General features: G+C 39.0%; 2 protein-coding genes across 4 annotated transcripts; both read left to right on the top strand.

Annotated features, from left to right (window-relative positions):
- Nucleotides 1-13,664: 13,664 nt before the first annotated feature.
- BDKRB2 (bradykinin receptor B2) lies at nucleotides 13,665-38,749 on the top strand. Of its 2 annotated transcripts, XM_084520677.1 has the most exons (4): nucleotides 13,665-13,854; nucleotides 28,807-28,873; nucleotides 32,544-32,630; nucleotides 35,946-38,749. In XM_084520677.1, exon 4 carries the CDS (start codon nucleotides 35,948-35,950, stop codon nucleotides 37,088-37,090), a length of 1,143 nt encoding a protein of 380 aa, XP_084376803.1. In that variant the 5' UTR covers nucleotides 13,665-13,854; nucleotides 28,807-28,873; nucleotides 32,544-32,630; nucleotides 35,946-35,947; the 3' UTR covers nucleotides 37,091-38,749. The 2 variants fall into 2 exon arrangements, with proteins under 2 accessions (XP_084376803.1, XP_084376802.1); XM_084520676.1 differs by lacking the exon at nucleotides 32,544-32,630 and having other exon boundaries at nucleotides 13,666-13,854.
- Nucleotides 38,750-43,238: 4,489 nt separating this feature from the next.
- On the top strand, nucleotides 43,239-47,861 carry BDKRB1 (bradykinin receptor B1). 2 transcript variants are annotated; one of them, XM_084520713.1, is made up of 3 exons: nucleotides 43,297-43,411; nucleotides 45,383-45,474; nucleotides 46,148-47,861. In XM_084520713.1, the coding sequence occupies exon 3, from the start codon at nucleotides 46,159-46,161 to the stop codon at nucleotides 47,227-47,229; it is 1,071 nt and encodes a 356-aa protein (XP_084376839.1). In that variant the 5' UTR covers nucleotides 43,297-43,411; nucleotides 45,383-45,474; nucleotides 46,148-46,158; the 3' UTR covers nucleotides 47,230-47,861. The 2 variants fall into 2 exon arrangements, with proteins under 2 accessions (XP_084376838.1, XP_084376839.1); XM_084520712.1 differs by lacking the exon at nucleotides 45,383-45,474 and having other exon boundaries at nucleotides 43,239-43,411.
- Nucleotides 47,862-65,066: the final 17,205 nt, after the last annotated feature.

Below are 65,066 nucleotides of genomic sequence, written 5' to 3' on the forward strand. Positions count from 1 at the left end.
TGTTGCAAAGACCTAGAAGAACAGAGATGATTTAGTGCAAGCTAACTGGAGGAGAGAGTAAGCTAAGACCAATCTCTTCCTAAGAAAGGCAACACAATCAAACATACAAACCCCACACACAGAGCACCACTGAAGTGAACCACTCAGGAAGACTGATGTACCACTAGCAGAAACTATTAAAGTTGATCTAGTAAATATGCTTCATTGGCAGAACAGCAGCTCAAGAAGCCTGTTCAGTGGTCTCTTTTGCTGAATATTTCAGCTCGCTGAGTTCAAATGAAGTTCAACTAAGCTGCTCTGTTTCTCCAGACTTGCTTCCTTTCAAATATCTATTCAAAGCACACAATCAAACAATAACAAATATATGTGCCTCTACCACTGTACTGTTGTGTGCTGAACTGCCATGTCCATACTAAAGCAGCTTTTTCTCCAAGATTCAATGAAGATCTGTGCAACAGTGAGAAAAGCATACTTTTCACTCTCCTGGAAGTGGGCAGGCAGAGCACTGTGTGCTGAGTGGAGACTTATGAGTCTGCATGGCCAAGTCTGTGTCCAGTTACAAATTTCTTACAGCACCTTTCTTTCATGCATTAGATTACTGGGAGGTGGGAAGCAATCTTCTGAACCACAGGTATACTGACCTGCATTTTATTTGTCATTAAACAGATGCTATTTTTCAGGCACTATTTGTCTCCTACCAATTAGCATACAAAAGGGAGAGAGAAGTGGACTGTGACAGAACTGAAGTTAATAGTAACCTAAACACTTCGTTTGAAATGCAGACACCTTTTGAATACCTCAGTCATAGCAAGTGTCTATTGGAAATGTGTTTTTCACACCTGTTAGTCAACACTGTTGTTGACTAGCCTATAGCCAATGCATACTTGTAAGCTATTTTTCTGTCCCTTATTATTCAATCCCCTGAGATAACCAGGCAGGCTACCAACTGTTACTGTATATTCAATAGACTTTTTCTTTGTCTTTACCAGAACTGTTGTTTTTTCAGGAAGGCCAAGCCTGCATGTTCCATCAGTTCCATCACAATTCTTAACATGTTTGGGAGATATCTCTAAATAAGAATTTCAGAAATTTTTACTAGTATGAAATCCTTTTTATTAAAAAAAAATAATTAAAAAAAAAATAAAAAAAGCGGGGGGGGGAGAAGGGGAGAGGGGGAGAAAAGAAAGAAAGAAAAGAAATGTACATTTTTACAAAGCTTGTCATGGCTGCCAAAGCGCCCTAGGTATCCTAGAGTTCAGGTGAATGCAGGAAGCATCATAATGGTGTTTAGACAGACATCATCTAGGAAGCAAACTGTGCAGCCTATTTTCAAAGTAGTCTGTGTTGCTGTTCATTCTCACCTGTTGTGCATGGCAGAAACTGTCAACAACATACTATGAAATCCCATATTAAAAGATAAACATATTACAATAGTCAATCTGGGGGTAAAACAGGTCACAGATATCACAGGTGTAACAGTAATCTGGTAGTCCTGCAATCCCCAATGAGAAAACTAATTTTTCTCTAACAGAACAAGATCAAGCCTGCAACATTGCTTGTCTAGTAGCAAGACCACCTCCACAAGATGGCTTTTACTTAATTTGGTAGTTCATTCTTCCATGGCAATTCTCGTATCCTTACAGAATACGGATGATTGCTGGGAATTTATTTATTGATAGAAGAAATCAGGATTAAAATAAATAAATCAATAAGTGAATAGAATACATCTGAGAAAGTGATATCACTGTTTCAGGAAAGAGCAGTGATACTTTAAAATGTTGTCACTTCTAAGGGCCTCCTTTACCCTTACTGAAACAGAGGCAACGTGTTGAGGTCCCTTTCACAGGTTTTAAAAAAAAAAAAAAAAAAAAAAAAAAAAAAAAAAAAAAAAAATGCCCCCCCATATACATTTTGTATCTAAATGCTTGTGTTTCCCTCAACAGCTGGTACAGCAAGCTGTATTTTATTTTTGCCTTACAGAGAAGTCATCATGCAAGATTACAAGATTTGTGTAGTTAGAAGCGATGCTCATATTCAAACAGTACTGAAGGATACTTGAAAAAATGTATTGCAGTCCTAGTTATTGTCAGACCAGATATCTCAGTCATAGATCAAACTCTGCTAGAACAGACAGCAGTTAAAGTGGGAAATGCAGCATTTCAGCATGAACTTATTTTCTAGTTGAAAGAGGATGCTGAGGAATTCACTTACAGTGCCTTTTAGTCTCTATGTTATAATACAAGTACTGATACATACAGAGAGAGAGATACATACATATATATATATAAAAGCATACATAGATATATATATATATAATCTATGTATGCTTTTTTTTTTTTCTTTAAGCAAAGATTGAAATGCAGCTAGTGAGTTTCCAAGTGTCCTCCCTGGCATCTCCAACAATAAAACACATGCTTTATTATTACTACTCTTAATTCCAGCATTTTTAAGCTAATGGAGGTGTCATCCCTGAGCACTCTAGGATCAGCTCAAAATGTTTAGATGATGATTCTGATTTTAGGTCAAGTAGCTTACATCCTTTGCAGTCCTACTGAACTCATAATGAACCAAATGTCCTTGAAGACTGGACAGGACTTCCATAGATCACATAGATAATCCTCTTTCCTCACAACCAATAAGATATACCCACTTCTAAAGCAATGAAGGCTTCCTGCAAGTGCTTCACTTTCTTTTGGATTAGAAAGATTTTTCTGATGTTCAGCCTAGATCACCTTCACTGCAATTTACATCCATGATTTATTGATAGCCTAAAATAGGAATGACCTCCCATGCCTCTTTAAAGCATCCTTTACTTACTTGAGGGCTCAGGCTTCTCCTAAAACTGAAGAACCCCAATTTCTTCATTCTTCCTGTCTAGGGCATTTCTTCATCTCAAATTCAAAGATCTGACAACTCTCATTGCTTTCCTCTTGCTGGTTATTCAGCTGATCTATATTCTTCTTGAAATGGAGCACCCAGAACTAGACTGTACTCCACTTCAAGCTTTACCACTGCATGAATAATGAAATATTTTTTCTGTGCAGGTCTTGCAAGATGTTTTCCTTAGCATAGCCCAGGATACTCACATATTTTCCACACAATGTTGCTGTTCCATGTTTCTTTAATATAACACTATTCTTTTTGTCTTCCTTCCCCCACCCACCCCCCACTCCCACCCTGTCATGAACCTACTGGCTAAATGGGAACTTTATTCAGTGAAATTATGTTTTCTTTGTTTTCATGGGCAAACAGGACGCAAAATATAGCCTGAAACTTTATAGTCAAAACATAGGTCTACTCTGCTGAGTTTTCCTGTAAGATGCACTACCTAGTTATAGAGGTAAATAAAATTAATCTAAGACTTTTTATTCTTGATAAATCTTCATGGCCTATTCTCAACAATAGATTATTAAAAAGGTGGTTTTATTAAGCAAACCACATACCAGCTCATAGACAAAGGAGATCTCATTGCCTTCCAGAGAGTCTATTTTCTGAGTGTTTCCTCTTTGTCCCTAATAAAGAATGCCACCTTTCAAACAGGAATAAATCTAACTACCCTACCCCTCAAACAAACAAACAAAAAAACACCAAGTTGAGAAAAACTGCCAACTAGTAAAGTCTAAGTATGGCATTTCACTTTGGAGTGCACTCAGCTGATGCTACTCTTGCAGAATTTACTGGAAATGGAGGATGATGGGTTTACCCTGATTTACACTTATGGGGTTTAAAAAAAAAAAAAAAAAAAAAAAAGCCATAAACAATACTTCCCTGAGCCAATATAAAGGCTTTTAGTTTCTCCTTAATTAAAAATCACACACATTCTACCCACAAGGGGGAGGGGAAAAAAAGGAAAAAAAAAAAACAAAAAACCACTTTCTCAGTACCCCACAGTTATCAACAGACCTGATATTCCCACCAATTTCAGTAAATCTTTTACTAGGTTACCAGTAAAGTTATCATATAAGTTTTCAAGAAATATTGTTTCTATTTTTATTTAATAGAATTATGTGAATGTTAAAATGGGTACAAAATAAACAGATGGGAGGAGGAGATATTCAAGAAATGCTGGAAAGCATGAAAATCACCAGGGATATGTTGAAAAACTAAGTTCTCAGAGATTAACCAGAGAAGCCATCATGCAGAGCTCTAGGAGTCAAACCTCAGAAGGAAACTTAGAACCTTAGAACTTGGAACATGGTAACCATAAAGATAACACCAGAGAAATAAGTAAAGAAGCTGCAACATTTAAAGTTGTGAAAAGTTGAGGTAAATGTTTAAAATATTTTACAATAGTGACATGTGATGGATCAGCTAAAGTTTCTTTAGGCATATAAATTAAGATATTCCTGGTCATGCTCAATATTTGAGGTTTCCGGATGAGGCAATCAATTGACTTAAAAATAAAATTAAAAAGCACAAGCTAAAAGGAATAAACACTGTCACATATAAAAGTATCCTTCCTCTTATTTGTGTATAAGTGTAAACAGGGGAGGTGTACACATATTAGCGTGTCCCGGGACAAAACAGAAAGACCACAGCAAGTACATATTTATTCATTTATTTTAAGGGTATTTCTCACACCACAATTAAAAGGCCTTAACTTCTGAGCTCTATAAAAATCTCTATAAAGAAAGGAGATCTCTTTTTAACACAAATACACGTCTTCCAAATATGGGCTTGTATTCCTTTATCAATTCCATTTCTACTTAAAAATCTAGTTTGGCAAAATGTATCATTTCTATTTATACACCACTTCTGAATACTGCATTTCTTGCAAATACCAGAATTCTCATCACGACCCTCCAAAAATTGCTTCTTGACTGTAAAGGATGCAAAGCTGGGAAAGAGGGGAAAATGTTGTGAGATACAGAAAATGAGGTTGTAACTACTTTTTTTTTTTTCCACTGAACTTTAGAAGAATGACTCATGCCAACACCCTTGAAGAAGAACATACTACTCTATTCCTTAGAAGAAAAATGATAGCTTTTATCCTCAAGAGGATTGTTAGCTTATCAGCATGGCAAACGCTTGGTAAAAAGTAATGGAACAGCTAATTTTTACTAATGATCTTCTTTAGCACAGGTTAAAGGAAAACCAATCTTTCTAAACTAAGAGGCAGAGAAAGGTGTTAGTTTAATTTCTGGAAGAAATTCAGAAGTGGAGTTCTTGGAGGTAATTAATCTGTTCTTATGCAACAGCATTATTAACGGACTCAAATTATACCAAAAAAATACATATGTATATACATGTATATCGGTATGTCACACCTACCATTGCTTAAAGCTAGCTGGCAGATTTCCAGTATTATTGGCAATGAGAACTGTCCACTGGGCATTTATACTTCTGAGGTTTCTTACATAACCTTCAGGTCACTGACCGATAAAAGAAAAAGACTCTTAATAATAGATTTGATTAGAGGGAACAAAAGAGTAATGTAGAAGATGTTTTTCATCTTTTTTGTTACAAGCAGGCCAAAAAAAAAAAAAATAAAAATATGAGCTTACATTGGTCCCAGGTGAAACTATGCCACTCATAACAATATGTCAGTTTGATTTTTTAACTACTGTTGGTACTTTTTGAGGGCAGTGATCCATCCAGTTTTTCATGCAGAATGTAGCTCACTGATCTTGTTTGTATCTCCCCAGTTCAGTTACAACAATCAAGAAATTGTATCAAAGGCACTGCTAAGGTCAAGGTAGACAAGATCCACTGCTTTTCCTTCTCCACCCAGCCAGCTATCATTTCATGAGAATTGGCAATCTAGATGATCAGGCATTAATTGCCCTTGGTGTACTATTGTTGACTGTCCCAAACTACCTTCTTGTGTTTCACATGCTTGGAAATTATTTCTGTAAGGACTTGCTCCATAATATCTGCAGGGCAAAAGTGAAACTAAAGAGCTTGCAATTTCTCAGTTTCTGGCTTTCCTCTTCAGTTCTTCTGCTATAGTAAACACAGTTTGATTCTCCAATAAGCGTTTACCTCAAAGCATTTAAAGAAGGTTGTTGAAACAATAAGTTATACAAATCTATTCTTTTGACCTCACATAAGATCTAGGTGAGGACAAATTTTATACACAACATGACTAGAAACAGGTAAATGAGGGCTATGGAAAAAAAAAAAAAAAGATATAAGCAATACATGATATATTGTTTGACTTTGGGAAAGTTTGATCTCAGCTGCTATGAAATCCAAAAAAAGAAAAATAAAGAAAAAAGAAAAGACTAAATGATCTTGTTTTAGTCACATGTGAAGAATATGGTTTCAAAGTCCTAACTCTGTTGGTTCAGTCTTACTCTTAAAACAGCCTAGCAATGGAAAGATAGATTTGTAACAGAAATTTTAACGAATGACTGCAGTACAAATGCAAAGATGTTTAGGAAATGAGCAGAAGAAACAGAGCAAGGGTTAAAAGAGTGATGTGCAACAAAAGACAGGGCAAAATTAATAGTCATAAAACTGGTAAACACTGAAGAATGTGCTGTTCATGCCAAGGTCATGGCAGAGATGACTCATTAGCTGAAGGCTAGTTTTCTGATAGCAGACTGATGACAAGAAGTTAATAGCCCAATGCTAGTGCCATTTAACTTCCTGTTATTCAAACCAGGATACAGATTGTAGTCAGAAGGTACACAAAATAAGAAAATAAAAGAAAACGGGCAGAGACCTCACCTTGATTTCTGAAGGGTAAAACTGCAGACTGCGATGGCTGTAAAGAGACATATTCAAACTCGGATTATCATCATCAGGAAGGAACCTATTGATGATGAGTAGCTCAGCAGCTGGTGTTCCACATTTTCCTTGTCATATACAAATAATCCTAATCACACCACTTCCATGTTGGACAAAGCCCTGGGCAATCTGATCCAGTGGGTGGCATGTGCATGGCAGGAGAGTTGGAACTAGATGGTCTTTAAGGTCCCTTCCAACTCAAACCATTCTGTGATTCTATGGTTCTTCTTGTGCACACATATCTAGGTGTTTATGAATATGAAAGGTAGAGTCAACTTACCCAGAATTAATCCTCCTTCTCCATAGTTTCACACAGACTTGTTACAACCCAGTTGGCTTACGCCCCTTTCTGCACCCTCACCCAGAATGCAATGCTTAGAATGAGGGAAGCCAATCATGTTATTGCAGGAACTATTACTTCACACTGAGAAACTGCTGGCATTCAGAAAAAGCAGATAAGGGTTCACAAATATTACCAGTTGTAGTACAAATTAGTTACTGCCAGTCATTTGTCACTATAATAAGGTTTAAAAAAAATATACAGATTTTTCATATTCAAATTACCTGGAGCTATTATTCTTGTATTCAGTTACTGTGATCATCAAATCTTTGCTATCCTTATCTTTAAAAACAGATAGTTTGTTTTTTGCTAAACGATGGTGACCATATCTGCTTAATTGTCAATGTGCACTTGAAGCCCAGAAAGCCAACCATATCCTGGGCTGCGTCAAAAGCAACGTGGCCAGCAGAGCAAGAGTGATGATTCTCCCCTTCTGCCCTGCTCTCATGAGACCCTGCCTGGAGTGCTGTGTTCAACTCTGGGGCCCTCAGCACAAGGACATGGATATATTAGAAGGACTCCTGAGGAGGGCCACAAAGATAATCAAAGGGCTGGAGCACCTCTACTACCAAGACAGGCTGAGGGAGGTGGGGTTGTTCAGCTTGAAGAAGAGAAGGCTCCAGGGAGACCTTACAGCAGCCTTCCAGTACCTAAAGGGGGGTACAGAAAAGCTGGGGAGGGACTCGTTTTTGGGGGTGTAGAGATAGGACAAGGGGGCTTTAAACTCAAATAAGGTGGATTTAGATTAGACATGAAGAAATTCTTTACTCAGAGGGTGGTGAGACATAGGAACAGGTTGCCCAGAGAAGCTGTGGATGCCCCATCCATGGGGGTGTTCAAGGCCAGGCTGGATGGGGCTTTGGGCAGCCTGGTCTAGTGGGAGGCATCCCTGTCCATGGCAGGGGGAACCAGATGGTCTTCAAGTCCCCTTCCCACTAAAACTATTCTTTGATTCTATGAATTTACATTGAATTATTTTAGATGCTTTCTGGGTAAAGTTGTTATTCTCATATTCCCCACAGGCAGCACCCAGGTCAGCCTGTGCAGCTGAAGAGTCACTGCCCTTGAAACACTTGTCAATCCTGCTGCCAGAAGCAAGCTTTTCTTTCATTTTTCTGGCTTTAGACAACATCCAGTACTTCCATTCTCCAGACTTGATTTTAGGACAAATTTACAGGACAAATTTACACATACTTATAGGAAAGCACCCTTGAATCCATTTTAAAATTCTTTACTAAACCAGCTGTATTGAAAATGCCATAAAAAGCCACAATTTGTGGTTTGTATACTTGGTAGAAGTGTGGATAAACCCAATACTTACCTCTAGGGGAAATAAACACATACACTGCACATCACCTTTTGTGAAAAAAGAACAGGGGAGAAAGCCAACAGCACATATGGTTCTATAATTTTCTCGATACTTAAAAGAAGAGCCCTTCCTTTTATGCAGGTAGTTCATACAGTCATGAGTTACCCTTTTTCTAAAAAAGTATTGTACCTCTAATTAAAGTAAAACTAAAATAAAAATCTAAGAGAAAAATACATACATAATGATAAAAGTAAACCGCAACCAATATAAAGGCACATGCAGAATGTTTTACAAAAACAACTTGCCAGGTGATGTTCTGTGTGTACTGCAGATGCATCAGCAGCCTTTCCAGTACAAATAAGCTTGTGTTATAAAATTTATACCTAAACCTTCTTTTCCTGCCCATGCAGATCTGAAAGGCTATAAATACTGTCCTGGGAATCTGCATTATCTTACTAGGGCTGTAGTTCACCAAATCTGGAAGTCAGTGGAGCTTTCATGTAAAAGATGAAAGACCCAGACATAAACAGAATATATTAATCCCTGAGGTATATGGCTGCCTTTGATTGAAAATCCATTAGCTTTAATAATATGAACAGAACAATAGCCACAGTATCTCAACTGGAATCACAGCATTCTTTGTTTTGGCAGATTTTCACAGGCAATTTTTTTTTTCAGGACTTATTCCATGCTGCCATTTAAGCTTATGGGACATGAACTCTCCCACCCACCCATCAACACCTACAGTGAAGTCACGCTACAGAGAATCATAGCGGATGTGACTCTGTTCTCATCCTTCCCACCTTCATCAAATTCAGTGATAATTGCTCCTGTGCCTTGTTGCTTCAATCTTACCACTTCTTCCAGCAAAAGCAGGTCACACAGCTACCCTATGTTCTTATTTGGGGCACTAATTATGTTTATCAAAACAATTCTCATCAGCTACCTTAAACATCTATCGTTGCTCTACATATACACGCAGCAAACAGACCAGGGTTCCTGTGTTTGCATTACATCTCTGTTAGCAGAACTTAATTGACCAGTACAAAGGAACTCGGTGTGTGTATATATACATGGATATATACATAGGATGTACATGGAGATCAAAAGCCTACTGATTCTCTACATGAAAGTGAAATTATGTTGAAATTCAACAGTTTATTTGGGGATGCTCAATCTACGATAAAGAATATTAGACAAAGGCTATTTTCTTAGCTTGTACAACATGTAGCTTACAATATACCTTTACAGGATTGGATACAGATAGCAGAGTACCTCCTTTGATAAGTTCTGTCAGTGTTTGACAGAAGTGTTGGAGAGGATACAGAGGAACTCATAAGTCTTAAATTTTCTGATAAGAATAAAAAAAGAATTTATTGAGGAGAAACAGCAAGTTTCCTTCCTGAATGGAGGAGCTAAATTTGAGGCACATCTGTAACACAGTTTACAGGAAAGCTTCAGTAATTGCAAGGATAGGCTCACTACCCAGTACTTCAAGGCTGTGGATTTTTTTTCCTTTAATCTTTTTCCTGGTGCTAAGTGATTACCATCAACCCTGCCTAACATCTGCAAAGGAAAGGGGGAAGAACACTTGACACAAGAGTAGAAAAGTATAACCTAAACCATAACATCCTGCTGCACTGTATCTCCAGCTAATCCCATGCACTAGCATGAAGTGGCACTCTCCTGAGAAGCTTGGTCAGGTAGAGCTGTTTGGGAAGCAGTAGAGACATGCAATCTTAATGCTATTTGTTTCCAAGTGTGATAAAAAGCTATAAAATTACTATTCAGTACAAGAGAGATGCCAGGCATTACTGTAGGGATGGATCTACATAACGAGCACTTACTTGGGAAGTCATGAGGGAAGACAGTAGATGCCAGCTCCCTGTGAAGGCAATAATCTCCTCTTTGTAGATGCAGCCAAATTATGATCAATGCCAAGGAAGAAGCAGGACCTAGAGTTTCAGTTACCATGATGCTCCATCCAGTACTTACAACACATACAGGTTAAAAACAAACAAACTTCTATATCTTACAGATAAAACTCTCATCCCAATAGTACTGCCTGCTACAGCATGCATAGACTTAACAAGAGACCCTGCTTTTCCACATCCCCAACTTCTCTGTTCATTCTAATGCCATTCACTTGCTATCATCCAATGCAGATTGAAGCCCTGGCTATTCAGCTGAGAGTAATTTTACTGCTAGGAGAGCAACACTACTTCCAGGTCTCTGCATTTTCCTGTACGTGCTCACAAAGGGGTAGGTTGAGATTCATGCCACTGCTTCTAAAGATGAATGCTGCCCCTCTCACGGAACTGAAGAGGTCTGGTTCTGACTGCCTACCTGTACAATACCACACAGAGAATCCAGTTTTGAAACAAAACATTTTTTCCCCTCCGGTAAGTAAGTCACAAACGTTTCGATCATCATCCTTGATTCTCTGCTGATAATCTGTAATCCACCTCTGTCTTGTGATAAGACTTCTGAAACTAAGCCCTTTTTTTTACAACCCTCAGCAGTTCACAAAGCTTCTAAATATTGATTGTCAACCCTCTTTATAATACAAAAAAGAAGGAAGTACAATAAATAATTCTTTGATTGTGAAAAGGAAAGATCATTTCTACATGAATTAGAGAAATAAGTTTTTAAACACGTTTTCTTCTGAAAAGCCAAAAATATGCAGAGACAAAAAACTGTTATTATTCCAGAAAGATAAATGACCAAAAGGGGGCGTGGAGTATACCAGAACACATGCCAAGCGGCTGAGATTCAGCGAGATACAAAAACCTCACTGGTGATAGAGAACTATCCAGATACAATTTATCTCTGAGTATCAGACTCAGCTAAGAGCTAGGAAAGGGAAACTGAAGAAGATCCTATGTGGAGAAGGCATCCAAGTCTCTTCAACCACTGATTTTAATCATTAAATCTTGTGCAAGACAGTGAGTTTTTACAGGAAGCAAATACACACAGCTGCAAGAAGAGCTTCTTTGCATGCACGCACAAAGAGTTGTAATAACCACTGAGGCAGATATTGTTCTTTCACACACATGGTCAAGAACACAAGTCCTCTGCTCATCAGGCAACTCCTGCTCAAACTCCAACACTCAAAACCATAACTCCCCATCAAAAAGCAGAGGACTACTGCCCTCTTCCAAACCCAGGAACACAAAGACAGCCATAGTATCAGCAGTAAAGTAGGAAAGAGCAAAACACACTTGGAAAAGGGCAACAAATAATCAGCTAAAATCAAGAGACAAAATGTCCTTCCCCGGAAAACACTAGCAATAATCCTGAACAACTATCAAGGCAAGCAGTACTCCCCTTATATTTATTTACTTACAATTTATTTTCTTGAATTAATAAAGTCCAATATTCAGCTATATTTTCCTTCAACTTCCTAGCAAAATCTTGGCTAAGATTTCCTAACTAAGGAAAAAATGCCCACGTGTAACCAAGTTCAAGCTGATTAAAGTTTTCACAAGTTATGACTCCCAGCTGTGGCATCTTGCAGCCGTTCAGACAGTTGTTCTTTAGAAAACCAGAGAGGGGAGGGTAGGGAAAAGCTCTGTCATCTTTCTGTATTCAAGATATTCTAGTTTTATGCTTACATACTGAAGTTTCTACATGCTATCTCCTGATACTTAAATATGAGGAGAACATTGACTGCAGTGTTCCAATGGCCAAGTAATTTAACTGCAAAGTCAGAGGCATGTGCATTACCTCCCCACTCCCCTGAACCAGTCATGATTCCTCCTTTGCAGAGGTTGGTCTCTCAGAAGCTCTTGAGATGATCAGAGGCATGTTTCCCCTTTCAGAAGCAAGTGTCCATAGCAGGCTAGCTCCTGAAGACTGCAGAACACCCCTCACCTGCTCCTCAAGAGGCTGTCCACATTCCTCAGGCTTAACAGAGCAGATCTCACTACAGCTGGGTTTTATTACACTGCTACAAATGAGCTAGCAGAAGCCCTCCTATGAATACATGTTAAGTTAATGTTTAAACTCTAACCATACCCAACCAAAAAAAGAAACCCCAGTTATAGTTCTAAAATGTTTATATGGATACAGAAGGAACAAAATAAATAAATAAATAAATAGGCTAATTAATTAATTAATTAATTAATTAAAATAAAGTATTGAAAGAAAAATTCAGGATGAAGACCTTGGAGATATGAGTCCTGAAATTACATGATCAAACTAGAACTGTTGCAGAGAAAGTAGGAATGGACCAGGGGAAGGCATTGTTGGTCAAAAAGTTTTACTGGGCTTGCAGCATTAAAGAAAGAAAAATTGTTATTTTCTAGCAGCTATTATAGAAGTTCAGAGAAAGAAAAGGAACATGAGTGGAAAGCAAAACAGTTATTCCTGTTGGGAAAAGTGCAATGAGTGTTGTCTGAGAATTATAAATGGAGAATGAGAGGGGAGTAGGGGCCCAATACTTGTTCTGCTAGATACCTTGATCACAAAAGACCACATACGATACGTATAGCTTTAAGAGTTTTCTTGAATTTATTACTTTCAGAATTAGAAATCTGTGTGAAACAGAATAGACTGATGTATTCTCTGTTCATTTATTCTCAGAATGAAGATGTATCCTCTGTGTGGGATGCTGCAACCACAGCTACCATTTCAGGTTTCAGTTTAATTGCATAAATAGAGGAAAAACAGTTATGCCTGTTATGAATAAGGTAAAATTAGATCTGTTATGATCTCAAATTCAGAATAAAAATCATTGTCATAGGAAAAATGCTCTTCTCTACTCTTTGGGTATAATTCTATTTCTTACAGACGTTTCATCCAAAATTTGAAGAAATTTTGGTCCTATATAAATTTTTAAGTGGTATTTGGAATTTGTCTTCATTCTTAGCACAATGAGTAGCCAGAGATTTCTGCTGAGGAAGGGGAACACACTGTCTTCCAGAGATATAAACACTAAATTTCTTCCCCAGAATGTAAAGGATGTAAGATTGTAAATGAGATATTTGTTCTTTTCTATTTTAAAGATCCAAGTCTTGCAAGAAGCTAATTTGTGTAACCGTTGATTGTGTCTAACACTGGTAAAAGCAATGCACATGACATCACCCACAATAAAGGTCAGGTTTGTGTATGTGTGTGTACATGCTTATGCACACACATTTCTGGAGACTCTTGTTCAAACACATATAGTTGTTTTATACACACTGTGGCAAATCTTTATTTTAACTTGATTTGAATTGTTTACCACCCATAGTCAAATAAAAGTGGTCTCATGCTGGTTAGAGCAGACAAGCTTTGCTTCTGAAACAAAATATAGCAAGGCAGAAAATCCAGGAATATGACGTCATCAACAGGGGGATGAGTCTATTCTGTTCAGGGAGGGGCAGAAAACCAGAAGTTAGACTCATTCATACAACAGAAGGAGCGTGACTGTTCACTGAGAAGTGTTGCACTCTCTCGTTTGTACCTGTTCAGTGCTGAATTCACAGTCAAGGTATGTGTTTCCGCTTCTTTTTCATACAAAAAGTTGTCATTTAAATTCAATACAGACTACTGCTTTTTGAAACCACTTCTTGAATTCTTAATATGTTTCTGTTTCAATTACAACAGTACTAATGTTATTAGCATTCCAGGAACAAGGAGAAGTAAAATATTTATTGCTGATGTGGTTTGGTAACTTTGCAGGTTTCATAGAGGTATAACATTTCCAAAAAAAAAAAAAAAGTTTTATTTCAGTGTACCCAAGATGCCAAAGACACAGGGCTTTTCCCCTGCCACAGGGGCAATCTGGTATGGGCTACCCAAGGGACATGATTTATTCTGTCCAGAAGGCATCTGATTTGCACCATTTGTTACACCTTATAAAAGAACAGAAAGTGCAAACAGTTATTTTTTTTTTTTTTCAGCTGAAAAATTGCGTAAGTAGTAAGGAAAAAGCAGAGACAATTCTGTATTCCCTGAAACTTATTTTTTTTCTTCTCTGTTTATTGTTTTGATTGTCAACTTTGTGACTCAGGAAATGTGGATGTGTGTATAACTTACACTTCTGACCTGTCTCATCTATACTAACTGGAAAAAAATAGATTTTGAAGTTATTTCTTGTGTAATGTAGGAAGAAAAGTTTCAGTTGACATTTGAACATTATTTGTTTCCTTCTAACATTTGTATTCAAATGAAAAAATACAGTAAGAGCGTGATTTATAAGATGCTGTTAAATATAAATATAGGCTTAGAACTGGAGTTGTGATTAGGATCTTATAACAAAAAGACTAAAGGTTGAAGTATATGCTATTCTTTTAGCTGCTAATTTTCTATTACTTGGTATGTTAAGCAGAGATTTGAGCACAATAACAGTAATAATAAAATAGCCATGCAGCCAAGAGAGTTCAGTTTGTCATTAGAAGCCTTGGGTTTGATACATTATGTGTAATCCCACAGATGCTATCTCCTAAGATTAGAAGATATTCTTGTCTTGAACAGTGCACATATTTTCTTAGAGAATCTTGAACAGAGCTAGAAAAAATAAATAAATACATTTTTACCGCAAAATCTGTAAGAATGAAGCATCAGGATATTGTGTAATATCAGTCATATGAGTTCTATCTTGTCTGCTGTTTTCTGGAAACATGCAGCCTTTAAGAAAAGAATGAAGAGAAGCAACTTCACACTTCAGAATCAGTCATAGACTTCTAAATATATCTGTCTTGTTTTCAACATGAATAGTACAAATGCAGAGAGAAGAGATAAATGTCCCTAAGTTAATAAAGACTTCGGAATAGCCAAAGCAGAGTCATCTCCAGAACACTTCTGTCAGTTTTCCACTGAGCCTTGTACATGCTGAAACAGGAGTAAGTGTGTTACTCAGAGTTACCTGAACATTTTGTACTGCCAATCCATAGAAGAAAACTGCCTTTCCTCCTGAGTTAGAGCTTCCTGAATTAAGGATCTCATCACCACACTGGAACGTGGCTTAAAAAAAAAAAAAAATCTGAGCTATATTCACAGAGTAAATATTACAACATTCAAAGTCCTTTTCCAGACAGAAAATGAGGAATTTGGGAGAATTTTAGTACATTGGTTATGAAGAGTCTAAAATTCACTGCTTATGAACATTCAATTTTAGATAGTCTGCTTTTCACGGAAAGAAGGAAATAAAAAGCTCTTAAAATAAATAAATAAATAAATAAATAAATAAATAAATAATCCCCCCATTTTCAAAGTCACAGTAGGAAAAAAGTCTAGGGAAACATGTTAGCAAACAGAGCTTTGCTTTCAAAACAAACACACCTTCCCAGTAGCCAAGTCAGCAACAAATGTAAACCTGAAGTCATTAGCAATGCTAATCAATATGAAGTTTAAAAAAAGAGAGAATAAATATTTTCTCTCAAAATGACATTTAGTTAAAACCTTCTTCTTCTTTTTTTTTTTTTTTTTTTTTTCTTTTTTTAATTTACACATACACCGGGCTTGTTCCCTTGTCACTCATGGTTTTAAAAACTTCCCCTCCACTCTCCATGCTTTTGGGTTTCCCCAGCCTTATCTAAATGTTGGTCTTTCTTCCTCCTTGCGTACTTCAGATTTTACACACGCAAAGATGAAAAGCTGCATTTCTGCCTGGCCAGTGCAGGACTGCGAACACAGTGCCTTGAAGCAGAGGCAGAAGCTTTCCCTTGCAGCTGGCATGGCTCTGGGTGAAGGTGCAGTGCTTGAAGACCAAACGCTGCCTGAAGTCTCCAGCTGCTGACCAACACGCTCAGTTGTCAGTAGGGGAGAGCTCAGCCAGCTTCTCCCCTCGGCTGGATGTCCCTCTCCAAATTTCTGACCCTACTGTGCTCTGTTCAGCCACACCTGATTTTATCTCTTAAGGTGCAAAAGAAGCAACGTGATAACTGCTTCAGCCATTCCTTGCTAGCCCCCAGCATCACTGAGGCTCCATTTCTCAGGGGAACTCAGACTTTAGCAGCAATATGGATGAGCAGAGTTGCCACTCTTCTACTTCCTGCTTCTCCGCCTTGTGCTGCTGCAGTGTTCCTGATCAGAGAAAGTTTAAACGTAAGGTCAAGGGACTTTTGCTTAAAGTGGACCTATTTCCTGAGCTGACATTGCCATATGAGTAGTTTTGAAACTAGCAAAAGTGTCTTATGGCACTTGTGAGACTAGATAGCAGACAAGGGCGACCTCGGCTCCAAGCACAGCTGCAGGAGGGTCCATCCCTTGTGCATGTATCCCTGTCAATAACACTAACCTGACTGAAGAGTAAATATGACACAGGCTCAGGGTACAGTTTCACGCTAAACCCTGTTCAAATACTGCAGCCCCCTTACCCAGCTTTTGATGAGGTCAGGCTCTGATAAGGGAAACAGCGAGATGTCCCAACCAGCGATGGAGAGGGGAAAGGGCATCCCTATAGCATGACTGCCTGGAGATGAGTGGGCACAACCGCAGTGGGGAAACAAGATGAGCAATGCAACAAGAACACTAAACACAGACCGCAGGCTGCTGTCTTCCCATAGACAAAGTTGCACTGGCTGCCAACCACAGTTGATGGTATGATGACATATCATTCACTTAGCAGTAATACTAGCACAATGGGGCTGAGGAACCCTGGTCATGGTCCAGCACACCATTGCAAGCCCCAAATATTGGTGAACAGACACCAATGAGACACAGACCAGAAAATAAACACATGGAGCTTAGTTGCCTGCTGAAAGCATGCTATCTTCAGTCTGATGATAAGCAAGCCCAGAGCACTCTGACATTATGGTAAAGCAACACTGCAAAATATTTCAGAACTATTCAAATTTGCCAGTGGTAGATTTGACTTGCTTTTGCTGCTATGCTATATTTACCTCCCTTGTACGTTAACTCCTCAACTCAGTTCAGCAAGGCTGAGCTTTTGTGATCCCTGAAAAAAAAATAAATAAAATAATAATAATGATCTTATCATTCAGCTTTGTAGACCTGCCAGTGCTAAGCCCTGCACACTCAGGTATGTCAGTGCAGTGACAGCATTGGAACAAAGCCAAACCTCAAGCTCTGGCTAATTTCAGAGGATGGAGCTGCCAAAATGCAGAAATCCATTTCTCCCTCTCACATTATCTGAGATAAACTCAGTAATAAGGAGAGCAAGCTATGTTTTGAGGTTGAGCTGATTTTTATATTAATGGCATTTACATGTGCTTGTCTGGAGGCAGAACTGGCCGTAGCTGGTTTTCCTCCTGCAGTGTTCCTGCAAGTTGTCTGGGAGTTGCACCCCTGTGAGCCTGGAAGCGCTTTTTCCTTTTGTCATGGCTGTGTGATCTACCAACTCACTGACTGTCTGAAGCCCTGCCTCTCTGAAGAGCCATGGGGCATAGAAATGGGCAGTACATTCCCTCCAGAAGGGCAGTGTGAGCCATCTGCCCACACACATGCAGAACACCCTGCAGCAATCCCTTACTGATGTGATTGTAAACTGCTTGCAGACAACAAGCAGGCCAGAAAGCTGGGAGCAGTTCATCAGAGTTCCTGAGCCTTTCTACAAAATGTAGCTGCGAAGCTGACATAATTCAAAGGTGGAACCTGATCCTTAAACAAGTGGGAGGACAGAAACATCGAAAATATTGACACGAGGTTTTAGCTCAGGTCTGCATGCACCTCTTATCTTCTCCAGCAGTCTTTCCCTAAAACAGACTATATTCTTCACTCTATTATCATAAAATCATCATAGAACCACAGAATAGCTTGAGTTGGAAGGGACCTTAAAGGCCATCTAGTTCCAACCCCCCTGCCATGGGCATGGACACCTCCCACCAGACCAGGTTGCCCAAAGCCCCATCCAGCCTGGCCTTGAACACTTCCAAGGATGTGCACCTTCATAGTAAAGAATTTCCTCCTAACATCTAATCTAAATCTCCCCTCTTTTACTTTAAAACCATTCCCCCTTGTCCTATAACTACCTGCCCATGTAAAAGACATTCTATCTTTTTTATAAGCCCCCTTTAAGTAACTGAAAGGCTGCAATGAGGTCTCCCTGGAGGCCTTACTCTCCAAGCTTTATATCCTCATCTCTCCAAGTCCTTCTTCATAGGAAGGGTGTCCTTCTATTACAACCAAGACCGATAAATTGGTTTATTTCTTCTCCTTTTCTTGGACAAGTATCATTTCTCTAGGATCTCCAAGGATCATCGATCTAGTTAATGCCAAAATTTCCAAGTGGTAAGGATATGGGACTATCCCTCATGGGCAGACAAACAAATAAAAGCAATTATCTTCTCACAAACTTTCCTTCTTTGTTGAGATTTACAAGTAACTGAATCAAGTAATGAAGAAAGAAGACTGTCAGTTTACAAGAACAAGGGCACTGGTTTAAAACTTGACAGCTTTCTAGATGACTCTACTCTTCTTTTTCCCTTGGTGAGCTGCAACTTTATTTTTGAAGTTGTACTATGTCAATCAAAACAGTCCTAATGAATCAGAGAAGGTGGCAATTCATGAATGGCTGGGATATTGTTCACAGGAGATTTTGATTTATGACATCCCCATTAAAAACATATATATTTATATATTGCATAATATATGCATTGTGTTCTCTTAGCTTCTACTTACATCATTCCACTGAGAAACCTTTTTTCATTAAAAATGGCACCTTATGGCCAATTCCAGCTAGTTGGCTCAGCAAAAGGAGCATTTCCCAGAACCAGAAGGAAGGGGAAGTAATAAAGCGGAGTCATTTTTTCAGGGGTGTTTCCTGAAAAATTTTGGAAATATCAGTCTTTTTTTGGAAATGCAAGACAGAAATTTGTTTTCTTCCACAACAGAGTTGGTCTACAAATTGGCATTTGAATAATGATTACAGTACAGAGTAAGACATCTGGAATTTCATTCTGCTACACTTTGTGTTGTGGATTACTACAGAAAGCTTTACTGTTGTATTTTGCATTGCACTTTTGTGCTTGTTTAAAAAAAGGGGGGGAGGGGAAGCGAGAGAGATAGAGTGAATACATTAATAAGTTTTGGCTTGGGATAAAAGAATTATCTGGTCAAACAGCTTTAAAAATTTGAAGAAAGATTTGACTCTAAATACCAGAATCAAACAATTTCAAATTTTGGACTATTCTGAAGTGAAGTAAGAGCAGGATCTAAACTGTGTGAAAGATCTAGGTTTTATAACAATTTGAATGAAATTCCCATATGAAATTCTCATTGAACTTAGTGATATGGTTTAGTGGAGGACTTGTTTGTGTTAGGTCAGAGGTTGGACTCGATGATCTTGAGGTCTCTTCCAACCTAGACAATTCTGTGATTCTGTGATTACTTTGGTATATCTGACTCAGACAGGAATCCTTAGTCATATGTCTTGAAACCCCTTTCCCTTTTGGGAGATTAAACCACACTTTTCTTCCCTCCCTTCCTTCCCTCCAGCCTTCCTTCCTCAAAACTATCAGCATTTCTCCTTTGTGTTCTTTAGCAGTGTTATGTTCTCTTCCAGAACTGGCATCCTCTCACTTTCTCTCCACTTGTTCCTGTCCTGACATTCACACACTGTGTGACTGCCCCAACATAGAAGTATCTCTGCATTTGCTAGCTTGGGGTGCAAGAACTCTCCGAAGGAGCTGTGCCATATAATAAGAGAATCTCTCTGACAAAATCCTCACCATATCTTTGTGTTGACACTGGTATTCTGGAAAGAGCAGATAGACAAATCTTCCTGGTAACCACCTGTGCTCAAAACCCATAGATACAGAGTGAAAAACAGATTGTCTGCACCGGGTTCCAGCAAGTCTCTGACATCTCCCATTGCTAGCTAAGTGGAGACAACAAATTAACAGATGGTTTAATTTTGGAACACTGGCAAAGCATGAAAAGGCAAAAGCAAAATCATAATACAAACACTGGATATCGTAAATTGGCGCTGTAAATCACACCACTTCTCAGCTGGAGAAGTATCTTGAGCCTTCCAGACCACTCAGAGTTGAAAGCTGCATGACTGTTTGTACAATTTAGTTTATCACCAAATTCTTATCAACATTTATTTGAATGCTTAATTCTGCCAATAGAAATATGGTACATTTGCACATAAAAATTGTTGTCATGGGTTTTCAGCTGAAAAACTGTTTTGTTTTGTTTTGTTTTGTTTTGTTTTGGGTGTATAAACCCCAATTTTATCAGCTCTGGACGTCAAAGTAATTGTAATGCAGTCTGAGATTCACTATTGTTCTCTCTCTCTCTCTCTTACCATTTTAAATAGGTATGTACATCTAGTTTTGAACTTTCCTCTGTGATATAGACTGTGGTAATTTTTAACCTGGTATCTGAAAACTGACCTCTTAAAAGTGCAAATGTTTCATTTATTGGCTAAGTCAGGAGCAGAAACATAAAAATAATATGAAATGACTGTCCCATCTGCCCAAGTGACAGCACAGCAGGACATGTTTGACCTAGGAAGGACAAGGCAAAATGGCTTTCTGAAGTTCATCACTGAATTGAAGAAATTCCAGACTTCCTTCTCCTTGAGAAGGAAATTTGCCAGTGCTTGCACTGCCATATTCTGGTTTTAGGAGTTCTTCAGAGAGTATAAAATGGACGGGACGGGACGGGAAGGGAAGGGAAGGGAAGGGAAGGGAAGGGAAGGGAAGGGAAGGGAAGGGAAGGGAAGGGAAGGGAAGGGAAGGGAAGGGAAGGGAAGGGAAGGGAAGGGAAGGGAAGGGAAGGGAAGGGAAGGGAAGGGAAGGGAAGGGAAGGGAAGGGAAGGGAAGGGAAGGGAAAGGGGAAAAAACACCAATTATTTTAGTAACGATCACTTGCTATTTAGACAATTAATATCATGTCATGCTTGTATTACCTTCCATGACACCAATCAGTAATGATGGAGATTGTCCACTGGGATAGAGTATTAGAAAAGTCAGGCTTTTCAAGAGATTGAAACTTTAGTTAATAATTTGGTAATGTGGGTTTGGGGATAGATCTGTAGATGTTGTCAGATGTTCTGAATTAAACTGAGACTGTCTTAAGAAGCACGTGTAGAGGTGCTAACTTAAAAAACCTGGATAAATTTCATCTCCACTATATTCTGCCTGCTTAAAATGAATGCTGTAAGTATAATTGACAATTATATATTTAATCATACTTTCTAGCCTATTCTGTTGTCAGAGCCCGATGTGAACCTGTCTACATATTACTTTGATGGGAGGCATTAAGAGAACCCAAGGCATTCTGTTATAAAGAGGACAGGTTCTGACTGAGATGCCCTCAGAGGGCTGCCTGCACTAAGGAATCCTCTCCTTGCACAGAGCCATCAGTATGTGACTGAATTATAGAAAACGTAGTACTGACTACAATATTTACAGCTCCTGGTGGGGATAATTATCTGTAGTTGCAGACAAAATATTAGTTTAAAACATCCTTTAGGTTGCTGCACAATGCAACAGAGCCTGAATCAACTCTACAGTAAAATCAATTGCCTGTATGTTAAGAACTAATTAAAGTAGCGTCTGTCCAAGAAATGGCTATTGCATTGTAGAGACTGCAACCAGTCAACCACACATACTTAGTTATGGGAGACAGGATTTTCTAAAAAGCCGTAGTTGTGAAAGTCAGTGGTGAAAACATGCAGGAAACACTGCATTATTGCAAATGCCATTGACAACTCTGTAAACACGTTAGCAATTGGCAGCACCAGAGATGGCAAATCTGTTTTTTTTTTTCCTAAATGGCTGTTAGAACGTTCTCAAGGTGTTAGAAGGAAAGTGCTTTCAGGGCATAGATCCAGTTCATCTGAAAGGCAAATCTCACCATTAAATAGTGCAAAAAGGGAGCAACAGTGGTAAAAACTATTTGGCCATTAGACCCTCACATTTTGTCATGAGAACTTAGTGCTGCTAAACAGGGAAAAGAGCTGTGTTTCAGTTAATAGGAGTGGGGTAAGCAGAGCTGAAGAGGCCTGGTGAAAGCAATGCAACAAACTGCAGGGCTGATGAGGACATCCATGCATTCCTCAGTGAGGGAGCCTTAAGAGGAGTTTTGTACACTGCCGAGCAAATCCTGGGCCCCCACTAAAGCAAAGCAAACAAAGGAGCATCAGTTGCTCCATCTTCTTGGGGAACATAAATGCTTCAGAACTTACAGGTTTTTTCCTTTTATTATTCCACTTCTGTTGTTTTGTTGGTATTGTCCAGTGCTCTCTGCAGGATATTCCCATTGATTTCTGTAGAGAAGATATCAGGCAATTTATGTCACTGGTATGCTTCATCTGCTCTCTCCTATTTTCCAGCCATATAACTAATTAGTTGAATCCCAAGACCAGTTCTAAGGACCTATCTTAGGAACAGTTCCCCCAGCCCACCCCTCAAAAGCTGTCATTATCCAGTTGAAAATTCATGTATGTCTTCCCCAGCATAACTGTTTTCAGCATGGCACTTGCAATAGTTTTGATCCATCTGGGTTTCAGAAAAGGTTGCTTTCTGAAGCAGGAAATGCTTACTTTAACAAAGAAATATAATCTTGCTGTACAAACTACAAATTCTTGATAAAGTCAGAAGCATTTTTCTTTATCACTGGATATGGATTACCTCAACTATTCACTGGGCTCATGGTATTGTCTGCCACTTGATAGCTGCATTGTACGGTGTGATACCATCAGACCTGCCATTTCACATGACATCAGACTCCTGCAAGGGATATCAAACAGGTCTCACAACATTAGTGCACCAACATCTTTGTATTTTGCAGTGGTGTGGGGTACAGCAAGCCCTTCTCATACAGCAGAGAATTCCCAAAGCTCCTGCAGTGCTTAGGGAAGGAGATTCAACTTCTTTTGAATCCATTCCAACATGGCAGAACTGTATTTCACTTCATAAAATGAGGAAATTTATAGTCTCTCTCTCTTTTTTTTTTTTTTTCCCCAACTTTCAGTCACAGTTCTCATACGGGAAATACGAAAAAGAACAGAACAAGATACTCTGCCAACTTTGCAGAGTGAGTTTGTGGTCAGTTTTCTTCTGTTTGAATATTTTCTCTCACAGTTGTCAAAATATTTTGAGCAAACACATACAGTGCACACAGAAGTGTAAACGCAGCTGTGACTTGAAAGCATCAGGTAATGTGCGTTTCTGTAAAAGAATCAGAGAGCATCTTGGTTCTCAGAGACACAAAGCTACTCCTGACACCAGTCCTAGAGTGGAGCTGCATTACATCCAGTAGTGCAGGGGTCCATGAGGATTAAGCTTCTGGAGAATTAAAGATTAAAGAGACTTGAGAACTCCTAGGATGTAATTCACTGGTCACAAGGAGAGAGGGAAAGAGTTGCAAAATTGTCATTATAAACCTTTCAGTTGTTGATATTTTCTAGAAACAGAAGAATCAGATTTATGTCCCTGCTTCAAAAATTATTTAGGTACTTATATTAATTTGAAATAGCTTTATCAAGAGGAATAGTCTCAATCAACATTATTCAATGACCTTGTGGTGTCTTAGGATACAGGCATGTAGATCACCTGAGTTGAAGACCTTGTTCCAAGTTTGGCAGAGCAGAGACCTGGATATAGGTCTCCCATCTGCCCAATGACTACAAAGAGGGCATCAAATTGGCGTATGCTTGATTAGCACTTAGATGTAAGAGCATCATACGTCATATACTTTGTTCCTACCTAGGCGTATACCATGTTGAGAAGGCTGGGGACAGAAAAAAGAGTAACTTAGTATGTCAGAACAGCTTAAACCTCCTCAGAGATGTTTGAATTTCTCTGCAGCAGACACTGAAATGTGTTCTGGGAGAGGGAGAAAAGAAGCGATCATTTCTGTTCTCAGAGTAGTTTGACAGTTTGTGAATCCATCTTCTTTCTCTGCTCACTAAGTGCTATGGTAAATGTTGCTGAACAAGTACAGAAAGTTCTCCTACTATGTTTGCCAATCAATCATGTACAAAAGAGAAGGAAAAAGCTGCTTGCCGTTAACACAAAGGAAATCTCCAGGAAACAGGAAAACAAAACAGTAAACCATTTATTTGAATCTAAATTTAAACTAGGGAATTGGTTGCTGTGCACACATCTCCATGTACAGGACCTGTATGTACCAAATACTACTTCTTGATGCCCCCACAGTTACAGACCTCACTTAGTTCTTTTGCCAAAGACAATAGTAGTATTTCAAATATTAGCAGAAGTCTTAAGGAGTGGTGGTGCTGAGGGATTTACCATCATATTTTATTCCTTTGTCCAACCTGCACCTTGCCATGACAATTACGCATTTTTGACTATTTATGTGCTTATACCCTTCCCTGTGATTTAGGCTACTTTTTAATTTAACAAAGCTCTGATGCAGCCTTTCTCTGCCAGAGGAAGATTCTGTCATTTTATCATCCATGGCAGTTCTTTTGGGGGATGCTTTCTGAAATCCCATATCCATGAAAGATTTCCATACAAGAGGAATGTACAGCTCCAAAGAACTGCTCCGTAAGCTCATACGTATAGCAAGATCATGACTAAATCTTTACAGCACCTTGTTAGTCACACCTAGCCCTTGTGATCATCACTGACTGGGTATAAGTCATGTAGCCTCACGACAGCTCATCTGAGAACTTTTCACAGAAAAAAAGGATTTCTGAGTAACTGAGTCCACTCACATTTGTAATTTCTCTCAGTGATGTTATTGCTAGTGGACAATACATTAATACATGACATTTATAAATGTTACAAAAGGAGTGATATATCAGAGCTCTGTGGCATTACCTTTCTAACTAAACATGTGTTTTCTCTCCTCCATGCTTCAGGGAAAGAGGACAAAATATTTCTACAAGAGAAATTATAATTTTAAGAGTTATTTCTTGCTGAATATTTCTAGCTTATGTTGTTCTTAATATAGTTATGAAAAGTTAAAATACAGATGGAATTTAACTCAACTCTGAGAAATACAGCATTCTCAGGAATGAGAAAGGTGTTATGAACATGCAGATTTTAAAGAGGTCAGAAAGTCAGCAAAAATAAATGTACTAAGGCAGGTTTGTTTTTTTCTTCTGTTATTTTACTCATAGATAATATCTTTTTTCAGAGGAAAGACATAATATCAGAAACAAAAACCTTTGGCTCTATCTCATTGTCTTCAGCTGTTGCCAAGGTAGCACAACTTTACATAGCATTCCTAATGTCCCAGAAAATAAGGAGCAGCAATATTGCTCAAAACAACATTAAGCCAAGGTCTAATATGCTAAACACCACATCAGACTCTTATTTATTTCAAACACAAATTTTAATATTTTAATATCAATAGTATTTTGAAATATTATTTTAATATTTTTAATATTTAAAAATTTTAAGTATTTTTCCATAACTGAAAAGCGTAAACATATTTCATTTTTTTAAATTATTATTATTTTCTGAAACAAATCATCAGCTTCTCTTTTTCAGCTCTTAAAATCTGGACTGTTTTAACAGACTTATTCCCAGGAGACTTTTCTTTATCTTCTTTTGCTGTAATTCTGCATTTCATTTTACAGCCACAATGCTCTATTTTATAGCCCTTGTAACTCCCTATTAAGCCCAAAGATTTGCTAGTTTCACAGCAGAGTTATGTCCTCCACCCTCCAGGTTTTTTGCTAACATCAAAAGGCAAAGGGATCCCAACAGTGTCTGGGGCTCTTTCAGGAACTCCAATGTGTTTCATGTGGCTCCAGAAAAACACAACTTTCAGAGACCTTGTATCATGTACCATCCTCAGGCAGACATCCCAGACACCCTGCACTTTCCAAAATGCCCATATTAAAGCACCCAAATGACCTCACAAACACCTGGCTGCTGCTGTCTCAAAATCACAGATTTTTGTTTTCTCTTATGCATTTCCCTTTCTTCACTAACTTAATGTTAGTGAAAGTCTCTGAGATCTCCCCATCTCTCTCCACCTCTCCCCGTAGCCATCTACAGAGGTAACTGAAGTAACCCAAAGATTAGAAAGGTAAATGCAGCAGTACATATTTTGGTGCTACACAGATAACACACATTTGAAATATGGCTCCAACAGCCCACACATCACACTATAGCCCAGAGCAAAAGATGTAACTGGGCACATGTCAACCCCCAGCATCACCCATCAGCACCCCAGTGTGCAAGCTTTGCTCCCTAGGCACTCAGGCTCCCCACTGAAACCCCCAGTTAATACAAGTCAGTTTTTCCTCCCTTCTCCAATTTGGACTAGACACTGCTGTGTCCTGATATTAGCAAAAAAAAATAGCAAAAGCCAGCTCACATTGTGCTTTCACCAAAATGTCCACAGCTTCCTAAGGACACTCACTTACTCACTGCCAAAATTCTACTTTTGTTTGTGGGCCTGAATCCAACTGGAAGTTTCAACTATTAGTACAAGAAGAACAAATTAAGAATCTTAGGTTGGAAGGGATCTAGAAAGGTCTCTAGTCCAACCTCTTTCTCAAATCTGGTCCAGTGATGGGATAAAATGATCAGACAAACACACAGAATCACAGAATTGTCTAGGTTGGAGGAGACCTCAAGATCATTGAGTCCAACATCTGACCTAACACTAAACCATATCACTAAGTTAACCATATCACAATGCTACTAAGGGCTTTATCCTGTTGGGTCTTTAAAACTTCTGAAGGTGACAAGCTTGAAATTGAATGATTTAATGGCTGAATAAACTTGATGATCTTGCTATTCTGATCCTACATCAGACACTAATGTTAAAAATCACTATTTCTCATTTCAGATTAAATAAAACTATTGTAACAAAAATTTTCTTTCAGAATGGCAGCAACATCAGACTTGTGTGACATTTGTACCATTTTGGAGTGCATTGTTAGTAGTACAGTTTCTAGAATAGATAGCATCAAATCAAAGGATGAACACCATCACTATATTTGGACTAAATACGCAGTGTTCATAGTGATATTGGCCCTTTTCCATTACTGAACCCTGTGTTCAGTAATTCTCACTGATCCGGTTCATATTTTCCTCCTACCAGCTCTCATAGGAGTGTAGCTGTTCTGTTCTGATCTTCATCTCAGCTATAGTTATTTTACCCATAGATAACATATTCTGTCAGAATTATCACAGTTACTGATGTATATATAAAAGTTTAAATAGAAGCTTTGAAAATAAGCTTTACAGAGAAGGAACAGAATTTATAAGAAGCATATCTTGCCTGTGTTTTTGTTGACAACAAATTCCAAGAACAAGGTCCATCACAGAAGATTACGATGATCTTCTAATATGCCTTTGACCTCTTGCTGAGAAAAGCTTCTGCTTAGGTTATCCCATCACATGTTCTTCAGACCTGCTAGACCCGTAGGTGTGCAGTTAAAGGAATATGCATTGAGATTGTTATTTCATAAAACTCCCTTTCCCCTGCAAACAGACATTGTCCTGGAAGGAAAACCTCCAAATGTGAAAAATGAAACCTACCTCTCCTTGGCTGGCAAATATTTGTGACCTGTCAGATGGTCTCAACTGAGGCAGTTAAAAGAAGTTGTGATACCTCTTATTTGCTTGAGTCCATCAATTTTAACGCTATAGGTAGGCTTTTGAGAAAGCAGAAGCAATACTTCCACAGTCAGCAGGAAATAGGCTTTCTTGTAAGCACCATGCTGCAGAGAACCACCCTTACCTATGATATCTTTTAAATTCTTGTTATTTCTCATTTCAGTAATAGCAGATGTGTTGGACAGATACCTCTATATCTTCTTATGCCTCTGGCAGCTCCTCTGTTGCTTTTACTATAGTATTTATACCAGCGTGAAGAAGTAAGGCTGTGAAACTAATAGCCACCAGCAAGGGATACTTGGCTGCCCAGGCTGGGCTCAGATATGTTCAGGAGTACAAATCCTCACAAAAATATATAGCATCAAAACAGGCTTGGCTCTTTACAGGGATTTAGAGGGGAGACCATGGCAGGCCTTGGGTGTTTTGCTGTTTCTTTTTGTAGCTGCTCTGTCTTCTAAAAAAGCACCATCTCTAAGCCTCATATGTCAGAAGTGAGCCAATGCCCCTCTCAGTATGCAGCCACTCGCTAAAAGATGTGTTTGTCCTCCCAGCTTTTCCACTCCTCTGTGTCACCATCATCTGAAGCTGTACATATCTGGAAAACCATTTGGTCACTGGCAGCACTTAAATCAGATATCATAAATTATTGTTAAGAATGTTACAGACTTCAGTCTGGAACTCAGCTGAGAGTCATATCTAGCCTTTACAAGGCCCTTGTTCTGAATCTGTATCACTCAAATGGAGTTGTGTGCTGGATACCCATCTCCCAGGCACTACCACCAAATAGGTCTTATGCAATTGTTTCCAGCAGATCTGAGAGCAAGGGACAGTCATTTCGGGGAATAGGTGAGGCATAAACTGACACAATGCAGTCTCACAAGAATTTTAGTTTACATTCAGAGATCATAAAATCTTACCTGAAGTGGCCTACAAGAGTTCCAAGGCTGAATAATCATCAGTATTGTATTATTTTATTTCAGGGAACAGAAACAATCCGGATGCAGAATAATCCTCCGCAATAGCATTTGTCCACAAGCTTATGTCCAGGTAATGTTTGTTTATTTTAATTAAATACCTTTCCTCTGAGTTCATTACATGTATCCAATTAATTTAATACAGGAAGAAAAACGGATATCAGCTGTATCCTGTAAAAACACTGAAATGATTGTAACTGTTATGGTTTCAAAGTAATGATTCCAGAGGCTGGAAGATGCTGACAACAAAATCCTATCCTGGAACATTTGCATTTTAAACAGTCAGAAGAAATAAATCAATGAGCCAGTCTCAACTTCTTACCACTGATGAAGTTATCATGTAGACATACCTCTTTCTTTATGTGATTCAAAGCTAAGAAACAGTAATTTGTGTATAAGATTACTTAATGATGTTTCTTTAAGCAAACAAAGCTACAATAGTAATAATAGTATACATATTTCATCTTTTTCCATTTAAAAATTGTTCTCTGGTATCATGACTTATGCTGATGCTAATAAATAAGACCTAGAATAACTAAGACCTCAAATCCAAGTGCCAGGACACCTCTTGCTGCTGAACAAAGCAGAACAAGCCAGGCAGCAAGGTTTCTGGTGACAAGAGATCTTATTCTATTGTCTTGGCAGAAGGAGTGTTCACGACTCACCTTGAATAAAAGTGAATTACACCTCCCTCCATCCTGGTACAATTTTACTAGTGGATGAGAAGAAGCCTTACACGGCTCAGAGAAGTAGACGTGTCTTAGGAGGCATGGGCACAGTGTGACACAGCAGGAGGTGATGCAGTGGCTCCTTGCATTGATTCCCAAGTGATGTGTCAGTGGTTAGCTGACCCCGATGAGAGAAACTGTGCATAAATGTACATAAATATCTGAGGAACCTAGCCGTTCCCAAGTAGATATGCATGTTTCTCTGTGCAGTGCCACTGTGCATCATCAGAATAAGCAGATGTGCAGGGGTCCCTGCACTGCCTGATCTCTGTGCCTATGGGGCAGGCACAATTTTATATTCCACTAAGCAGCTTCAGCAGCAGTGCTCCTGTGCTCTGGCGAGAGGTTTGGCAACAGATTACACAAGGCCCTGAACCACAAGGCCATAGCCTGTAAGAAAAGCCTGCAAGAAGCCACAGGCAGGATTGTCTGTGTTTCCTGTATGTGATGGGGTTTTGTTTGAATTTATGTTTGTTTGTTTGTTTTTGTTTATTTGTTTGTTTTTGGTTTTTTTGTTGTTGTTGTTCTAATTCAGTTTTCCCAGCTGAGAATGCATGAGTTTGTCCTCAGCACACAAACACATGGTGACTGTGACAAAACAGGCAGAATATCGTTGCATATAGAAACCAGTACTCAAAGACCTAAAAACATAGGCTCCCAGTGGTATCCCAGTCCCTAAATATATACTGGAGAAAAAAAACGGAATGGTTGTCTGGACTTCCAGAGTCCAGAAAAATCCTGAGGGAATGAACAAATTTTCAAATTCTTCCCAGACTTTTTTTTATTTTTCCTAAAAATAAGAGAAATCCAGGAATGGAAGCTCCCAGATGCTTTGGATTGACTTAGCAAAAACTCAGAGCAGGATGGTGATCCCAAAGAGCAAAGGAAACTGGAAATTGTTCTTGTCTCTATGAAATGTGGATTAACTATGTACACTCAGGACATCAGCAGCTAGCAAGTGCTCACACTGAAGACACTTCACTGAACTATAACCACATGGATGCTCAGCCCCTTGTTTTAATTTGAGCTGATTTTACTCTTGCTTGCTCTTGAGCAAGATTTTACTCTTGCTTGAGGGCAAAAGAAGTGTTGTTTGTTGTAGGAAAGCATAAATTAGGGATGGAAACATAGATGCCTGCAGTGACTCATTTCAGCCCTATAATCCTAGCTGATGTAATCAGTAGGCAATTTGACCATACCAGGATGTGGCTATAATTTACAAATAGGAGAGATCATAAACTATCAGAATCTGAAATATTGCGTCATGCTTTTAATTCCAGTACTTTTGTAGTCAGAAGTATTTCCATGGGCAAGACAGCCTCGCCTCAGGGAATTTTTATGCCATTTTTTGCCAGTTAACTCAAACATCTCATCTCTAACTTGGATACCAATAAAAAGTTGTCCCATGAACTATTAAACAAGCACTCAGTTCTCTGGCTCAGCTTAAGCCAAATAGCCCTCTTCCCCCCTTCTTAGTCTCAAATACCCTTGTTTATACCACAGGTTACACTTAACCCAACCTGACCCTGTGGCAACAGGTAGCCATGAAGGCTGGGGTTATTTGACAACAGTTTCTGCCTGCTGGTCTGTCCCTTGTTCTTTCAGATTATATCTCACTGTATCTTAGCATTGAAACAAATGTTTAACATAGTACAAGAAAGGATTAACACCACTCTCAGAGGTGTTAATAAGTCCATGAATCCAGTAGCTGCAGGGCTTCATCCAAACCCAAAACAGGTTGTGAAAAAATGTTAACTTGACGCATTTCCCCATTTGGGGAGTAAAATGGCTTAGCTTTCCTCAAGCCTATTCGTATCCAGTAACACCATTAACTGAGCTCTGACTTTTTTTCCCCTGTGCTTGTGTTTTTAGCTCACAGCTCATGATCCTTCGAGGGCTTTTTGTTTTGCTTTATCATATTCTGCTTCTCCTCTTTCAGTAAGGATCATCCATAGAGCCCAGCATGTACAGCAGTAGCATGAAGACTTTCCATCCTCACCTGATCCTTATTCCAAGTCTTCTGTACTCTGGGCGTTATCCTTGGCTTGCTGCCTTTATTCTTGCATGCCTTTATTCTAACATGCTTCCCCCCTGGATGGTACATGTAAGTCCATCCTTGATCAGTAGGACATCCCACCAGGTTCCAGGCAAAGGCGAGAGGCATTAATGACTGTGCCCAGTCCTCAGAGCTTTCAGGCCATGGCACTTCAGAGCATCACCTTTTGGGACCCCTCTCCCCTCTCTAGCAGCACAGCAACTGCAGTGTATTACCACCTTTTTCCTAGCTCGTCCGTGAGGGTACATTATCTGCAGCACTGGCAGGATCAGCCCATTGTCCGACATACGACTGTGTCAGCCAACCTCAAAGCCCTTCTCTGTTGCTCAGGTCAGTGTTTGGAGGTGATACAGGGCTGGGTGCCATCTGCACAGGGCAGGACATAGCTGTCTGCAACACAGAGCACCCTGCAGCCTCCTGCTACCAAAATATTGTCATTTATGCCCAGTACTAATAGAAGAAAAAAAAATATTCTAGAACAACATGAAGCAATGTCTGACAATGTTTTTACGTGACTATCAGGCAGGAAGTATCTAGCTGTAGGAGGTCAACTTCAGCAGAGACCAGTTCAACCCACTACAGCAGTCCTTCATAATCTCAGTAATAAGTGGGTTGCTTCAGCTGGGCAGTGTTTATATCAAAATCATTGGATAAAATCTTTTTGAGGATCCCAGCTGAGACATTAAAACTGCCTTGCATTGCACAGAAAGTGTTTATAGAGGTGTGAAGGGATTACATTTATTTTCACTAAATTGCAATAATAAGATAATGGCAAATAGACATAAATTTCTTTTCTAAATTGTGGCTGTGTAAATCATAATTTATTCAGGAAGCACATGGTTTAAATTACTTTCCTGTGCTATAGAGAATAGCTCCAGGCAATCATTTAAATAGGGCATGTAATGATCATTTGTACATTTTGTACTGTTCACACCCACATTTCTACCAATGTTTTACAGAAGTGCTTGAAGTAAGGACCAAGGATGCAGGTCATCCAGGAGCCCCACAGCATGGGAATAGTCCCTGCACACTGTTCTTAGACCATGGTAATGTGATAGAAGTAATTTATTTTAAAGAATGCTAGGGCTTTCCCTTCTAAAGCACAGTCCTCTAAAAGAGATGAATTAAAGGAAAAATATCGATCAATAGGCAATTTTTGAACAGTTATTTGCTGTAGAATTAATTTCTGGTTATTGTTTTTCTATTTGTCATGACTATGATGGACAGCATAGAAATTGCCAGCTACATCATAGCCTTTTTGACTTTGAATCACTAATTAATGTTTTATTAAATATATGTGGATATCCAACCTGAAAACATTTTTATAATACACTTACACTTAATTCTTGCCACCAGTTCACAGCCCGCTACCAGCAGAAGCAACAGCTTCTGCCAGTAGCAATGCCCAAGATCTTCTGTTCCCAGATGACCTTCTGTTGGTCATCCATTAGAATTTCCTATGTGTTTTTACAGCATGAAGTGCCAGGAGAAGGAGCTACAAAGATAGTGAAGGGTCTGGAGGGGAGGATGTATGAGGAGAGGCTGAGGTCCCTTGGTTTGTTCAGCCCTGAGCAGAGCAGGCTGAGGGGAGGCCTCATGGCAGCCTGCAGCTCCCTCACGAGGGGAGCAGAGGGGCAGGTGCTGAGCTCTGCTCGCTGGGGCCAGCAACAGGACCCAAGGGAATGGCATGGAGCTGGGACAGGGGAGGGTCAGGCTGGGGGTTAGGGAAAGGTTCTGCACCCAGAGGGTGGTAAGGCACTGGGACAGGCTCCCCAGGGCAGTGGTCATGGCACTGAGCCTGACGGAGTTCAAGAAGCATTTGGACAAAACTCTCAAATATATGGTCTGGGTTTTGGGTGGTCCTGTGTGGAATCAGGAGTTGGACTTAATGATCCTTGTGGGTCCCTTCCAGTTCGGAATATTCTATGATTCTGTGATTCTATGAGACACAGAAAGAGAGACTTGAAGCTACTGTTTGCAGTAGCTGTGTTAGTCCCATGTGTTAATCACAGCTGTGTTAGCTGAGTTGCTGTGTTAATCTTCTCAGAAAAGATTGTAAACTGATATTTAAGATGACTGATTTGAACAATTTGATAAATGTGATTTGAAAAAAAAAAAAAATTAAAGATCATATGGAGGCTCTCAAAATGGTAGGGTTTTATATAACCCACCATTTTGGTTTTCCGGAATTAGGAGAGGAAATCTTCATTCTTGTGTCTGTGAGGTCAAGGAGAATGGGGACATTTCAGAAGACCAGAGAGGGTAAAATAAAAAAATACCTGTCATTAAAAGGCACAGAGTGCGGGACCCAGGGACTTACAGACCTGTCATTCTCTTTTAAATTCCTGGAAATAGGTTAATAAATAAATAAATAATCAGAATATCAACAGATAGAGGACAATAAAGAAAATTAAAGTGATAAGGAACTGCCAATATAAGCATGTTGAGAATAAGGTTGTGCCAAAACAATCCAATACAGACTAATGGATAGATCAGAAGCACCAGATCTAGGTTACAGTGAGTCTTTTGGTATTTTCCAACATTCCATTGTACTGAAATATGAATAAATAAAATCACATTAAAAAATGCAATGTATATGCAGATTTCTGAAAGGGCTCAGACAAAAATAAGATTTCTAACCAAAACATTTACAACCTGTGGCAGTTGTTTGCACATGGAAGATGAATAACAAACATAGATGAGAATATTTCCAATGTTGTATAACATGCACTGCATATCGTGTTTGCTTTCCATATAGAACAAATAAATCCATACCCTCAAGACCTAAAAGCTCCAGATAATCAGTGTAACCAAAAGCATAGGTCACTGGACAGGTGTCTACAATGTGTAATGACAGATAATAAACTGGGTCCACCAGCCGATTCTCCAGATGCTGGTTGAAAACATTCAGAAATGTAAAGGACATAGGTGTCTCAAGGCTGAGGTGGTTCTAGTAAGGACAAAATGAATGAAGAGTCAGGATACATGCTAGAGGATAGAGATGTGTTCCTGAGGTTAGATATGGGCTTGAAAAGTTTTGGTTTTGGAAAGATAAACTTGGAGGATGAGAATATTTATGTTACTGTCCAGTTTATGCAAATATAGTCCTTTGCTCAAGTTATGAAAGACTGGAAATGTGCATTGCTGTCATTTTGGTTTGCGCTCATTAATCTATTTCTGAACTGCCCTGTATTTCAAAGTTCTCAGTCCCACTTGCCTGTTCTATCCAGTTGATCTGTACTGCCTGACAAATGTGCTATAAATTTTATTAAATTTTATGGTAGAGAGTCTTTGTTGTTGCCTCTAGTGTATATAGTGAAATTCCATCCTGATCTTTGCTTTTGGTTCCCAAGCACTGTGGCACTTAATTCAAAACAAATACACAAAATATGGCCATCATTTCTCAGGAATTCTGCATCTAACAGCCAAATATCTATGTGCATATCCAGCACTGACATTTATCAAACAACAAATGCAGTAACTAGAAAACAAATGAGAACCTCATCCTTCCAGGAATTACAAATGTGTTCCCTTTTCTCTGTCATTTCACCAGATGAATCAGACAAATATTTTAGTTAAAAATACATGTATATCTGAAAAGGTTCCAACCAAACTGTAATATAAACAGTGGTATTTTTAAGACCTGGGATAAGAAAAACAGTATTACTGTCACCTAGTCCAGGGAACTATACATACATACTGGGAAACCAGTCTTGTACTTGAGCATTAATCATCTCGGAAACACAGCAATACAGTTAACATTTTAACGTCACTAAGTGAAACCCGGACACTTAACTACTGTTTGATCCTACTGACATTTAAGCACATACCTGACATTTAGGCCCTTAAATGGCTCCCTGTAAGACCCTAGGCTGTTCTGAATATTTACAGTACAGCACCTGTTTTTCAGACTGTGCTCTTGCACCCAAAATAGCTCACTGTAGTCAGATGGCCACCATCTTTGCGAACCTGCCAACCCACCTACCATGGTAGGAAGGAAGGAAAGGAAGGAAGGAGAAGACACAAGGAAAAATAAAAAAAAAAAAAATGTAGCTCTAGTGAATAAAGGCCAGCCAATGCTCTCTTCCAGCTTCAGTTAACCTGCTTGTTACAATGACAACTGTTGCTTCATCCCTTCTGTTTCACCCCCTTGATTGATCCAAATGCACAGTCCATGGCAGTTTGCTTTTTGAAACCTTCTGCAAGTATGCAGGGTGCATAAAGAAAAACAAGCCAGAGAATTGTGAGCCTGTTCAATACCATGTTTTTAGGACAGTGGTAAAAGCAGAGCCAGTTTTTCTTATTGTGTCTTTTGCTGCAATGATCTCATTGCACCTTTTTTTTTTCCCCTCTCCGCACAGAAATGGTTATCATCACAACTGAAAATGTTACACAACTTTACAAGCTTATGGCCACCAAGGAGCTCACAATCGTTCCAACAGATTTCCACAATGATTCTGAAGTTCATCAGCTGAATGGATATAAATGTCTAAATTCAGATGCATGGCTATGGCTACAGACTTTTCAGCCTGGATTTCTTTGGTTTATATTTATTCTGGGAGCAATAGAAAATGCCTTTGTCCTTATCGTACTGTGTTTCCACAAGGGTCACTGCACAGTGGCTGAAATTTACCTAGCAAACATGGCACTTGCCGACCTACTGCTAGTCTGTTCTTTGCCTTTCTGGGCCATCAACATTTCTAATAATTTTCAGTGGCCTTTTGGGCTGTTCCTCTGTAAAGCCGTCAACACAGTCAGCAAAATGAACCTTTATTCTAGCATTTATTTTCTGACACTAGTGAGCATCGACCGCTATCTGGCCTTGGTGAAAACCATGTCTCTGGGACGGATGCGGCGAACTGTCTGTGCCAAGTGGAATAGCTTTGTAGTCTGGATGTGTGCATTGTTCTTATGCTCACCTACAATGGTCTTCCGAAAATTACAGTATTACAAAGAATACAACATCACAGCCTGCGGTCTTGATTATCCAGCCCCCTACTGGCACCCTGCAAACAACATCCTGCTGAATGCTGTGGGCTTTGTGATCCCGCTCTGTGTAATTACCTATTGCACTACCCAGATCATCAAGGCCTTACGAAGTAGCGAGTTACAAAAAATGAAGTTAATCCAGACAGAAAGGAGAGCCACCATGCTGGTCCTCGCTGTGCTCTTGCTGTTTGTCATTTGCTGGCTCCCATTCCAGATCAGCACATTCATCGATACAATCTGTTACTTGGCAAAAACTTTGAAATGCCTTGAAGAAATCAATGACATTGTGACTCAGATAGCTACCTACTGCGCCTACAGCAACAGCTGCTTGAACCCAATCCTGTACGTTATCGTCGGGAAACACTTCCAGAAGAAGGCTGTGGAATTCTACAAGAACTTGCTCCCACAGAGGTGCAGAAAGTCACAGCCTGTGAAGGTGAACTCCTTGGACACTTTAAGAACTTCCATTTCAAGTGAATGTCCAAGGAAAAAGTCTGTTTTGCCATTACAACGGTAGCACAATTTGTTCACAATGAGGGCAGGTCTACAGAATAAACATGTGGTAGCATTCATCATTTGTGGGAAACAAATGGTTTGATCTTAATGCAAACTTCATACAGAGAACTGTTTCTAATGTTATGGACATTTTTCACAGTTGAATCATTCTTTGTAATGTATTTATGGTTTTCATGGCTGAATTTTATTTCTTGCATGTTCCATTTGAAATGTTTATATTTCCATGGAATCTAAGTGTCTGAATGCACATACAATTGTCTTATTAGAGTCCCAGTATAGAAGCTATTGTCAGAGTTGTGCAACTACTTATGGTACCCATACAGTTTGTTAGACTATTTTTTTATAGAAGGGAATCATATTTATGTAAATTTAAATAAATCCTGTAGGACTATTATTCAAATAGAGTTTTAGGTGTGACCCTCTTTTGGACTTCCTTTCTCTGCTCCAAAGCAATATGGGTTGCTTGATTGACAAGCTGTGCCTTCTTGCAACTGCCCTGCCTCTGCTAGGTGCAGATTTACATCTGCCTGTACACATGGAACATAGCTCAGAAAAGGTAATGCAGATAAGGGAGGAAAACTTCAACCAGCTTAATGAAGGCAGTAGAGGGTTTTTTTGTAGCAGGAGACTCTTTACTCTTTCTTCCACAAGGTAAAAATGTTCACTATGGAGAGCTCTTTTGGGGTGGGTGAATGCTATCTTCATTCATACCTATATGTCAGCTCAGATACTAGTTTTTTAATGTTCACCAAAACATAATTAATATTCATAATGTTATTTAATGGAAGTATAAATGCACAGTACAACTGGTATAATCTCACAAGAAGAAACAAAATATGGAGGAGAGCATCACCTTACTGCCTTAGAAATCTAACTGAAGCTAATAGGAGTTTTGAATATTCAGAGTAATCAAAAATGGTATTTTCAGACTCTAATACTACCTAAATTTTATTTGTAGAGTTAATATGAGTGATTTTAATACAAAATATCAATTCCTAAATTAGACTGAATTAAAAAAAAAAAAAAAAAATCAAAGGACTTCACATGGAAGAAACTCTGTGTATGTAATTGTCAGTATGCAATTTTACTTATTGGAACCTTGATCTAAAACCAACTTGGAGATGATCAGACTATTAATGCATGGCCTTTAATCATAAGAGCTTGAATGGAGCAATAAAGTTCCATTCAAGCTGGAAAGTCTGTATTAAATCTTCAAATAATTAAACCAAAGAAATGCTCTAGAAGCTTGTGGATGTGCTATTAAAACTATTGTATGTAGATGATTTATTGAAAATTTCTGTGTTTTATTTAATCATCCAGTATAATCCTATATCATAAGTACTTTTATAGTTTGTTCTATATATTGTCCTAGACATCTATGATGAAACACTCCAAGCCTTTCCGTTATTTCCAGTATTATCAACATTGTCTTGTTCATGAGCATATTGTTCACACAACCTTTAAATGAAAGGAACTCCATTCAGAGGTTATTGGGGCAATGAAAGAGAATTTTGGATATGTGGTACTGAGAAGTATGAGTAAAATATGAAAATGTTATGACTTGTCAAGAATACGGTATTAATTTAAAATATGTAAATACATACATGTGTTGTTTTGCTGTTCAGAAAGTATGTACAACAGAAAATAAATGACTCTAAGATATTAAATTTGCTGGCATTTTGTTTTTCCAGCCTGAGTCCTTTTACTCAGGAAAGACTTCTAAGAAGCACAACTGTTACAGACACTTTCCTTCACTTCCTGTTGTACCAACAGAAAGTGAGTTAAAACAAAAGAATTTTAGTTACTTTCAAAGTTTGGGGTCAGCTTTCTATTCAGGGCCCATGTCTGCATGGTGCTGAACACCTTCAATACACTTGGAAGTTAAAATCTGAATTAAGGCAGCTAAGAACATTGAAATAATTTCACTAGCTTTTCTCTGCACTCTGGTAGCCTAAGCTCCCATGAAACAGCAGATACTCCTTTTCTTTGTGAGGACCTGGGGTACACAAGAACCTACAGGTGCCCTCCATAGCTGTCTGTAGGGTGGGCCGTCTGCCTAAAACCTTTGCTCTGCTATCAAAGCAAACTGATATTAGCAACAAAGAAAATTCCTTACACCAAGCTCTGCAGATTGTAGAATGCATAATGTTGATTTCCAGGTTGCCACTTTCTAGAGTGATGACACACTGTGTAGCATTGGCATCTATCATTTATGCAGATAACCAAAAAAGAAATAAAAACACCCTAGAAATGAACGTCCAATGTAATGTCCAAGCTATATCTTAACTACTGGCAGTTTATGGTCACACTTGCACACTTTGCTCTGTCCCATTCTCACAGAAACCAGGGAAAATGTGAGGCACGTTCCTGGGAAAACAAGGGCAGACTTTATCCTCAGGACCTCAGAGCTAGGAATATCAAATTGTTACTACTTCACTTTTTACTCTTCTTTACCCTGCCCGCCTCCCACTGTCTGTCTTCCCTCTTACCTGAGGCTGCCAACTCTTTCATTTAGACTTCAGTCATGCAAACAGATAACTCTACATTCAGTCTGATAGAGGTGGCTGGGGACCATTGCCAGAGGAACAGCAGCTACCTCAACACCCCATTGGCGTTTCCGGGATGGAATTGTATGGAATTGTTCAGCTGGGGAAGGGACCTTCAAAGATCATCTGGTCCAGCTGCCTGACCACTGCAGGGCTAACCAAAAGTTCAAGCACATTACTGAGGGCACTGTCCAAATGCCTCTTGAGCACTGACAGGCACAGGGCACCAACAGCCTCCCTAGGAAGCCTGTCCCACTGTCTGACCACGCTCATGGTCAAGGCATGTCTGACCCTCCCATGGCACAGCTCTGTGCCATTCCCTACCACACTGTGTGCTGGGAGCAGAGAGTGGTGCCTCCCTCTGCGCTTCCCCTCCTTGGGGATCTGCAGGGAGCAACAACACTCTCAAGGACCATAATATCCTTTTCATATTGCATAGCCCAGAACCACACACAACATACAAAGTAAGGCCACACCAATGCTAAGTATAGCAGGAGAATCACCTCCTTGGAGCAGCTGGCTACACTGGGCTTAACATCCCCCAAAATGCAGGTTGCTCCCTCAGCTGCCAGGGCACACTGCTGGCTCATGCCAGGCTCACTGCAGTCCCTGGCCCCTTTTTGCCAAGCTGCTCACAAACCACTCATCCCCAGCCTGGGCCTAGGTCCAGCACTGCTTCATCCCAGGTATGGGCAAGAATAATTATCGTCTTTTTACTGACCTTTTCAAGTGGATTATTGACTTCACCTGAAAAGAATAATTAACAGTCTTAAAAAGAGTTGGCATAAGCAGATGATGCTTGTTGTGGGTAGGACAAAGTTGCTGTTAAGGAGGCACTTTGTTGAGAAGTCAGGAACTCAGTTCAGCTCTCCCAAATTCTTTAGCTGTTTGTGTTAGCCATCGGATCATCCTTTCCTTCTGTTCCTTGGTCAGTACATTGTAGGTTCCCAGATTGTACTTGCACCTTCCATATTTTGCTGTTTCACCCTCTGTAAGCTGTACATAGTAGCATAGTAGGGCTTGATTATAACTGTTATGTGATGTTGGCAGGATCAGTTTATTAGTAATTGTAAATCACCATGCCATTAGTTTAAGTGGCTACAAACCACTGTCTGTAGTACACGTAAATAAATCTAGTCAAACTAAACCAAGATCACAAGGTCACATCACAGAACTTCTCTTCTGTTCCAGAATAAATGATCATTCATAGAAGATGACTATATTGATACACAAGCCACTTCAATAAAGAAAATCAAAGTGCTAAACCAAATTGTCCCAAAAAAGATAATCTGTTCAGATAATTAAAGGCTCCAATTGTGCTATGAGGAAGAGGATTTTAATGGCTGAATTGTTGAACCAAGAGCCAGAACCCTGGAGACCTTTTGTACTTCTGCCACTTCTCTACTCTGTAATGTGTGTACTAACTGAGCAACCAGTCTTACCTCTGCCTTCATCAATGTATTTTTTTAATCGTTCTGATCAGAGAGGCCCAATTAGGGATTTTTTGTAGGGAAGTCAGCACAAATGGAATGGCTGAAGATCATATAAGCTTAAAACATAAACTAATGCACCCTGAATATCACAAGTTGAAGGCAACAATAGATTAATATATTTTAATTATGCATACAAATTAATTTTTATTTAATTTTTAATTCTGTATACAGAAACAGATCCTTCATGTTTCTTTCACTTGCAGTCCACTATTTCTGTGTAAAGTGTAAAATGTTACAAAACCATTATATGCTTTTCACGGGTTGAAATGAAGACACAAGTCACAAAGAAATAAAAAATTAAATCCACTCTTTTTGTAAAGATACCACTTATATGGACTTTTTCTAAGATGTTTAAGAACTGAGAGCTGTATTAGAGCCTATTCATTTCACAATTTCCACCAAATGTATAATACTTTGATCCCATTTTGGAATGATGAGTTTAGTAAGACAATGATTTTTATCATTTAGATTTGAGATGCAGCTGCTATTCAGTCTATGAGAAAATTTGAATGTTGGCTGCTTTTATAGAGTTAAGTCCAAGCAAGGCTCAATTCCAGACTTCTTGTTATTGCTCAAATGTTCTTCTTTATGAAAAAAAAATAATCTAAACAAAAATCCACTAGTGTAAGCAAAGAAGAAATTATGGAAAGTCTGTGACGAAGATCTCCTCTTCTATTGCACTTACCTTACTGAGTCAGAAGGGGTTGCAATGTTTAAAGACTGATCTCCTGTTGGTTATTAGGGCTCCTTAGGCCAAGTAATTAAAAAAATAAAAAAATAAGAATGTGTTTCAGGTCTTCACCAAAACAAAAGTTTTAATCAAGATGCCTAAAAAAATATTTTGACAGAAGTGAAGTATATAGCTTCATTTGAGATATATTTTTATACTGCTTCATTTATTTAGTAAAATAAATACATGTTGAAATAAGATGCTATTTAAATAAAATATTTATATCCTTTAAATCTTCAAATTATTTTTTTTGTGTGTGTGTGTTTGTTTTTTTTTATTTTAGAATTTCCTTCATTGTTATGGTTTTCAATCAGAAAATTGACAGAAAGATTCTGTCAATTTTACCCTAACATTGTATATTCTTAATGAATAAAAAGAGAGTTGGCATCAAAGTATTTTTTATGACAACAGGGAAGTTCATAAGATATCATAGCGCAGCCTTCATGGTCTTTCATTTTAACTCATCAAACAAGAAAGGACACAAAGAGTAAGAATTCAGAGAGATGGTGCATTTGTTAGGTAGATAGCCAATGGGAAGAATGCTTTCATATAAGTAATTAACACTCCAGTGCCCTCATAATTTCTCACTGCTCTTTAAAAAGAAGTTGAAAATACCTATTTTATACACATATGTACTTAAGAGAGATTTTGTATTTAAAAATCTGATACATTGATATACCAATATATATCTTCTTTTTTTCTTGTTGTTTTTTTCATTATTTTTAATATTGCTCTAATCAGAGGACAATTAAAATGAAATGCATAAAAATAAGTTTATAAACAATTAGTCTCAGGCTACAAAGACTGAGGTGATCACACAAAATGCACATTCTATATGGGTACATGCCTGATAAAATATAGCCATCATCATGCACTCCTGAAAAGTAACATTCACAGAAACTCATGTGATAATCAGCAATAGTGGAGTGCAAAGGACATCAGTTTTCAAAAACAGAGGAAAGATTTAGTGGCTTCAAGTTTCAGCATCCTTTCCCGAATACCTCCTCTGCTCTGACCCCAGCTCCTTGGCACAACCCATCACGTATGCAGTGCCACCTTCCCTCCCTGGGGCTGGCCAAAGAAGGAGCTCCCACCACACTGAAAACTTAGTGAAAAGTTTGGCTTTGTTTGGGTTGGCACTGAGAGGGTGGTTTGGAGCTGTTGATAAAATTGCTATTGTTGCAGACATAGTTAATCACACAAAGGAACTTTTAACTGCCACCAGCCTACAGGTCGGTAAAATTTTCATTTATGGTTACATGAACACAAAATCCAAGGCATATGGCTTATATAGTTTCGCAAGAATGAAATATCTCACATGCCTTGAAAATTACCTCAGCTGACATTTAGGGAAAAAAAAAAATCCTAAGGCTTTCTGCCAAATTTTATCATACACAACATGCTTGGCCAACAAAACACTCAGACAGCACGACAGCACTCAGTCCTGCCTCAGGATGTATCTTTGAATTCTCTCGGTAATCACTGTACTGCTATTTGCCAACTTTTCCTGAATTTGAAGCTTCACCTACACTTCCAAGAAACACAAGGACAAGGTATTTCTATCTGTTTTTAATGTTTTATCTTTACTAAAAGTCTTTCAAATGCTTTTCTATTAAAAAAATATATATATTCTTCTGTGCTCTTGGTTCTGTTATGTCTAGTAAGAGTTCCCCTTTCTCTTTCATTGTGCAGCTAACTTTGAAGGTCCTCCTAAGCTGTAAAAATATGTTGTTTCACTCCTTGAATCTCTGTATAGCTGAATATACTTATCTGATTGCAGAATTTTCTCTTTCAAAGTTATCTTTGCTTTTAAAATTGTTTCCAGAACTCAAAGGTTTCCAGAAGACATGATCCTAACTAGGAATTATTTATTAATAGTAATAGTGGTAATATAGTCAAAGAACATGGAAACTAATCTGAAATTAGTTCAAAGTAGAAAAAAAATATGTCATTATTTGCATAAAAGCAGGAATACTGGAATGCATTAAGGCTATAAACTGAAAACCATTCTTGTGGCTACTTGTCAATCAGCTTTAAATCAGCTTTAAATACTTCAAAACACAAAAGAAAATTGCCTTTGAAGAAGAAATTAATTAAGCAATTGCAAATGAATTGCATTTTCTCTCAAGAATAAATCTGGAGCTATAAGTTCATGTGGCTTGTAGCTTGTGGTAGCACTAGGGCTTTAGCTAGTAGACTTTGAAGAAATTTATCCCAGTAACACAAGCTCTACAGAAACTTCATGCACAATTGCTACCTGAACAAGTCAGATTTAGCTGTGGCTAAAATCTCAGTTGCAATGACAAGCAAATATTCCCAAAGTTTTTAATTTAGCCCACCATGGATGAATTTGGGACTCTAGCCCACATGTGCCATATGAAGTGCACAACCTGTCTGACAAACCGACTGATAGCAAGAAAATATCAGGAAATGGGCAAGCAAGGAAAACAAACATGTCTTTCTCCTCTATATTTAGTAATAGTAATAATTCAATTTACAAAAGGAAATGTTTAACTGGTGTCTTTCTACATTGCTCTTGACATGTATTTTTGATATACAATGCTACAGATTTTCTTCTATTACTCTCCCACCATAGTCAGTCTCCTGCTATGACAAAGGTTAGACTTCTGCTTCCTTGATGCTGGTCATTCATTCATTTACTCTATGCACCCTCTTTGCAGTTATAGATCCTCACAAATTATCTTAGATTGCATGAGATGGTTGGTGAACTCAGTGAACTCTGACTGCTGTGAGGGAAGGTGTGTAAAGCCATGGAGCTGTGCTAGTTTGAATTGCAGCCCAGCCCCCTGACAAGCCTGCCAGCTTGAGCATGGTTATGAACTCAAATAAAACTTGACTGTGTGCTTAATTCTACAGTAATGAAAAATGGTCTGTGCGTTAGGTACTGATTCGTATGAAGTGGAATATTAGTACTCTTTTAATTCCTTTCTCCACCACAGAGATATGTACTGCAAACTGCTCAGACAGACATCATTGAGGCTGTAGATATATGTAAAAGAGACAAACCCTGACCTTAAACGCTCTTTTCAGAAGCTCTATCCTTAGCTATCTCTTTGGTGTAAAAACTGAAAGAGCAAACACATAGCTGTAAGAGGAAGGTAACATTCAGGGCAACTGATTGCAAAATATTGTGTTGTGTTTTTTTTTTTTTAATGGTTCTTTTTTTATGACTGACACACTTGCCTTGCATATGAAATACAGAAATGTAAGATGTCGCCACAGACTCAGTAATCTCTTACCTACTGAAACAATTCTAAGAGTCAATGCCTGTAATAGACAAGATCCAGGTAATTTGGTCGTGCATGACAACACTGGGAGAATAAAGTCCCTGTAGGAGGCAGTGCTGGTAATTTGGTGGAGCTTCACAGGGGTATAATGTTTTATCCATGCTCTCATTCCTGCGCAATCTCACACTGAGTTACCATTACCACAAAGAAGCAGATGTATTTCCAATGTTATGAAACACTAAATGCTTTGGTGTCTGGGGTTGTCTCTCTCTCCAGCTGAATTCAGGTGGAATTTTTTGAACTGGAGCTGCCTCTGTTTAGACAGGAGAAGCACACTGAATTTGGAGCTGCAGAGGCATTCCCTCCAGGTAGGATTTTGAGCACATGGTGTAGGAGAAGTCAGTGTTTTATTATTACAACTGCTGACATTTGAGGGCAAAAAAAAAATGTCTAATCTAGCAGTAATTTTAATCCCAAAGTCTGGGATGGAGGAACTGACAGAGAAGAAGAGAATGTAATTTTAACCAAACAAGTTACACACACAGACTGTGATTAGCAGTCCCAGACATGGCAAAACTGGCACCATCCTGCTAAAGTTATACATAGCACACAAAAGAGTATGAGAAAGGGCAGGACAAGTTGCAAGCCTTGCATCATGTCACCAGCATGACTGTCCCTACTCTCAGGGAGCTGGAATTCTGCTATTTCTGTTGCTTTCACCAGCCTGGAGGAGACATACAGAGTTACTTACACTAAACTGGTACATGCCTTCCTCTCTGCAACCTTGAACAGAGGCAACAAAGAGAGGAACTTTCACGGGATGTAGAGGAATTTCCATTGTTATCAATTTGTGAATATTTCTCACCATTGCCCACAAGAATCATGGATTGATCTAGCCTATACAATCAATAAGCACTAATAAAGAATTTCCAGCAGTTAAATGTCTGTTACACAATCAATAGGAGACAACTTTTAGAATGTTATGGCTCTTTTTTGTAGTCCTTTTCTCTTGCTTTAAAGATGTTCTTCTGTTCATTTCAGAATTTTGAAAAATGGCTGAAAGTCAACTGAATGTTTCCTTCTCAAACCAGAGTGAAAACAAGAGCAACTTAACTAGCTGCCCAGACTTGAATGACTGGTGGGAAATCGTTTACTACTTAGTACCCAAGTACATCAACGCCATCTGTGTTATCGGAATGCTTGGAAATTTGCTTGTTCTTGTCGTTTACTCACTGTGCAAGGGCCCCCTGAAGACAGCTGATATATACCTTATGAACCTAGCTGTTGCTGACTTTATCTTCCTCACATGCCTCCCTTTCTGGGCAGAGAATGTCAGAAACAAGTTTAACTGGCCATTTGGCAATTTCTTTTGTCGTAGCACCAGTGCATCCGTTCGCCTAAACATGTATACCAGCATTTACTTGCTAGTGGCAGTCAGCATGGATCGCTATTTGACTTTTGTTCATACCTTGACACACGGAAGGATACGGAACAAAACCATGGCCAAAGGGATCTGCTTGCTTACCTGGTTCTTTGGGATCCTTGTAAGCATCCCAATCTTTACATTTCGGACTGTGAAACACTTTCCCCAGTGGAATATCTCAGCATGCATTTTAGACTTCCCCGACCCATTGTGGGCAACAGCCGAGCGCCTGGTATTCAGCACAGTGGGGTTTGCATTGCCATCTATAGCAATCATCTTCTTCAATTTCTCTACCATTTGCTCCCTACAAGAACACACAAGGGAACGAAGAGCACTCAGGACACAATATTGCAAGAACCACAAAGACACGAAGGCCACCAGGCTGATCTTCTTAGTGGTGCTGATGTTTCTTTTGTGCTGGACTCCATGCCATCTTTTTTCGTTCCTTGATGTATTATTCCAGATGGAAGTGGTCAAAGGCTGTTTCTGGGAAGAACTGCTCAACTTTGGCGAGCAGTTTAGTTCTACTCTGGCTATCACCAACAGTTGCATTAACCCTATAATTTACGTATTTGCTGGGAAATATTTCAGACAAAAGGCCTCAGAAGTTTTTTCACAGTTTTTCCCCTGTGTTTTTTTTTTGAGCTGGGTATCACTCAAAGAGAAGATTTCAACATGTTTCCAGCCAAAATTAGTATAAAATAATGATTTTCAGTTCCATCTTCATTTTGATAATTCAACTTATTTCAAATGGCATTAAAAGTGAACATGAATTGCACTGATCTAGTATTCACAGACTAAGTTAATTATTTATTAAAGTCAATCACTTCACTGATTATTTGCCCCGAGTTTGCTTTTCCTTTTCTGTGTTACCCATCCAAATGTATAACATGTGATACCAGAATTTTATACAAAATGATCTAACCTGTTTCATTAATTACTAGTGACTGGAAAGAAAAGCTCTTTGACAATGTATCAGAAGTCTGGTTTCTTTACAGAACACTATACATTGAAAAATTTACTACATTGTATCTATGATGACAACTATTATACCACCAGTAACACTATGCAAAATATTATAATGTGTATTACAGAGCAAATATGAGCTTAATCTCCAGATGACAACTGCAATTATAGAACAGCTCCCATTATTTTTAACAGTATTTTAAATGGTTTGTATTTTCAATGTAGCATATAGAAAATTTGAATAATTGTTTGTTCATTTCAAATGCATATGGTGCATAAATATTGTATAAGACACTGTACCACAAAGGAAGTGTATATGAGTTGTAATAAAAAGCAAAACAATGTGGTATCATTCTCAAACTCTGACAATTTTTTGGATCCAGTAAAATGTTACACAACCACTCATAAAGTAGGCAAGGATTCTTTTTATTTTCTGTACATGAAAATATCACTGATGAGCATTGACACTCTATTATTTTGGAATAGTTTTCATCTGAGACAAATCCTTAGAGACATACTTGTATTTTTATGAATCAAAAATAGTAAACAGCATAACATCCCATTCCACCATAACCTTCTTTTTTACATTATTTTGTCTTTTGTCTCTTTCCCTATCCCTTTGGGCAAGATCAATATATAGGTCAGTGATTAAAAATCCTTGCTTCTACCATGATATTAACTCTATTAATAGTAGTAGTAATAATAATTATTATTATAATAATGATAACAATATGCCAGACAGGAGATAAAGAAGAAGGATTTTTTTCTGTCACAGCCACAGTTGTAGAATAGACAATGCAGCTGAGATATCTGTTCCCATAACTGCAAAGCAAATATATGTGCAGACACTGGAAGAGGAAGAAAGGAGATGTATTTATAGGGAAGTCCATCCAGCCAGAAGGATACTGAGTGCAGAAATGGGCGTACAACCATAATGTTGTATAATGTTTTACTTACTTATTATAAACTCTATTCAGTCTTGTACTCACTGTAATGGAGTTTCCATTCTGAATATGGAATTAATCTCTTATTATAGAAATCTACCCATTCAACATGACAATAATATTAGTGCTCATTTTTAATGGTTTCTGGTGAGTTGAAAGTCTACTTCCTGCAACGATGGGTTAAGTGTAAAGGGTGGATTAAGGAGATCAGGGAGAAAAAAATCATTCACAACTTTATTAGCTTCACTCTTTCAGTGACTGGTTGTTTGTTTTTTTTTTTTTCATATAAATGTTAGACATTAGCAATCACAACAGTATTGTGAAGTCCAGTGAGTCATTTGAGATAAAGAGCCTAATTCCAGTCCATTTTAAAATATTGCTCACACCATTTGTTTCATACAACCCCATCTGAAGCCTTAATTCAAATAAACTCCCAAACAGAGATATAGCCTGAAGGAAATAAATAAATAAATAATGGGGAAAAAAAAATGAAAAAAAAAAGTGCATAAACAGAAGTGCCATTTCCCCAACATGCATGGGAAACCTTAAACAGGAGAAGTATCTTGTATGCACTAACTCTTGTCCATGTTAAGCATTGTACACAAATAAAGGGAGACACACTTCTAGATCACTGTGTTGTTTTTATAGAATGAACTTATAGACTGAAAATCTGACTGAAATCCAAAATTCATGAAAAGTGGTCCATATATTTCCATACAAATGTGACAAGGACCTTTGTGAAAGTGCTGCTTCTATTTTACACATGCACAACCAGAAGAAAAAGCATCTCTAAGTTAAGTACTGCTTTAAACAGTACTGAACAGGGTCTTGCAAATCAATGGATTTACTCTACAACTCAGAAGTAGGCAAAATGGTGGCTTCCTGTGGTGGAGTGACTGCATCAGTTGACAAGGAACGACTGATTGATGTCATCTACCTGGACTTCCGTAAAGCTTTTGACACAGTCCCAAATGACATTCTGATCTCTAAATTGGAAATATAAGGATTTGACAGGTGGATGGATGGCCACAGCCAAGACAAGAATCAGGCTGGGAAAAGGGGGCTGTGGATGGTGTTTAATGGTGAACAGAGAAATATCTCTGGGGCTGGGAGTCAGGAAATGAAGAAAAAGACTGAAGTGGGGAGAAGGCAACTAGCAGCATCTCCTTCAGTCACTTCCTGATGTGTGGAGGAGAACGGAGGTGACGGTGACCAAAAGAAAGCACTGAGGGAGGACAGGAGACAGGGACTGGCTGTATCCAGATACACAGCAGGAATCAGCATGTGTACAAAGGGGAAATGGCTTTGACAAGGAACTGGGAAAGAGCTGGGACCTGCTAGGCAAGACAGAAAAGGATAGGCAGATGGGACAGATGGGCCTCAGGATGGGCCTTCAGATATTTTGTTCTCTTCAACACACACACACAAAAGCCTGCTGATGAAACTAAAAAAGTAACTGCATTAAAATAAAATTAAATTTTTCAAATTATGAATTTAAGGGCCAGGAAATGTTTAACCGAAGACCATCCCTAGAATCTCAGTGTGGCCTCCCTCAGTGTATGAGTTATAATACAGTTTCATGACTAAGCTTTGACTTTCCAACATTGCAACTTAGCCACTTCTGATTTAGCTTTGTGTCACTCTGCCCTATGTGGGAGAGAAACACACTTACAGAAAACAAACAGTGCCCTCAAGAAACTAAACCGTCTTGTCTTGTATACTAAACACAAACTATAGTATTGGCAACATACATCTCGCCATGAATTTTACTGAAAGAAATCTTTGAAACAACATATAATTAAATTGAAGAATCTGCTGCCATGAGATTGTATGGAGACAAAGAAGTTTAATAATCAGAACTGGAATGGTTAGATGAAGTTCTAAAATAACAGCAATTAGGAAGAACATTGTCATCAGTGCAAATATACAATATAACATTCCCCTTTGTAGCACAGTAGGAAGCCTGACAAACAGTAGAAACCACCCTCAGTCACTGGCAAAGAGAAGTCAAAACAACTTCATCACAGAAGAGTAAGACAGGGTTTTGGGTCCAGCACGAGGGCAGAAAGAGGGCAGAAGAACCAGGGTTTCCAAAAAAGTCCTACTCTGTCAGCTCAGTATACATAGAGAAAAGCTGGAAACACAGAGCCCCAGGCTGGACAAAGCAACAACAATTCATTTTGCTCTACGTGAATTTGAAACTTGAAGGCAAAACCAGCTCACCTGAGGAGAATGTCAGCTTATCTCAGTTATTCTTTTGTGTTAACTGATTTGTTCTTTGAGTTTTCAGTAGTTACTGTTTGTTGCTGAGCCTTTTTCACACATACCTGAGGGTCAAATCCTGAGTATCTGAGCCTACTAGAGGAGGGACCTGCCCTCCTAGCACCGTTCCACAGACAGCCCTTACAACCAGTATGATTCTCCTTGGTGCAGAATGGATCCATTTAGTCACAGGTGTCATGCCCTACTTTAATTCTCTCCAGAACACACTGCCTTACAAATAGCCATCACACTGAGCAACAGAAAATGTTAGCAAAGCTGTGCTCCAGTGCAGGAGGGAGCATCTCCTCCGTTCTTTCCTTGTTTTGTTGCTGTCACAAAAAAAAGGGTGGGGGGGGCGGAAATAGTCTTGCTGGATGAATTCACTCTGCTGGTGCTCAGAAAGAGCCAATCTTTGACCGATTCTTGAGTTTCACTTTGGTAACTAAGCATGACTTGAAGAGGTCCAACTGCCTTTCAGGGTTACATACCCATGGGCAGCAGTGGTAAAAAGGGACAAGTCTGCTTTCGAGTTTTGCTTCTCAATTTCAGACAGAGCAATAGAATCCGATCCACACAAACTACTTTGGCTATGCTGTTATCACAAATACAAGAAACCCCTTAGGCCACCAAGCAGTAGACATGGGAGGTTGTTAAATGATATAACAAAAAACAGCAAAAAAGGCTTAATTAATTCAAAACTTTCTACCTTGAAAGAAGAAGTGTAGCTGGTTGCAATTAGTAGTACAGGAAAACATCTTAAGAAGCAACTGCTCAAGAAATCTTCTGCCATCTTAATATTGTGCACTCTGGGTTTATTCCAGCAAAATCTTCCCTGTCTACTAGCTGTATTTTCTTACAGGAGATGAGGCTTATTCTCCATCATCACTCTAATCTACAGCTACAGCTGGGAGAGATATTTTCCTCTGGGAAGTAATTCACACATGGAAAAGTTCACATTTGTTTTCAAGCATTGCTATTTATCTGTTTCAACTTCTACACAGCAAATCCCCAGCCACACATTAAGAATAAAGCCAGCCACCATCACTCCCCACAGGATGAGATGGGATAAGTCTCATATCTATCACACAAGGCTAACTCAACAGATTAACTACAAGGTCCAAACCTTGAAAAAACTCTTCAAATTGTCACTGTACCTTTTTGCTGTCTGGACAAATGTACATGTCAGGTAGCTATGGAGTGAGAAATGCTTATCATTTAGCACTGAGAGAAGGATAAAAAGCAATATTTAATCTGTACACTCAAGCACTCCTTATCTGGGCAACAATTTTTTTCTATGACATTAGAGGCCAAAACCTCACTTGAGGTACTTCACAGTAAATTTAAATTAATGGAGCAGTCCTGACCAGAGATAGCAACTTCGAGTCTGTATATCAGTACACCACTATAAAGTTATAATAATTTTTCCGAAGTGAAAAAATATATAATAGGTGAGACACTTTGTCTCTGTGCATTTTAGTTTTTCTGCTATGCTTTTTAGCCATAAAGCTTCTGACAAAAACCTTTCTCACATGGTAAAACTGTTGGTATATACTATAGAAGTTATGTGGAGTGGAGGGGATTTGATTTTTTGCATCACAGATCATGATAAAGTGAGATGCTCATTAAACACCATTTTGAAAAAGATACATAACTTGCAAAAGAAAATCAAGATTTGATATTAAGTCTAATAAATGGAAAGGCAGCTGAGACATTAAAAAAAAAAAAAAAGGAAAAGCAAGAAAAAATATAAAGATCAGTCTGCCTATTTTACAAAACTTTAGTTAGTCTTCACAAGAAGCACTGAGCTTCTGAGTGAGGCTTCTTGCCAATTTTTCGTAACACTTATCTGCTGGTTGCATGCCAGCTTCCCGGCATGGATGCCAGTAATTCACACACAGCAAGAACATAAAATCTCTCTGACGTGGCAAGTAGTAGTAGACAATGGGTAACAATGAGTCTGATGGGAATTAACGCCCTAGAAGTATCCTTATGTTTTGGGCATTATTGTAGAAAAATGGGAATATACTGGAAGAACCCAAATTATTTGTGAGAGGATGTTATGATGGTTAGCACAGTTTTGGCTCATTCTGTCTTGCTTCAAACATTAGGATCAGAAGGGCTGAAAAAAAAAAAGAGATCTGCAACTACAGAAAAACTGCTTTGTGTAGTGCCATCAAATACATAACCAGGCAAACTTTCTTCTTGCTAGGGTTATGGGAGAAAAGGAATACCCTGGTTTATTTTTTAACAGCTATTTCACAGCTGATAAGCAATAAACCATCACAATCAGGCAGCAACCTATCATGAAAGAGGCTAGCTTTGCAAGGGGGAATTAACCATAGCAGAAGATTAATGTGACAAAATGAATAGCAGATATATGGGAACATATGTAGAGTGTCATTTGTCAATGGTAGCAAAATCCCTACAACCAGTCCTAGGGGTACTCTTCATGTCTTGATAATAAAGGAGAGAGAAGTAAATTCAAACTAATGGGAAAATACCTACCAGAAGCAAGTTCCAGAAAAGAAAGTTTCTCTTTTATAAAGTGACTTTTAGATGTGCATACTAGAACTGAAGCTTTGCACATCCTAAAGCTCAAGGCAATTCCTTGCTAAATTGTCACTGCAGATCAAGGGTAACATTCAGGTGCTCACTGATGCGTTAAAGACACACTCTCCTTGTACACATGACCTTGTTCACACCAAGGCTTGGTATCATTTCTCAGGCCTACCCGATACACGCACTTTAGTAGCCCACGGGAAGAGGCTAGTGGTCTAACCACCAACTGTACAACATGCTCTCAACTTCCCAAAACCACAGAGCTCCAGCTCAGATCCCAGCTATCCCTCCTCAGCCCTTTGGCCTTCTGCAACAGCTGTACCAGCACCACTCTGTCTCAAAAAAATCCACACTTGTGCCTTAGTCATCTGAATACCTTTGACCAAAGCATTATTACTGAGAGGAAGCCTTCATGATAAAAAAATAACAGTTTTCATCTCAGCTATAGATCTTTTTATTTATTTATGTATTATTGGAGAAATCCTTACTTTCCATAATTATTTCTAAAATAACCTTTCCAAACTGGATATCTGAATGCTCTGGTTTCCAGAGGCCTTTCAGGAACCAGCACCTCTCAGGTGGAAATAATTCACCTTACCTGCTGCATTATCTCTCATTAATATCCCCTTTGCCCTGAGGACCAGTGGCATCAGAAGGACTCAGGGGAGCCTGCAAGAAATAGCATCAGGCAGAAAAGAGAGCCAGGTCCTCACTGTGGGTGCAGATGTGGTAGCCTGATACCTGGGATAAAACTGCAGCATTGTAGGCTGCTGTAATCTCTACATGCAGCCTGTGTTTGCCCCTAAGGTTATCAGCAGTTACCCCAGAGTGACCCTAGACAAAACACTATAGCCAAAGATGTACTATTGTTTTGGTGCTGCTGCAATCAGCACTGTACACAGTAGGGTCACTGCTGCCAACAAGTTTGAGGTCATCTTTAATAAAATGAGGTTTAAAAATTTCACAGGTGTCCTGTGACACCAAAAAATACAATAAGCATATGCTATCCAGATGCTGTAATAACAGAGGTTATCAAGTACTTCATATAGACATGAAAGCCAAAACCTCACCTGTTGCCTATGGGTATATAGCACTTACTTCAAGCGTGTTCCCCACAATATGTGTCTTGCTGGTTGCTGCCTCCTCAGAGGTAGCTGCATTGCAGTTCTTGTCCTCCCCATGTACAGTATGCACAGCATCTATAGGTTTGCATTTATTAGTAAAATATTAGACAAATAAAAGAAGCATTCATATGTTTTACAATTAAAATAACCATTTACTTGGATAAGAAGCTCAAAAACCTAGTTATTTTAAAATCAAAATCATCTCTTCTTTCACACTATGGCAAAAATCAAATATCCTTTGAGTATACTGAACATTATCTTAATAATAACAAGTGCAGTAAACAGCACATGATTTCCCTGAGAAAGTGCACAAAAGTAGTACTGATCACTTTAGAAGGGGCAATCTGTAGAGTACACATGTAAACCAAGGGTTTATTTTCAGTAAAATAAAATTAGATGTGTGAGTTTGGATCTGCACAATTCTTCCTGCCTAGCTCTACTCCCCCCAGCTCCGCTTCACTTCCAGGTATTCTGCAGAGCCCATCCTGTTTATTCTGATGAGTCGCAAAAGGTCTGGACGAGTTATTTTGGGATAGTGTCCTAGACTTTAGGGTTACTGATGTGAAATACAACTCCCTTCATACATCAGATTCTTTGACTGTTCTTATTTCAAATTCTAACTATTCAAAATATTTTTAGTAGAGTGACCGTGTGCCCCAATTTTAGTGAAGCACTTCATTTTCCATTTCAATATATTCTTCTCTGGTATGTTGGACAATACTGTGTTCAGCTGAGCCTGGATACAGTAGCTAGGAACAGTGCAAGAGAGGTACTTGCAGTCCCTGGTCACTAAGGCAGATAGCATGCAGCAGTAGATGATGGCAGATGACGCCATTCAGCAGGGCACCTTAGTCCTACCCCACTGCTGGGAGACCTGCAAACAGCCAGGAGCATTTAGCACAAGCTGGCCCAGAGCAGGAGAGGCACTGCAACACTGTAGTGAGGTACCAGTCCAGGGGCAGAGAGCTGGGGGGCAGAAGCCAACTGTGCAGGGCAAATATCACAGACTAGACAAATCACCTTTCTTTTTGGAAAAATTAGTATGTTCCCAACATGTTTTGTTGTTTGTTGCTTAGGCTGATGTTTTGTTTGTTTGTTTGTTTGTTTTTGTCACAAAAGTCAGCTGGGGAATTTCTTTGTTTGCCTCAGGTTATGGCTACATGAATAGATGCTTTCTGTACATCTTTCAGGAGCAAACAAGAGAATGCGAGCTGCATTCAGTTCTGTGAGCTTTAAAAGGTGTGAGGAGAAAGACTGAAAGGCGCTGATGCTGTTAGTCCCTCTTACAGTAAGGTTAATAACACTGAGCATTAGCAACAAACTCATTTCATTGCACTATGCTAAAGAAAAAATATCAGCTATTCTGAGAAATATGAGTGTGCGTTATCAGAAGTTGTTAGCAAAAATATAGAGAGACAGTTTCACAGAATCATTTCTTGCTGTGTTTTATTGTAAGTTATATCTGATTTGCATGTTATACCTTAATAATGCACACTACACTTTAAAGAGTCAAGTAATTGCTTTGCTTTTCCTAGACTAATTCTCTTATTTGTACACTTTTAAGTATTATTAATGAGAAAGGTTGGTTTTGAGAAATACATTTTAGTATGCAGCTTACCTAAGTTTACTTCTACACTTCCTTAGGTGATAGAACAAACTATGACATTAGAAAGCATTCTCTGGCACAGAAAGGAAGTTATGTCCAGAGGTACATCCAAAAATAATACAATAGTACAGATACAGAACATATTAATGAAATTCTTTATCATATGCTGCCAATACACATGTGATCCAAAAGTTGAGTATCTTTTAAGTCAAGCACTTAGAAAGGTCATATTTGTTAATTGCAGCAATGGTGAGGGACAGCAAAGAAGTTCAATGTTTGGCACACGATGCGTGTATTGTGCAAGGGACAGTTGTGCCAGTCAACTGAATCATAGCTTGACTGCGAGACCAGGGGCTGGTAGTAGTGGGCAAATCACTCCTGTCAGTATGGGCTGCTCCATCTGACATTAGATCAACAACTATGTCTTCTGGGTGAAAGAAGCTAGGGAAGGAAACAGCGAATCAGAAAACTAGTGGAGATAGTATCTCTTATCAATCTAGGCACTGAGAGACAGCAGGAAACAGACTGAGTGGCCATAACTATATACAGGCATGTAATCAAAAATGCCCCTCACATCACAAACCCATTAAGAAAGGAGAATGAAGGTGAAGCAGACAGTGGAGTCTGTTGTATTTGCTTGCTTTCTGTCATCTGACTTACCAGTGTTAGTTGCATTATTTTTCTCTAAGTAGTTTCTGTATATATGTGTACACATGGAACTAAAACTAAGATACTTCTTGGTGTTCAATAAACCATTTCTTCTTCTAAAAGAAATCAGGGAGAAGCTACAGTACTATTTAAGACAAATATTTTCTAATTACTATGGTTTGAAAACATCAAATTACTGTTTTCAATATTCTAGTGCATTAACTCTTCCTCCCTCCACATACACATTACAACAAATACACTAATTTCTCTTCTGGCAAATTTGCTTGCAGTAACTACTAACATCACCGAATGCAATTACTGTCTGGTACTGAGTTATAACAAGACTGAACAGTTTGATTAGAGTTGGATTTAACAGTTTCTAGACAAGTATTTTATTTGAAGAATACAGTCACTTTTTAATTCACCAACTATCTACACAGGAACATGCTTTATTTTCTTTAAATGCTCATTGTCTAAAATTATCTAGCAAATGGTACATACTGCATCATACTAAAGAATTCGTATCACCCAATTGGATGGCCTTCTTTGAGCAGAAAAAGAAATATCTATTAGTGAAAATGATTGGTAAAGCAATATAGAGCTCCATGAATAGTTAATTTCTCTATATCATTCTAAATTGCAGTTGTAATTCATATAATAATAATTATACAGCTGTAATTTATAACATATGTAACAGAATTTCAAAATATATCACAAGAAGTCTTTTGTGATGGAGCCTGGACCATTGCTGCAGAACTCTGTGGAAAGGGCGTTGTTCCAAATCAGTTTTGACCTATGTGAACTGACAAGCTAGAGGCATACCTTGGGCACAGCCACTGTGAGCATGTTCTTACTGGGGATGTTATGGGAGCTGTTTCATGCTTCTTCCCCCTGCCCAGACCTCCTAATCATTAGCACTGACCAGTTCAACATGTATTCACTGAACTAAAGGGTGCAGCACTGTTGGCATAGCCTCCTTGTCCCTTCCCAATTCCTTGCACACCTTCATACAAAGCACAACATACAGGTTGTCATGGCAGCATCTTAGATTAGATGCTGCTATTAACTACTAAATGCATACTAACAGGCAAACCAGGTCCCCAGCTGCTATGTATGCACTAATGAAAACCATCACCTGAAAGAACTACCTATCTCAGCTGTGGAACCACCAACAGATTGTATACGGAAGATGCCACTGGAGTTAATGCACCTGAAGAAATATAAAGGGAAAATGCACTTAAAGAGCAGAATAAAGGGACCAGAAGCAGGATTCCATAATGGCTGGATGAAGCTGAAACTCCCTGACTCATTCCAACAATTGAAATGCTTCACTCTCCTTGATGACCTCTATTAGGAAAAAACACTGAAGCATCAAACAGCTCCTAACATGACCTACTTTGTTAGGCGGCCATTGTCAGAGAGGTCAACAAACCCCACTCATTTTCTCATCCTTCATTTGGTTAGAGGGAGGATTGAAGAGCAAGACAAAGTTCTCCTGAAAGGTTAAAGTAAAAAGGCACTTGTTGGAGATACATAGAAGTATATCAGGGAAGTACAGCATTCATATTTTTCCTTTAAGAGTAAACAAAAACTCTTACTCCATCTTTTCTCTGGCTACTGCAATTACTTTCCTGTTCAAACCTATTTTGGTTGCTTTAATTGTTCTGGAGGACTCAACCAAGTAGGCAAGGCAGTAAACACCTGCACTCCATCTCTGCCCTTGGAAAAACATCTGTATTGACCCATTCTTTAATTTGCTGTCTTCTTCCTGAGATACTACTGGCCCATGAATAGACAGCAGAGCTCTGTTAAAACACAGAAATTAAAATTCAAATAAGCTTGTGATTGCAAGTGAAGCGCACCATCTCAGAGGTACATATTTACTAGCCCTTTCCTTTACAATGGCATACTAGTGCTTCTACCTATTACAGACTGCCCCCCAAAAAACACTTACCTAAGACTTGTGGTTATCTAGAGATCCTCAGCATGCCTATTTCTTTCCATGGATGCAGCAGGCAATGTGACACTGCCCTGTGCCAACATGGTGTTGTTCCACGTTATTCTGAAATCCAAACAACTGGTGCAAAATGAGTTGAAAATGCCAAGTAGCTGAGGATATTATTGCCTTCCCAAGGGTGAAGAGACAGTGTTGTCAACTCCTCTGAAAAGGAGTACATATTATTAATCAGCAACATTTGAGATGCTTCAGGGACAGCATCAGCATACCACAAATGAACCACAGTGGACAGCTTGTCTTTTAAATGAGAAGTGCATCTGAGTCCTCAAGAGATGGGACAGAGAGAAGTAGAAAGCATGTGCATGAGTGCACATGAGAGAGGATCCAGAGGGACTGAGATATACGCTACCTCACATGGTAACAAGAAAGGATTAATGTCCTTTCTGCAGATGCACACTCAGAAATGCTATTGCCAAATGAGAGAGAGAAGAAGAAGATCTGTCAACAGTTGAACAGGCTCCTAAGGATGCTTACACAGAATTTTGTGGTAACCTAAACTGTTTTGCATGACTATTGCTAACTGCATATTTTATATGAGGTAAATACATCAAATTGTTTATTCTGAATATTTCAAAAGTATTTTCTCCCTGTTCACAGATAAAAGAAGAAAATGCACTGCTAAATGCAATGTTAGTAATCTTTTGAGGTCTCAGCATCCTCCCTTATGAAAATTTTGTAACCAAACGCAGACTGCTTCCAAACACTGTGTACTTAGGAGTAAAGCTCACATTTACAGAATCACTAATTTGGAAGAAACCTCCTGAGATCACCTAGTCCAATGTCCCAGCTCAAGCAGAGTCAGCTAGAGTAGGTTGCCCAGGATGAAAACTCCAGAACATTTCTGGGTAACCTCCTCCATTGTTTCACCACACCTCCAGTGAATAAAAATAAAAATAAAAAATAAAAATAATTTTTTTAAAAAGTGGTTTTTTTTTTTTTTTTTTTTTTTTTTTTTTACATCCAGATGGAATTTCAAATATTTTAATTTGTGTCCACTGCCTCTTGTTCTGCCACTGCGCACTACTGAGAAGAGCCTGGCTCTCTCATCTTCTTTCCCTCCTATCAGGTATGTGTATAAACTAACTGGCAACACCTCCCTGAGCCATCTCTGCTCCATGCTGAACAGTCCCAGCTTTCCCAGCCTTTAAGTTATAGTTGAAGAATTCTTGCTGCCTTCTCCTTTTGTATCCTACATTTTTAATACATATTACCTTTGTTGCTTGGTTACTCTCAAACCTTCCATTGCAGGTTTTTAAAATACATTTATTGTCTTCCCCTGCAGTCTCTACACAGAAGGAAGCAATCAAGGAAGCAGTGTTTGGCCACACAGAGCTGGATGGCAGCTGTTTCATACACCATGCAGAGTTCACTGACCAGCTCATCACTCCTCAAGCCTTTGGCTGCCCTATCTCGTATGTAAGAACAACAGACTTACGGCAGAGCTGGCTCTGTCTTGCCTAAAACTGTCCCAGAATTATTTCAAAGTGTGCCTGATGATTAAACGTCACAGTTATGCTTTCAGAATTGCCAGTGTTTACGCAAATAGACACATAAATTGTGGAGCAGAGCTCTTGAATTAAACACTATGACTCAGTGACAATGCAAGACTAACAAATCACTTTCTGTTCCTTTTCCTCTGTAAATTGCTGACAACCCCTCCAAATGGAAACATATATGAAAAAGCACATATATGAAAATGATTCTAATACCTGTGCCAAATTCACAGCTCCAAGATGGATGTGAAACATCAATTTACTTGGAATGAAACTTAATTCAATAAGTATTTCACTTTGTGAGAAGGAGGGTGGTTGTAGCTATATGACTGAGTGCCTTTCATGTGAACCAAGTATGTTCAGGAGCTGTTCCTGGACATGCATCCTGCCTGATTTTCACATCTACATGACACTGGTCAAACTGCAAGCCCTGACCCAAATTCTGACCTGGTATTTTTGGGTGAGCAGAAGCTGAGTAACAAACCCACATTTTAAGAGAGTTGGAAGCATTTATAGGTGACTTAAAGGTTAAGGCACCATTTGGAATTGGAGAGGAAAGCTATTGGGAGAGGAAAGCTGTTGTGTAGACATCATCTCATCTCAGCAGCTGAAGGGAAGTGAGAGATTTCTTCAGTCTCACCTTTAGCACACAAAGGGTGAGCCCATAAGCAAAAGGACTTATTTTCTGTGAGGAACATTTGAGAGTAAAAATTTGAAGCTCACGCTTCTGTACTATGTATTTGTCTTGATTCATGTGGATGTGATCATGAAGAGAATAAAAAAAAAAAAAAACGGGGGAAAAAAAAAAATCTTACAAGTAAAGAGCAATCTAGCCTGAAAAGAAAAGGCCCATCCGACTGAAAAAAAAAAAAAAAAATCACAACGGGGGCTACAGTTATAAAAGGGAATGTAAAAGGATGAAAGCTACACCATTTTTCTGTTACATCAGAGAATGATGCACTTTGTATGCTCAGGAGTTTTGAAGCCAGCCCACCCCAGATCCCCAGTGGCACAATAGAATTGTTTTCACTAGCATGTTCTTCTGGTTTGCATTTATTAAAACCATCAAATGAATGTCTGAATGAATGTCTCATTTATAACTCATGCCATGCAGACACCCAGGACTCCTCTACCTTATATGCTTTTTCAGTGTCAATCAAAAACATCTTTCAAAAGTGTTTTTATAAGGTTAATAGCTTGGGCAGACTCCCTCATTCTGTGTGTGGATGAACAGCAGCCGCTAAACTAACATGCACTCAGAGCTGGGGATTGTTACTGCTCTTTTTATCTGATGTTTCATCACATCTGACTCAGCCACGCAGAATGTAACTCAATGCTCAGTCACAAGTCTTATTGGTGGCCTTGACCAGACAGTCAGCCCCAAAATGGCTGCTGCCATCCGCTCTGGGCCAACCCACCCTGGGCATAGGCACTGCCCTTGGGCTGCTGCTACCTGATTGAGGCCTCGGCACAGAGACACAGACCAGGGTCACCCATGGGCACCACAGAGGTGACTGTAAATGAGTAGGGACTGTTGCAGGGTAGGATGAGAAGATCTGGAGAGCCCAGCTCTGAGCCACAAGACACAGCTCACCAAGTGGCACATGCTTTGTCTTGTGACAAAAAGCGGTGCTGATATCCTGGCCCTTCTCCCTAGCTCTCCCACAAAAGCCCATGGCCTCTCTTCTCCCTTTGCCTTGAGCAGAGGCGAGATCACCACAGCCTGACCTGAAACCCAGCTTTCCCAGCTCCTGTTAGTACGTCAGGAGCTGTGTCCTGCCCCAGTTGAGCAGACACCTCAAAGGGAGCTGTGCCTGGCTGCCCATGACCACAAAACAAAGAGTACCTGGAACACATTACCCAGGATAATTGTATGAGAAGAGCAAAATTATTCTGCCCTGAAGACCACTGAAGTACCTGGATAAAGCTGATGCTCTATCTACTCCACCCATATATCAGGGAATCTGCTTCCCAGTGGCTGAGGAAATAAATGTGCTTACCTTGTGAGGAGTCAGGAGGGCAGGACTGTGTTTCAAGAGGAAAGCAAGCTCTCGTCCTTGTGTAGAACTGGGTAGGGAAAAGTGACACAGGATTTTTCTGAAGGATTTCTCTGTGATGGGGGAGAAAAAGATGTACAGCATGCCCTGCCCATGGTGGGCAGACTCCTTTGCTGGATGGCCTTGTGAGCTATATGTTGGTAAATCCTCAGTGATCCTCTCCAGACTGAGTGCTCCTCTTTTCTCCATAGATACTTCTGCCCATAATGTGTTGGCTGCTGCCAAGGAATTGTACCAGAGGAGACACAGCAGGAGACTAAGCACAGAGTTATTGCTCCTCTTGAAGGGTGCTGAATTGTTTCTGGCTCTGTTCACCACAGCAGAGAGCATGTAAGATATGTAAAACCTCAGTTGAAATCAGGCCCCTATTACACCCGTCTTTTTCCATATTTAGAGGAAAGAAGGTAGGACTGTTTCAAGAGTTTACAGTTTAGGATAGGTAGTACAGAAAAGGAGAAGAAAAAAAAAAAAATGCCTTAGGGGATTATCTGCAACAAGAGAGGCCAAGTAACTGTATTCCGCTGCTGCAAACTTCTGGCACGATCTTGATCTAATTACTTAAAATCATCTATAAAACTCCTGCTCAAGCACTCTCTGCACAGGAATTTTTGCAGTAGAAATGTATTTAAATATTCTGACTTCAGATAGAGCCAGATTTGCTTGAAATTGGAATAGACTGACAATTGGTTCAAATCTGTTTCTAGTCTACCATTTTCCAAACCAGCCTCAGTACAGGTCATTATCTGGCATACACCCTAACATATGGACACAAAACATGACAAAAGAGGACTTTTTATCCAAAAGTGCAATTCTTAGAATACTCACGTTCTCTCATCCATGTCAAAACTGCAAGCCATTCATTATTATAGTAACAAGAGCCATAATGGTGTGAAAAGATTTGTATTATTGCTATATTCTGAGTATTATTATCTTGTTGAAAAAATAATATAGAAAAAATTATCTTATTAGTGAGTTTTATTGTTATTTAGCTAGATGGAAGCTGAGGCACAGAGACGCAAAAAACTAAACCCTTCAAGCTTCTCAGGCCCAATACCACTAAGTGAAAGACTTCCCTGAGGCTGGGGTTTCAGAGCCTCACAAGAGGCCTGGGGAGAGCATGCACACACACATACATGCATAAAGGGGAAGGAACCTTTCACACAAACTGACTGAAATTAGGGGGGCACATACAAGCATGTGAGCTGCAGCCCACTGAGATTTTCTTTCCAGGCATGGCTGTAAGGACAAGAAACAGCTGCTGAGCAGCCTCTCCTGGTAGAAATGAATTACTGCTCTTCTAGGAGAAAGGTTTAGTAATTCACTCCTGCTGCAGTCACTACAACAGCCTTTTTATCACTTTACCATGTTGACAGTGACAATCTTAATGGATTTACAAATGCCATCAAACGACTCATCAATTAAGTTGAATTTTGGCTAAAATCTAAGAGTTACTTTGCATAAAATCAGATATATGAGAAGATGAATCAACCTGTTGCTTTAAGTAGTCCATGTGTTGTACTCCACACACTTCTGTGAAATTTCTGCTCTTTTTATAGAATTTGAAATCCCTTTTCAAGCAAGTGCTTAAGCACATTATCCATTCTTATAAAAAAAACCCTAAAGTATGTGTTTTAGAAACTTAAATTCACCTTTGTTTAATTGTTCTGCTGAATCTAATCATCATGCAAGATTATTCAGTCAAGCCTTGCAGACACTTAAAAGTGTGATTTTTTTAATCCTGTAGAAATAACAAACAAAATGCACTTTTAAAATTATGTTTGGTGTAATCAAAGCAAATTAAAACCACCTCAGTATGTGTTTTAATGTTAAAGAGTCTTTGCTTGTCTCCAAACTATCCTTTCAATATTTTTAAAATCTACCATTTGGACCACTTACAGTATTATTACAAGTAGCATAAAAACTGCACCAGTATCATCTCACTAACACAGTACAGTATTAGTTATCCCAGCACAAATGGAGATGCTGGTGGAATAGAAAGCATTGCTGAGCAACAAGTCCTGTCTTAGTATGACAGACAGATAACTTTTATGAGTGCTCCTCAGCAGTCTGCTTACAGGAAGGTGAATTCTCAAATTCCTCGTGAAGATTGCATGATGAGACAAACGTGACTGATCTTGCTGAGGCCAGTTTCCCAAATATTCATTTCAGGGACTCTGCTGGTTTGTCCTGCCCAGCCTGACCTGTCTTTCCCTCTTGTTTGTTCTTACTCCTCTAGCTGAGTCAGGATGGCTATGTGTGATGAACTGAATTAGGAAAGTGACTAAAATTCAGCAAACTATTAATTATCCAGTTCCTGTTCTAATTCACTAGGCATGCACAAAGCCAGCTAACCTGGCACAGCTTGGGAGGCATAGCAGAGCATGGACAGAATAGCTGCTGGGCAGATGGGTGAAGGACAGCTTCAAACACTGTGACCAAAATGTAAGTGCATGGGGGGGGGAGGAGTCTGTATAATTTCATAGGAAATACAAAGACACAAGGAGTTTTTTATTCCAGGTAAATCCATAAATCCTCACTTTTCATCGGAGATATTTTTTCTGGAAATAACCATTGTATCTTCAATTCCTTATATTTCCATATCTCATTAAGACTATTAACAGGTTTTTGCAGGTTATTGAGATGAGGAAGAATATTTGATTTTGGTGGAACAGCATCTCAACAAAACCATCATATTTGTCAAACTACTTTAAAAAAAATTGTTCAATTACCGAGTAAATGGGAACCACAACATTTTCCAGATTAGAAACTGAAAAAAATATGTCCAGAGAAAGTTTAAAGTTGATGTAACATTGCCATTTAGGGTAGGCATTGCTCTGCAGGACTCCTTTGACAGCAGGTTA

This window comes from Aythya ferina (assembly GCF_964211825.1).
Source record: "Aythya ferina genome assembly, chromosome: 5".
Classification (NCBI taxonomy): domain Eukaryota; kingdom Metazoa; phylum Chordata; class Aves; order Anseriformes; family Anatidae; genus Aythya; species Aythya ferina.

Coding starts and splice junctions, on each gene's coding strand:
- BDKRB1 (XM_084520712.1), top strand. CDS start 46,159: ATGGCTGAAAGTCAACTGAATGTTTCCTTCTCAAACCAGAGTGAAAAC.
- BDKRB2 (XM_084520677.1), top strand. CDS start 35,948: ATGGTTATCATCACAACTGAAAATGTTACACAACTTTACAAGCTTATG.